Source organism: Dasypus novemcinctus, chromosome 9, assembly GCF_030445035.2.
Source record: "Dasypus novemcinctus isolate mDasNov1 chromosome 9, mDasNov1.1.hap2, whole genome shotgun sequence".
Classification (NCBI taxonomy): Eukaryota; Metazoa; Chordata; class Mammalia; order Cingulata; family Dasypodidae; genus Dasypus; species Dasypus novemcinctus.
The window spans coordinates 33005108-33066055 of record NC_080681.1 but is presented as its reverse complement, the minus strand read 5'-3'; the positions used below and the strand labels follow the sequence as shown (position 1 = coordinate 33066055).

The window sequence follows — 60948 nt, the reverse complement described above, 5'->3', positions numbered from 1 at the left end:
TGTCAATTGTGCCACCTCAGTTCCTGGTTTCTGCTGCACTTCACCTTGACTCCTCCCCTTGTCTCTCTTTTGATGCATCATCATCTAGGTGCATGACTCACTTGTGCGGGGCACTGGCTCACCATGCAGGCACTCACACGAGCACTGACTTGCCATGTGGGCACACTTTCTCTTCTTTTTTTTCACCAGGAGGCCCCAGGGATCGAACCCAGGTCCTCCCATATGGTAGGCGGAAGCTCTATCACTTGAGCCACATCCACTTCCCTCTAGCTGAGACTTTAAGACCCCAAAGGCATACCTGTTTTATAGCCCAGGCTCTCCTTCATTGTTTGTGAGCATGTTACAGACTCTGTTGGCCTTGTGTAGAACACAACTGTCTTTGTAATGTGAGAGGGACTTTAAGGTATAGCTATTTAATATTCAAAGGGTAATTTGCAGGTACCAGCTTAGTCACCAAGTCTGCTCAATGATGCCGAACTTTGGAAATCTGCATTGTCTCTTTCCAAGCTGTTATCCCGGCTAGCTAAATGAGCCATTTTATCTCTGGACTTAACTCCAAGAGTAGTTGGAGTTTGGGGACCCATATGCATAGTCAGCCAGACCAGGTTTTCTCTATCTCTGCACTATTGACATTTTGGGTCAGAAAATTCTTAGTTGTAGGGACTGTCCTATGTGTGGTAGGATTTTTAACGGCCTCCCTGAAACCTCAACTCATCAGATGCCCATAGCACCATCCCTTACCCCAACCAGATGTGATAACCAAAACTGCATCCTAGCATTGCCAAATATCTGCTGAGGGGCAAAATCATCCCCTGACCTACACCCTGAGCTATTTGTTCCTTATCCTCGGGGCCAGCGGTGGATATTCTCAACTTCCTCTCATCTCTAGTCTCCCCAGACTGAGATGTGTCTTCTTTCTTTGAGTCTTAGCTTTGACTCTGTCTCTGCCTTATTTTCCTATATTACTGCTGGTCTCCTGGTTGGTTGAGCTCCTTGATGTCATTTCCTTCTGGCCTTGGAATAACCTCACGGTTGTCCTGTTTCTGCCCGTCAATCTGTGGGCCAAGAAAAATAACGTATATTCAAAAAGTCCAACTCTGGTGTGGTGATTTATGTCCATGAATTTGCTTTACCAGGTCTCTCATTCAAAATCACTCATGGTCCAAAATAGCTGCTCAGCTCCAGCTGTCAGATTCACAGTCCAGCCAGCCTAAAGAAGGAAGGAAAGGAGAAGAAAGATAAATTAAGCAAGGTTCCTGGATACTGCTACATAACACTTAGGCTTACATCTCATTTGTCTGAACAAAGTTACCCAGTCACACCTATCTCAAGGCGGGTTAAAGAAATGGGGTATTTATTCTGAGTTACCATGTAACCCATTTGAAAGCTGGGGGTGGGAAAAGGGAAACATTTGAAATGAGACACAATGCCTACCCTCAGGATGTTTCCATCTAGTAGCAGAATTGGTTGTATACACAACTACCTCTAGTTAACCAAAATAACTTTTTGCCTAATGAGAAAGATGTTTACAATAATAATGAAATGATAAGGACCATAGCTAAATACTAACTAATCAGATGAGGATAAGGACATATGTTTATATTTGTGCAAATCCAACTGTCTATAATTCCTCATATCTCGAAATTTTATTCTACCACAAACTTGAGCTTAATTTTCAGAAGAGTTTGCATCTTGGAAGTGAATGCAGGAAACTCAGTTACCAGCATTTAAATTGTTGGAAATAATAATTATGAGTCACTTGGTAAGTTCCATTTTTATCATTTAGTAGTGGGTGTCAAATTGACTGTTTCTTTATTTTTAGTATGAGATGTGTCACATTCCCTGGTGAAATGTATTGGCTGAATATTAAAAAAAAAGATCTATAGTATCAATAGGGTTGTCAAGCCTTCTTCAAAGATAATCCCAAACTGGTCATTTACTTTTATGGTACAAATTGACATGTCGTCTTCCATTGCCAAAAGTCCAAAGGAGTTGGAACTGAAGCAGAGCTTACTCTTCCAGTTGCTACATTTTTATAGCTCTTCCCCTAGAGAACTCTATTCTGTTATAAGGCTGTTCTGATGGCCTCTGTGGAGTGTTGGCCTGATCCCATGGCTTGCCACATTTATAGAGTCAACGTTAGGGAGAAAAGTTTAGTTTTAAACTCTCAGACTAGGAAGCAGGCAGCTTAAATGATGATCAACAGATTTGCTTTTACTTTCTCAAGGAAACTTGAGCATGGCAGAGTCAAGAGAAAGTTCACCTCTCTTTGGTACTTAAAAGTAAAATACAGTGTCTTAGAGGTAGAGAAGGAAATGATGCAATCTCAAAGTTCAGTCCTTGGATATGACAGAGGAGGTGGCCTCTCCCATGGAATGTTGCAATTGGTGATGCAATAGCTTTTCTAAAGTTCCAGGATCTGGAGAGAGGACCAGCAGAGAGGAGGACCAAAGGGCATACTTTAAAGACAGTGTCTTTTCAGTTACCCCCACACACTTGACTAGCAAGTGAGAACTATTACAGTTATTATCAGAGTGAAGGGACTTCACAAAGCTCCTTCTTCCTGGCCTACAATTCCAACTTTTTCTGGGCCATTTTCCTGGGTCAACTTTGAGGTCATGTATGCAAATTAGAAAAATGGACTTGTTATCTGGGATCTGGGGTAGTCTCTCTCACCTTCTTGCAATAGCTTGTTGGCAGGTGTTTTCGTCTGCAAGCTGCTGAAGGTAATATACCAGAAATGGGTTGGCTTTTACAGTGGGGATTTATTAAATTAAAAGTTTTCAATTCTAAGACTGAGAAAAATGCCCGAGTCAAGGCATTAGGCAGTGTTCTCTCCCCAAAGACTGGCTGCCGGCGATCCTGGACTCCTCTGTCAAATGGGAAGACACATGGTGGCCTCTCCTTTTTCCTCCGGGTCTCATCTCCATGGCTTCCTCCCTCAGCTTCTGTGGGTTTCTCTGCGTGCTCCCATGCCCCGTTGATTTCAGCTGCTGGCTTCTAGGACTTTCTCTTTCAGTTTCTGGGGATTCCTCTCTGTCTTGGTAGCTCTTACTTGTGTCTCTCTCCGTATTCATCCTGTTTATAACAGACTCCAGAAAGAGGATTAAGACACAACCTGGGCCATGCCCTATTGGAGTCATCTATCAAAAGGCTCTAAGCTGAAGCGATGTAATCGAAAGATCCCACCTACAATAGGGCCACACCCATAGGAATGGATTAGCTCTAAGGACATGGTTTTCTGGGGTCCATCCAGCATCAAACCATCGCAGAAGCTTTCTTTTCCTGTCACTTTCTTCCTTCCTTCCCACCCCACCCCCAAATGTGTACTTTTTCTTCAAGGTCCAGGATAAATGCCAGCTTTTCTTTGTATCTACACCTCATCACATTTCCACCTAGTTATCCATTCTCTCCTTTGGGTGCCCACAGCATTTTGCTTACATCTTTTTATCATGCTGGAATTTATTTACGTGGTGCCAGCTCCACTGACTGTGAATTCTTCAAAGGTTAAGGATGATTTCTTCTTTATGTTTGTATTTTTAATGATTAAAACATTGCCTGAGCACCATTGTGGAGTAACTAATAACAACTTGGGACCCTCCCCTTAGCATTAGCAAGGGGAAGGAATAATTAATAACTCAAAGGGTGACCGCACAAGCCAAAGCCCACTCTCTCTGCCTAGAGGAGCCTGCTTCAAATCTCAGTTCATATATCCATCCTTCTCCCCGTTTCTCAGCAATTTCTGTTCTTTCCCTCCATTTCCCATAAATTCTTTTTGCTGGCTTAACTAAAAAACAAAAACAAAAAACATTACCTGAAACATTAACTGTGGTATATCCATACAATGGAATATTATTCAGGACTGAAAATAGAAATGACGTATCAAGCCATGAAAATACATGGAGGAATTTCAATGCATGTTACCTAGTTAAAGAATCAAGTTGAAATGCTACACACTATAGGATTCCAGTTATATGACATTCTGGAAAAGGCAAAAATTATACAGACAGTAAAAACATCAGTGATTGCCAGGGTTTGGGGTGAAGGAGAGAAGGATGAAGAGGTGAAACACAGGGGACATTTAGGGAGGTGAAACTATTCTGTATGATCCTATAATGGTGGACACATGACATTATGCATTTTCAAAACCCATAGAACTTGACAGCACAATAAATGAACCTTAACGTGTGTGTTTTAAAATATAATTATACAGGAGGTTGGAGGAGCCCAGGAAAGAATATATGAAACAACTTCACTGAAGGGGGTGAGGAGAAAAGGTGCTGACTTAAGTAACTTTGGAAATGAATGGAGTCTGTAAGACTAAAGGCAGAGGGAGCAGATGTGGCTCAAGCCGTCGAGCCCCTGCCTCCCACGCGGGAGGTCCCAGGTTCGTTCTCTGGTGCCTCCTACAAACAAAACAAAACAAAAAATAAACAACAAGGAAACAAATGAAAAAACAACTCGAGGGAATGTGACTCAGTTATTAAGTGCCAACTTCCCACATACAAAGTCCTGGGTTCAATCCCTGGTCCCAGTACCTAAAAAAAAAAACAAACAAAAACAAAACACTAAAGGCAAAAGGAATTGTACATAAGCATTGTACTCTAGCTGATAAAGTTGATTTCCTGACCAGCTTGGGTTAGTAATTTTGATACTGCTACATGTGTATACTGGAATTGAATAATTAAATAAATGGATGGTGGGAGCAATGTTAATTATTGTTAGAGTGGGAATTCACAGATAAGCAAGTGAAGAAAATTAGGATGATCCATGTGGTAATGGATTAGAGTTGGAGACATCCATATGAACTGATGTTTAGCTTAATTTATATATACATAGAGAAATATGTATACATACATGGATTATTATACATACATGTATTTCTTTGAAAAGGCCTAAAAGAAACCCTGTAGCAATGAGCATACTAAGTACCAAGATCTTGGTTTCTAATACCATTCTCCAATAAAAAGAACCAGGGCTTCCTGGAGAGATGACTGATTTTAGGACTGGGGCAGAAACGTACAAGGTAAGCCTAAGGCATCTTACAGTACCTGAAAATAAAGAAAAACTCAAAAAAAAAATACAACCAATATTGATGGGGGTATGCTGAAGGGGCATAGGCCAATTGAAAGAGATCTTAATGGCTAATGGTGGAACAATTTGAGAAATAAAATAAAAATTAAAAAGTAATATTGGATTATAATCCAAATTATAAAATATATATCTGTGAGTCCATACTGATATAGATAAATGATTGAATAAATTAAGAAATGAGGGAGAAGAGACAAATCTTCCATTCATAAGAATTACAAATAATTTTTGTAGATACACTGCCTTCAAGAAGAGGGAGCATAACTCCCAACTCCATACATATGGCCTGTGCACAGTGATTTACCACCAAAATGTGATGTCTGCTAAGGTTGAGGAAAAAGAGAAACCTTACAATAGAGAAACCTGGCAAACACTGCCTCAGTCATATTGGTTATAAGCCATATAGGTTTTAAGTCACATTGCTAGTCCATACTTTTGATGTGATGTGATGAAAATGGCACTTTACTTCTATGGTCTTCCTCCCCTAAGCCCCAGTCTGATCATGAGAAAAACATCAGACAAATTCCAATTTGAGGGACATTCTACAAAAATACCTGCCCAGTACTCCTGAAAACTGCCAAGGTCATCAAAAACAAGTCAAGTCTGAACAACTGTTATAGTCAAGAGAAGCCTAAGGTATGTGGTTTGGAGTCTTGTACCCTAGAAAAACATGTTCTTAACTTAAGCCATTCTTGTGGGTAGGATGTTTTAATGAGGTTACTTCAGTAAAAGTGTGGCCCAGCTTAATCAGGATGGGTTTTATTCCTATTACTGGAGTCCTTTATAAGCAGAATGAAATTCAGACAGAAAGAAAGCCATGGGAAGCAAGAAGCTGAAGGTCAATGGGACCCAGAAGAGAAGGGAGAGGCCGGAAGAGGCCGCCATATGCATTGCTTTGTGACAGAGGGGCCAAGAACCAAGGATCATTAGCAGCTAGCCCCAGAATGCCAGTGTTTCAGAAGAAAGCACCAGCTTGATGATGACCTTGGTTTGAACTTCGCCGAGCCCCAAAATAGTGAGCCAATAAATTCCCATTATTTAAGTCAACCCATTGTATGATATTTGCTTTAGAAATGAGGAAACTAAAACAGGAGACATTACAACTAAATATAATGTGGTATCCTGAATAGGATCCTAGAAGTGCAAAAGGATATTAGGCCAAAAAAACAAGGAAATGTGAATAAACTATGGGCTTTAGTTAATAATAATGTATTAGTACTGTTTCATTCATTGTAACATATGTACCATACTAAAATAAGATGGTAATAATAGAGGAAACTGGGGACTCTTTGTACTATCTTCTCATTTTTTTCTATAAATTTAAAACTGTTATAAAAAAATAAAGTCTATTAAGAAACATTGCCTTTATTATTAAAGAACCTAGGGCCCAGAGAAATTAAATAATTTTCCCAAGTTAGCAAATATAAACTATAATCAGTATAATCTAAACATAAACATGATGTTTTAGTTTGCTGAAGCTGATAACAGAAATGGGTTGGCTTTCACAAAGGGAACTTACTGGGGTAAAAGCTGACAGTTGCAGGGTTGTGAAAATGACCAAATCAAGGCATCACCAGAGATTCTGTCTCACTAAAGCTTGGCTCCTGGCAATCCTGGACTCCGGCCACATGGCGAGGCAAGATGGTGACCCATCTCTGCATGCTTCTCCAGGCTTGCTTTCTCCCCAAGCTCAGCTTGTGCTCAATCAGGCATAGGGCTCATCACTTTCAGGGCCTGTCTCTTTAGCTTTGGGCTGTTCCACTGATTCCAGCCTCCAACCTCTTGGGTTTCTCCGTCTTTCCGTAGTGATCCTGGAGTCCTCTCCCACACAAGGCATGGTCAAAATCTTGGCTATCTTTCTCTCTGTGTTTCTCTGCATGTTTCTCCCGTTTATAAAGGACTGCCACCCTGGGTCACACCTCTGAGGTAGTGCAATCAAAGGCCCCCAACTGAATTCAATACAATCAAAGGCCCCATACCCACAGGAATGGATCAACTATAAGAAGGTGATCTTTCCTGGGATTCCCAAAAGTTTTAAACTGTCACACATGACTTTTCCTGTGATTTTTTTCTAATTTATTAAACAAACTTGTATAAATTACTTACTATGTGATAGTCACTGTTCTAAGTGCTTTTACAAATATAAGCTCAGTTAATCCTCCTAACAATGTCATGAAGGGAGTACAATTATTCTCATTTTATAGATCAGGAACTGAGATATGGAATAGTCAAGTGATATTTTCCCAGGCTCAAAGACCGAGTAAGTGGCAGAGGTGGTGTTTGGAATGAGGCTGTCTAGCTCCAGAATCTATGTGCTTAACCACTACAGTATGCTGCTTTTTATTCAAAGAAAACTTTTAAAAGTAGCTTTAAAGTCTTTCTCCACTGTTTTTTTTTTCCCTTTAAATTTTAATTTAATTTAAATTTATTTTAGGTGGTACCGGGATTCAACCCAGGACCTTGTACATGGGAAATGGGCACTCAACCACTGAACTATACCTGCTCCCTCCCGTTTAAATTTTATTGAAGTACATCATGCATACATGAACATAACAAATGTGTAAAAGTTGTGAACTTACAAGACATGCATGCAAAGCGTATAGGACTCCTATTCATCACCCCACCACCAATACCTTGCATTGTTGTGGAATATTTGTTACAATGATAACAATGCATCATAAAAACATTACTACTAAGTATAGTCCGTATCTATCTCCACTGTTTTTGGCAGCAAAAGTTGGTGCAGAACTGTTGAAGCAACAGACAGACAATACTTCTATAACTGGCCACTAGGGGGCGTCAAACTCCCTACAAACCTGCTTTTAAAAGGGGTGGGAAAGGTGATGGCTTCTCATCTGCACTTTTAACCTCTGTTTCCATTTGCTATCCCATGAATAAACAGAATATCACAAACATAAAATTAATATAATCTTCTGGTCAACCAAAGTGGCAGTGTAATATGCTCCAGGGTGCTCTTCCCCCACAGAATCTTGAACAACAAAATGACAGAGCCATCTTCCTCAGTGCTCTGGAAAACAGTTAAAAGGTTGCAGTAATTGAGTAAGGGCGAAATCAAGAAAACGCAGTTTAAAAAAATAGTAGGAGGGAAATGGATGTGGCTCAAGCAATTTGGCTACCATTTACCATAAGGGAGGTCCAGAGTTTGATGCCCAGGGCCTCCTGGTGAAGGCGAGCTGGCCCGCACTGCGAGCTGGCCCACGCCAAGTGCCAGCTGATGCGGAGAAATGGTGCAGCAAGATGATGCAACAAGAGGCACAGAGGAGAGACAATAAGAGTTGTAGTAGAACAGGAAGCTGAGGTGGTGCAAGAGAATGATTGTCTCTCTTCCACTCCGGGAACCCCCAGGATCGGTTCCTGGAGCCACTTAATGAGAATACAAGCAGACACAAAAGAATACACAGCAAATGGACACAGCAGACAGTGGGGGTGGGGGTGGGGAGAGAAATAAATAAATAAATCTTTTAAAAATATATAGTAGAAGAAGTTTGTGGCACTTTTGCTGGCCTCTCTCCCAATGGGCCTCCCTCCCCCTGGTGCAGTGTGGAGCCAGCCTGTGTTCCTAATTTGGGTTCCTTGTCCTATTCCAGAGGGAGCTGAGTTACCTCTATGTGCATACTACAGCCAATCTATCAGTCTATTGGGTGGCAACCTGAAAGACTGAACCAGGACACTAGTCTCTGGCTCATACTCCCAGAACTGGTGCTGAAGACAGAAGTAGCTTGCAGAAAGTACAAACAGTTTAAGTAAGAATTAAGTCAAAGTGACCTGGGCCAAAGGATTACCTGCTTTAAGTCACACAATAGAGCACCCAGGATGGGAAGAAAGTCTATTTCATATCAAGTTGAAGGGGCTTCTGGATTCCTGGAAATGGGGGAATTCCTAAGGCCACAAGTAAGCACAAGCCCAGGACAAAATAGAGACGCAGAAAAGATGGAGAGGACCTTGCACTTCCATTGGACTCAGGGTAATCTTCTTAATAGGAGGGCTAAACTCTGAAGGAGGGCACCAGCCAAACTGTTCCAGTTTGCAAAGACTGTGACAGGTGTTTTTTGAATTGGTTGGTTTGTTTTTGTTAGCTCTTGGCACTCAATAAAATGCTTATCATATCACTAGCTGGGTACAAACTTAGTAACAGACAGCTCAGGGACTAAATCCCAGAGTTAACACTTTAAAATATTAAAATGTATAATGTGCAACAAAAGATAACAAGACAAAGAAAAGGAATGATGACCCATACAAAAGAACAAGATAAAAAATCCAGAAAACATCAAAAAAGAAGCTCAGATACTTTGTCCAGTATGTCCAAAGACTTTTTAAAAAATGTTCCTCAATATGCTCATGAAGATAAAGGAAAACAGAGAGAAAAAAATCAAAGGATATCAGGCAAACAACAAATGAACAATGTGAGATCCTCAACAATTGAAATTAGTCAGGCTGAGAAGCAAAAAGAAAAAAGGATTTTTAAAAAGTTAACAGAGTCTAAAAGACCTGTAGGACATCATCAAACGTAACAAATATAGGCATTATGGGACTCTCAGAAGGAGTAGACAGAAAGGGGCAGAAGAAATATTCAAAGAACTAATGTCAGAAAACTTCCCAAATAACAAAACACATGAATATGGATATTCAGAAAGACCAATGAACCCTGAAGAGGATATAATTGAAAAGAACCATGTCCATATACAAGCTGTCAAACTGTCAAATGCCAAGAACAAGGAGAGAGTTCTGAAAGCTACAAGAGAAAAGCATCATGTCGTGTACAAAGGAGTCCCAATAAGATTAAGTGATGATTTCTCATCAGAAACCATGGAAAACAAAAAGGCAGTGGGACAAATATTTAAAGTGCTGAAAGAAAACAAATGCCAACAAAGAATTTTATATTGATGAGATTGCCTATCAAAAATGGGGGAGAGATTAAGATGATCCTAGATAAACAAAAACTGAAGGAGTTTGCCACTACTAGATCTGTTCTACAAGCAATGCTAAGGGTGGTTCTTCAGACTGAAAGGAAAGAACACAACAGTGGATTGAAATGGCATAAAGAAACAAAGCCTTCTTTTAAAAGTAAACACATTGGTAATTATAAGTGCTCATAGTATTTTATTATATTTTTTAGTGTACAACGCTACTTCTTAAAGATTCTAAAATAGAAATGCATGAAAAGTAATGACAAATCTATGGTTTTGTACATACATTTGTAACAAGTACAACAAAAATGTCAGGGAATGGAGGGATACAGGAGCAGTGGATGTGTTTGTTATTAAAGTTTTTTTTTAAAGATTTCTTTTTTATTTATTTCTACCCCCCACCCCATTGTCTGCTCTCAGTTTGCTGTGTGTTCCTCTGTGTCCACTTGCATTCTTGGTCAGTGGCACCGGGAATCTGTGTCTCTTTTTGTTGTGTCATCTTGCTGCATTGGTTCTCTTTGTGTGCAGTGCTACTCCTGGGCAGGCTGTGCTTTTTTTGCATGGGGTGGCTCTCCTTAGGGGGTGCACTCCTTGCACATGGGGCTCCTCTAAGTGGGGGACACCCTGCGTGGCACAGCACTCCTTGTGCACATCAGCACTACATGTGGGCCAGCTCCACACAGATCAGGAGACTCTGGGTTTGAACCCTGGACCTCCCATATGGTAGGTGGACGCTCTATCCATTGAGCCAAATCTGCTTCCCTGTTACTGAAGTTAAATTGGTACAAATCAAATGCAATCATTATAGATATATGATGTTAAATTTAAGCCCCATGGTAACACAAAGAAAATATATGAAAAATATATACAAAGAGAAATGAGAAGATACTCAAAATGGTAAAATCAAAAATAACATAATATGAAAGTAGAAATTAATAGAAGAATTGAGGGACAAGAAGGTGTAAGAGTTACAAATAAAATGGCAGAAGAAAGTTCTGCATTATCAGTAGTTACTTTAAGTGTAAATGAATTAAATTCTCCACTCAAAATTAAGAGGTTGGCACATTGGATATAAAAGCATGACCCAACTATATGTTGTTTATAAGAGACTCATCTTAAATACAAACATAAGTGATTGAAAGTGAAAGGATGGGGAAAAATATACCCATGTAAGTAGTAACCAAAAGGGAGTTGGAGTAGCTATATAATATCACATGAAATAGAGTTTAAGTAAAAAACAGTTACAAGGGGCAAAGAAGGTCACTCCATATTGATAAAGGGGCAATAGGAAGACAAAACAATTATAAATATAAATGCACCTAATGGCAGAGCCCCAAAATATATGAAGCAAATATTAGCATATTTGAAGGGATAAATTATTCTGGACAGAAGTTCAATATGGAAATAGAAGTCTGAATGACACTCTAAACCAACTAGACATAACAGATATATATAGAACACTTCACCACAAAACTGCAGAATACACATTCTTTTCAAGTGCACATGGATCATTTTCCAGGATAGACCATATATTAGGTCACAAAGCACATCTCTAAAAGTTAAAAAATATTGAAATCATATAATGTACTTCTCTTACTTCAATGGAATGAACCTAGAAATCAACAACAGAGGAAGAATGGGAAAATACACAAATATGTGGAAATTAAACAACAGACTTTTAACAAACAATTGGCCAAAGAGGAAATCATAGGGGAAATTAAAAAAATATGATGAAGTGAATGAAAATGAAAACAAACATACCAAAAACTTACAGGTTGCAGCAAAGGTAGTGCTGTGAGGAAATTTTCTAGCTCTAAATGCTTACATTAAAAAAGAAGAAAGAGCTAAAATTAGAAATTTAACCTCCCAACTGAAGATTCTAGAAAAAGAAGAACAAGCTAAACCCAAAGCTAGCAGAAGAAAGGAAATAAGGATTATAGGGGAGATAAATGAAATAGAGGAAAAGAAACAATAGAGAGTATCAATGAAATCAAAAGTTGGGTCTTTGAAAAGATCAATAAAACCAACAAACATTTAGCTATACTGACAAAGAAAAAAGACACAAATAACTAAAATCAGTAATAAAAGGGGATATGACCACTGGCCCACAGAAATATAAAGGTTTATTAGAGGATATAACTATGAACAATTGCATGACAACAAATTGGATAATTCAGATTAAATGGACAAATTCCTAGAAACATGCAAACTACCTACACTGATACAAGAAGAAAGATAAGATACAAACAAAACAATAATTAGTAAAGAAATTAAATCAGTAATCAAAAGCATCCTAAAAACAAAAAACCCAGGACCAGATTACTTCACAGGGGAATTTTACCAAATACTCCAAGAACAATTAACATCAGTCCTGCTCAAAGTTTTTCAAAAAATTGAAGAGGAGGGAATTCTTCCTAATTCATTCTATGAGGCCAGCATCACCCCTATATGAAAGTTAGACAACGATACCACAAGAGAAGAAAATTACAGACCAATACCTCTTATGAATATAGATGCAAAACACCTCAACAAAGTACCAACAGAAGAATCCAAAAGCACATTAATAGAATAATACACAATGATCAAGTGGGATTATAGCAGGTATGCAAGGGTGGTTCAATGTAAGAAAATTGATTAATGTAATATACGTTAATAGAATAAGAATAAAACCATGCCATCATCTCAATTGACACAGACAAGGCATTTGATAAAATCCAGCATCCCTTCTTGATAAAAACACTTAGAAAACTAGGAATAGAATTAAACTTCCTTAATCTGATACAGTCCATTTATGAAAAACCCACAGCTAACATCATACCCAATGTGAAAGACTGAAAGCTTTTCTCTCTCAGATCAGGAATAATGCAAGGATGGCTACTGTCATCACTGCTGCTCAGCATTCGTACTGGAATTTCTAACTAGAGCAATTAGGCAAGAAAAAGAGATAAAAGGCATCCAAATTGGAAATGAAGAAGTAAAACTTTCCCTATCTGTATAAGATATGATTCTATATATAGAAAATGCTGAAAAATCTACAAAATTACTAAAAAACAAATTCAACAATGTGGTGATAAACAAGGTCAGCATGCAAAAATCAGTCATGCTTCTAAACACTGCTAATGAACAATATGAAGAGGAAGTCAAGAAAAAATTCCATTTTAAGTAGCAACTAAAAGAATTTAAAACTAGGAATAAATTTAACAAAGAGGTAAAAGACTTGTACATGAAAAACTACAAAACATAGTTAAAAGAAATCAAGGACCTAAGTGAATAGAAGGACATTCCAGTTCATGTAATGGAAGACTAAATATTGTTAAGATGTCAATTCTACCCAAAGCAATTTATAGATTCAATGTAGTCCCATTCGGATTTCCAACAGCCTCTTTGCAGATATGGAAAAGCCAATCATCAGATTTATATAGAAGGTTAAGTGGCTGTTAATAGCCAAACCATCTTGAAAAAGAGGAAGGAAGCTGGATGGCTCACACTTTCCAATTTTAAAACTTATTACAAAGCTACAATAATCAAAACAGCATGGTACTGGTACAAAGACTGATATATAAGCAATGAAACTGAATTGAGAGTTCAAAAATAAACTCTTATATATGTGGCCAATAGGTTTTTTTTTTAGGAGGTAAGGGAGATTGAGTTCAGGATGTGGTACATGAGAAGCAGGCACTCAACTGCTGAGTTATATCTACTCCCCGATGAAAGTTGGTTATTTCATTTGTTTGTTTTAAGGAGGTACCAGGGACTGAAACCAGGACTTCAAACATGGGAAACAGGTGCTGAACCTCTTGAGCTACATCTGGTTTCTCTTCAGATCATATAAATCTTTCATCTTCCACAAAAAGACTTTTTTAAAAGATTTATTTTATTTATTTTTTTCCTCCCCCATTTTGTACTCGCTGTGTCTACTTGTTTTCTCTTTAGGATGCACCAGGAACCAAACCTGGGACCTCCCATATAGGAAAGAGGCGCTCAATTGCTTGAACCACCTCAGCTCCCTGTATTGCTGTGTCACTCATTTTCTTTCCTTTGTGTCTCCTTGTTGCATCATCTTATTGCATCAGCTCACCACACCTGCCCGTCATGCAAGCTCACTGTCTTGTTTGTCTTCTCCAGGAGAGACTGGGAACGGAACCCGGGACCTCCCATGTAGTAGGCTGGAACGCAATCGCTTGAGCCACATCCACTTCCCACCAATTAATTTTTTTTTAAGATTTATTTATTCCCCACCCCCCATTGTCTGCTCTCTGCACCCATTCACTGTGTGTTCTTCTGTGACCGCGTCTATCCTTATAAGCAGCACCAGGAAGCTGTGTTTCTTTTTGTTGCATCGTCTTGTTGTGTTAGCGCTCCGTGTGTGCGGCGCCATTCCTGGGCAGGCTGCAATTTCTTTCGCGCTGGGCAGCTCTCCTTATGGGGTGCACTCCTTGCATGTGGGGCTCCCCTACGCCGGGGACACCCCTGTGTGGCAGGGCACTCCTTGTGTGCATCAGCGCTGTGCATGGGTCAGCTCCAAATGGGTCAAGGAGGCCTGAGGTTTGAACCACGGACCTCCCATGTGGTAGGTGGATGCCCTATCCATTGGGCCAAGTCCGCTTCCCGGTCATTACGCTTGTAAGCTTTCTCTCTACAATGAAGTCTCAAATGTTCATTAAGCATCTTCCTCAAAATAAAAGCCTTTCCACACTCATCACGTTCATAAGGCTTCTCCCCAGTGTGAATTCTCTGCTGGTCCATAATCTTTGTATTAGAACCACGTTTTCCCACACTCTTTACATTTGTAAACTTTCTTTCCTCTGTGCATTCTCTGGTGTTGAGTAAGGTTTGAACTATGGCTAAAGGTTTTCCCACAATCAATACAAGTGTAGGGCTTTTCCCCTGTGTGAACTCTGTGATGTGAAATAAGACCTGAACTCCTACTAAAGGCTTTCCCACACTCTTTACATTCATAAATTTTCTCTCCACTATGGATTCCCTGGTGTCGAATGAGGTATGACTTACCACTGAAAGATTTCTCACATTCACTGCATTTGTAGGGCTTCAGTCCAGTGTGGATTCTCTTATGATCAACAAGATTGGAGCTATGACTGAAGGCTTTGCCGCACTACCTGCACTTACAGGGTTTCTCTCCTGTGTGGATTCTCTCGTGTACTGTAAGGTTTGCACTGTGACTAAAGGCTTTCCCACACTTGTTACAGACATACTGTTTCTTTTCAGCCTGAATTCTCTCATTTCTTGCAGAGTCAGAATCTTTTTCACATTCTTGGTCACTCACTTCTGAGAGTGTTTCATTGTCTTGAACTGTCTTATGTTTGAAGTTTCTTATTCTTTCTCCTCATTTCCTCCTGCTTGGAGCATCCCAGTGGCCTTTCTAATCTTCTTTTCCTTCAGAGGGTTTTGAAATTTTGAATTCCTTGACAACACCTGTGTGGAGTCCTCTTGAAAGTATAATGAGATTCTAATTTTCCAGGAATGATGCTTTGGAATCAACACCTCCTCAGTCCCCATTTCACCATCATATTGCTAGTGTCCCCCAAGGTTTAACCACTAACAATTATGGTGTCACGACCACTTTAAACATATAACATTTTCTTCCTGCAGGTTCAGGTTCCTTTGAGCCATGGTCATATGGTCCTTGGTTACTGATTAGCTGCAGTGGAGTAAGGAACAAGAGGCAATATCCTCACTCCTGTGCACCACAGCCTCACTCTAAAGGCTCTTCCCAGCACAGATCTTTCCTGATCTCTTCTGTGGGTTTGATGGGGAATTTTCTACTGGGGCCTGGAATCACGAAAGTGCTGGGCCCACACCTTGATGCCGACAATTGATTTTTTTTTTAAATTTCTCTTCCCTTCCCCGTCCCACCCCCCGCCCCCAGTTGTCTAGTTGTCTGCTCTCTGTGTTCATTCACTGTGTGTTCTTCTGTGTCCGCTTGTGTAAGCGGCACCCAGAATCTGTGTCTCGTTTTGTTGCAACATCTTGCTGCATCAGCTCTCCGTGTGTGCGGCGCCATTCCTGGGCAGGCTGCACTTTCTCATGCTGGGTGGCTCTCCTTACTGGGCGCGCTCCTTGCGAATGGGGCTCCCCTATGCGGGGGACACCCCTGCGTGGCACAGCACTCCTTGCACACATCAGCACTGCACATGGGCCAGCTCATCACATGGGTCAGGAGGCCCTGGGTTTCAACCTTGGACCTCCCAAGTGGTAGGCAAACACCCTATCTGTTGGGCTAAATCCACTTCCCTCAACTACTGGTTTTTGACAAGTGTTTCCAGTCCACTCAATGGGGAAATAATAGTGTTTTACACAAATGGCACTAGAAAAACTGGATATTCATATGCAAAATAATGAAGGTGTACCCCTACCTCACACCATATGCAAAAATTAACTCAAATTGAATCAAAGATCAAAATATAAGAACTAGAACTATAAAACTCCTAGAAGAAACCATAGTGAAGCATCTTCAGGATCCTGTGGTTAGGCAATGGTTTCTTAGACTTTAACCCAAATGCATAAGCAACAAAAGAAAAAATAGATAAATGGGACCTCATCAAAATTAAAAACTTTTGGGCATCAAAAAATGTTATCATGAAAGTAAAAGTACAATCTATACAATGGGAGAAACTACTTATAAACCATGTATCTGATAAGGATTTAATATCCAGAATATATAAAGAAATCCTTTAACTCAACAAGAAAAAAACTAATTTAAAAAAGGACTAAAGTCTTGAAAAGACATTTCTCCAAAGAATATATATAAATGGCCAACAAGCACATAAAAAAATTCTCATTATATAAAGAGATCATGCAACTTAACAATAAAAGTGCAAGCAATACAATTTAAAAATGGGCAAAAGACTTGACCAGACATTTTTGCAAAGAAGAAATACAAATGGCCAGAAAGCACACGAAAAGATGGTCAACATCCCTAGCTATTAGGGAAATATAGATCAAAACTACAATGAGATGTTATTTCACACTTTACAGAATGGCCAGTATTAAAAAGGCAGAAAACTATAAGTGCTGGAAAGAATGTGAAGAAATGGGAACACTCCTTCACTGTTAGTGGGAATGTAAAATGGTGCAGCCTCTGTGGAAGACACTTCGGCGGTCCCCAGGAAGCTAAATATAGAACTGCCATATGATTTGGCAATCCTGCTACTAGGAACATATTCAGAAGAATTGAAAGCAAGGACATGAACAGACATTTGACACCGATGTTCATAGCAGCATTATTTACCATTGCTAAAAGATGGAAACAACCCCAATGTCCATCAACCAATGAATGGTTAAACAAAACTTATACACCTACAATGGAATGCTATTCATCTGTAAGAAGAAATGAACTTGGGATGTATATAACAATGGATCAACCTTGAGGGCATTACATTCAGTGAAATGAGCCAGACACAAGAAGACAAATATTATATGTCTCACTAATATGAACTAAATACAATGAGTAAACTCGTGGAGTTAACTATATTTTACTAAGAGGTAGAATGTGAGTTGAGAAGGGGGAGCTGATGCTGAATGAATGGAGAATTCTTTGAGAACAGGGATTGTAAATGTGAGGAAATGGATAGAGTTGGTGATAATACAGTATAGTGAGTATAACCAGCACTGCTAATTTATTAATATGATTGTGGCTGAAAGGGATAGTTTAGGGAGGTTAATGTCAATTGAAAGAAAGCTAGAGAATAATCTAGGGACTGTATAACATAGTGATTGCGGTGGCAGATGATGGTTGTGGTTAGTAGTACAAATACAAGAATGTTCCTCTATTACAAGGTGCTAAGAATATGGAGAGATATGGAAAAATATAACTAATGTAATGTATAGACTATAGTTAACAGTAATATTGTAATATTTTTACAGCAATATCAAAGAAAGTACCCTATCAATGTTAAGGGTCAATAATGGGGTGTATAAGGAACTATGGGATTTTTCCTTTTGGAGTAATAAAGACATTCTGAAATGGACTGAGCTGATGACAGCACAATTCTGTGATGTAACTGAGAGCCACTGAGCACACACTTTGGATGGATTGTACAAGGCTGGGGACCATATAATATAGTGAACCCTGTGGTGAATGATGGACTGTGATTAACAGTACAAATATGAGAACAATCTCTCATTAACTATAACAAATATATAATGCTAAGATATGGTGTTAATAATAGGATAATTTGTGGGGAAAACACACCAAATATAAGCTATGGGCCATAGATAGCAAAATATTTTGATGATGTTCTTTCATCATTTATAACAAATGTGTCATAACAGTGTAAGGTGTTGGTGGTGGGATGACGTGTGGGAATTCTGTATGGTATGTGTGATTGTTTTGTTAACTCACAACTTCTCAAATAAAAATTTTAAAAAAGATTCAACATCTTTAGTCGTTGGGAAGTGCAAATCAAAATCTCAATAAATTATAATTTTACACCAACCAGAATAGCTACTACTAAAAAAAAGAAAACAATAAGTGTATGAGAGGATGTGGAAAAATAGGAGCACTTTAATGTAAAATAGTATAGCTACGAAGAAAAACATTTTGGCCATTTCTCAGAAAGTTAAGTATAGAATTACCATATGACCCAGCATTCCCACTTCAGATACCCAAATGAATTGAAAGCAGGGACTTGAACAGATATTTGCCCACTGATGTCCATAGTGGCATTATTCACAATTGCCAAAAGATGGAAGCAACCCAAGTGTCCTCTGACAGATGAATGGATAAAGAAAATATGTTATATCTATATAGTGGAATATTACTCAGCCACAGAAGGCATGAAGTTCTGATACATGAAACAACATGGATGAACCTTGTTAGCATCACGTTGAGTGAAATAAGCCAAACACAAATGGAGAAATATTTGTGATCTCACTGATGTAAAATAATTAGAAAGGAAATTCATGAAGTCAGAAACTAGAATACAGGTTACCAGGGGCTGAGGTGGAGGTTGAGAATGGGGAAGTATTGCTTAATTGGTACAGAGTTTCTGTTTGGGTAATGAAAAGTTTTGATAAAAGATGGTGGGGATGCTAGCACAACACTGTGAATGTAATCAACACAACCAAATAATATATTTGAATGTGGTTAAAAGGGAGAAATTTTAGGTTGTATATTTGTTACCTGAATTAAAAAAACAAACCCAGAGGACCGTATAACATAAACAGTGAACCTAATGTAAAGTATGGACTATAGTTAATAGTGTAATTGCAGTAATATGGTTTCATCAATTGTAATGAAGGTATCACAGTAATGCAAGTGTTAATATAGGGGAAAATGTGTGTGATGTGGTATATAAATATATATACACATATATTTTTTTCTGCATGAGTTTTCTGTAAACCTACAACTTCTCTAATAAAAATTTAAAAAATAATTTGTACAGAGATGTCAAAATTGCACACAATTTTTCAATTGTCTTCATTGTTTTACTTTGTTAGACATGGCCTAAAATTTTCCAAACTACACAGTTCAACACTTCATTATATATTTTGTTTTCAAGTTCTTTCATTTGTCTGTCTTGTGCACCAGCCAAGATGGAAGTTCCCTTGTCAACAGGAAACACAGTTTGTATTTAACTTATTATTTTTAAAAATCACATAGCACCTGGCACAATGTTAGGTACTTTATACATAGTAGCTAATGGTTTGAATATATGAAGACCTTAATTTACATAATAGATGTGTTTTTGAGGCCGGCATAAACCAACTTTAAAATTCACTAGGGAGCTAGATATTTAAGGGAATTCTATAGTTAATCCTTTTTAAAGGAGTCAGGAAGTACCCTGAAATTTATCCTGCTGTAAATCTCTATTTTTACATTGGTTTGGCTTAAAAGGAGAATGTAACTGTGTATCGTTGGTTGAATAAAAATCCATTTTTATATTTTGTGTAAGGTTAAAAAAAAAAAAGCATACTCATATTCTGCCCTTTCTCCTTGCTGTAGTTTACACACCAAACTGGGTGTGTGAAAAGCTGGGTGGTGATGTGGTCAAGGAGCTGCCTGAGGAGACAGGGATCTGAGATTCCAGTTCGCCCTCCATCACTCACTAGCTGGGCAAACCACTTGAAATTTCTGGGGCTCAGGGCTCTCATCCACAAAAAGGAACACTTGAATGAGATGAACTCTCAAAAACAGTATGGGGAGCAGGTAGACAACAGAACAGCCTGCGCAGAATCTCCCAGCAGACCATGACACTTACAGTACCTATATTATTTACACTTAGATGCCAATGACATTGAAACAGTTTGCAAGGATTTAGTCATTGTCCACAAAGTACTGAATATTGCCTTGGTCCTCCTGGTTATCCTGGGCACAATAAATATGAGGGCAGGTGCTCCCGCTTCAAAGAGCAAGGATGTTAAGGGATTAGTAGACTGCCTGGCAATCGTCGAACCTAAACTTTTTATTTCTCTCCAAGCTAATTTATAGAAAATACTCAGATGTTAGTTTTTTTAAACAAATAATTATAAACAGTGAAAGAGCATAAGATTATTCAGATATTTCTTTTTTTTTTCTACCGCAGGACTCTATGGTTCATTTAACTTTAGAATCTATCATAGGTAAAGAGGTTTGGGGGCCATCTGGGAGGGGTTTATGAGCCGTAAATTGAGTGCACTGAGAGCAATTAGGCATTTAAATTAGGACAATGTGTAAATTTGACAGCTGGTAAGTGTTGTCAATTGCAAGCTACAGACCACCTGGCAGAATCTGCATACAAACTGAAAAAATAGAATGGTGGAGAGTCAACTCTGAATTTGGTCATTTGGAGCATAAATTCAGATTGCACATACAGCTGCAGTACCATTAAGATTAGCCTAGAAGTATAGCATCTCCTCTAGGAATGCTTGACTGGACAAAGATTCATCAGGCTTTTTAAAAAGTGCTTAAAATACAATTTAAGAACTCTCACAGTTAATAACTTGGGATTGTTTCAAGAGACTCTGACCTTGACGATGGATGTGTATTTTTCTCACCATCATCTTTTAGTGCTAAAAAAGAACGGTTGCAATGAAGACCTAGAAACTTCTATTTACACACATTGTATTTATAAAATTTATTAAAGCAGTATTTTCCATCCTCCTCCTCAGGAGTTTCCATGGAGGCGGAGAAGTGGACTCCTCTTACATTGGTCTCCCAGTCTTCTATCAGTTACCAACTTCTCGGTTAAAAATATGTTTTTAAATCCACAGTTAAAAGTATGCTTTTAAAGTGTTGATAATTGTTGAATGGAAAAAAATGAAGGGATTTGGCTTTATACTTAATTTGACCTGTACTTATTATTCCCCCTTTTCACATCAAAATTAACCTATCTGGGATCTGTCACTCTGGATTTTTTTTTAAGGTAGCACATTTGGTCATTTCTGATACATCAGGAGACATAAACCATGGAAAAAAGTCTAACATTCTATTAATTGAAAAAGGGAATGTTTTGAAAAGTTTAGCACTTTTGAGAGCTTTTTAGGTCTACTATAATTTCTTGGTTCCTTTCTTAGACCTTCTTTCCTTGGTCTTAGAAAAGACAAGATCCTGAAACTTAAGATTCCCTCATGCATTCATGAGCTCATTCAATAAACATTTATTAAACACTCACTATATACAAGGCACAGTGCCAGGAGTTAATGACAAAGTGATGAAAAGACTATTCCTGGCCCTGAAGAAGCCACATGGTCAAATGAGAGAGAAAGGAACATTGAAATAACCACAACATAACAAAAACAGTCCCAATATCTTGAGCACTTTCTCAAGGTCGGGCACATGAGGTAATTTACATACGATATCATAGTTATCCTACCACCAACCCTAAGAAGCAGGTGTGTATCTTCCACTTGTAGATGAGGAGGCCGAGGCTCAGAGAGTAAACTTGCCATTCTCTAACTCTCCTTTTTTTTTTAAAGATTTATTTTTTATTTATTTCTCTCCCCTTCCCATCCCCCATCCCAGTTGTCTGCTCTCTGTGTCCATTCGCTGTGTGTTCTTCTGTGGCTGCTTCTATCCTTATCTGCGGCACTGGGAACCTGTGTTTCTTTTTGTTGCATCATCTTATGTCAGCTCTCTGTGTGTGGGGTGCCATTCTTGAGTAGGCTGCACTTTCGCACTGGGTGGCTCTCCTTATGGGGCGCACTCCTTGCACGTGGGGCTCCCCTACACGGGGGACACCCTTGCCTGGCACGGCGCTCCTTGCGTGCATCAGCATTGAGCATGGGCCAGCTCCACATGGGTCAAGGAGGCCCGGGGTTTAAACGGCGGACCGCCCATGTGGTAGATGGACGCCCTATCCATTGGGCCAAGTCCGCTTCCCTCTAACTCTCCTTTGTCATTTAATTTCTGTTTGAAATTTTCTATCCCCTTCCTCATTTAATTCCTGTTTGTCTTTCATAAACCCTTCTTTACGGGGGAGTGACTGTTGCTCAAGCAGTTGGGCATCCACCTCCCACACATGGGTGGGATCTGGGGTTTGGTTCCTGGTGCCTCCTAAAGAAGACGAGCAGACACAATGAGAAGACAGCCAGTAGACACAATGAACAGGAAGAGGATGTGACTCAAGCAGTTGGACGCCTGCCTCCCACATGGGAAGTCCCAGGTTTGGGTTCCTAAAGAAGACAAGCCGACAATGAGCAGACAATGAGCAGACACAAGGAAAAGACAATGAGTGTAAACAGTGAGGCAAACAGTATGGAAACAACAAGCAGACAGGTGAGGGAGCCATCTTGGGGGGTCGGTGCAGGGGAAGCCTTCTTTGACCCAGTGAAGATTCAGTGCCTTGCCTAGTACTCCCTGTATGTTTGTCTAGCAGTGTACCTGTCTCTCTAAATTTTAATTTCCTGTGTGTCTGAATTCTCAACTAGATTGCATTAGGATTGTAACCTTTCAGAGCGAGGACAGCTTTGTCAGCTTTGTATACCTGTTACACAGCTCAGTCTCTTTCATGTGGTTCATGCTCAGTAAAAGCTATTTGATGGCAGAGTTGATGTTGACCCTAATCTGCCTGGCACTTTCAGTCTGTTAATTTGCTTTCCAGTCTGGTAAATGCAATTGTAGCAATGTATACAAAACATGGGAGCACAGAGGAAAGTCATGGTGGGGCTTACAGGAAAGGTGACATTTGAGATGGGTCCTAAAGAATATGTAGTATTGTCAAGTTGAGAAAGCAGTGAGGGCATTCCAGCTGGAGAGAGAGTCACAGAGTGGCATGAAAGAGCAAGATGCATTTGATCTATGAGAGGTGGGGAGGAAGTCCATATTGATAAGGCTGGAGCTGAAAGAAGATGGGACTGGAAAGCTAGGGCAAGTCAGAATGTGAGGGACATTGGTATGCTATTGAAAGTAAAGAGTTTGGGTTCTGGAAAACCGCTGATGGATTTTTAAACAGAGAAGGCCCCAGGTGATTGAGAGGGCCTTGAGTCAGAAATACTAGGGTTCAGGATCTAATTTTGTCCATTACTCTGAGACCTTTGGGACTCCCATGTTCTCACTTTCCTCAATCAAAAAAGATAACACCTCACCAACCACCTTACAGGGTTGTCATTAGATTAAAATAAAATACGTAAACTGAAAGTGCTTTGTAAACTATAAAGAGACCTATAAGTGATAGTTATAATTAACTTAGCATAAGAGAAAAATAGAATGTAACAATTCTATGACATCTGCTCAGACCGTGCTGAATGAAAAATGGAAGCCCTACAGTTATTTTCTGACCATACCATTCAAACAGAAATGGAGTCATGGGCCCACTCCCACATCTCATTCTCTATGGAGTGGGTCTCTGAGTCAGAGGCTGTGCTATGTGGGATTCCATATCTGTGGATTAGATTTCCATAATTGAAATAGACAATTCAGAAAAAAGAGTTATCCAAATGACCAAACATATGAGAATGTACACAACTTCATTTGTTATTAGGGAACTGCAAATTAAAACCACAAAGAAAGACCACTATATACCCACCAGAATGGCTAAAATGAAAAAATTGTAAATCTCAAGTGTTGGTGAGACTGTGAAGCTGCAGTAGCTCTCTTATACCACTTGCAGGATTGTAAATCAGCACACACTCACTTTGGAAAATTCTCTGGCATTATCTACTAAAACGAAATACACACACAACCTTGGACTTAGTAATTCCATTCCTCGGCATTTACCCAACAGAAATACATGCCTGGGTTCACCAAAAGACATGTTCTATAACATTCCAAAGAGCACATTTGTAGCCCCAAGATAGAAACTATCTAAACTTCCACAACAGTGGAGTGAATAAATTGTGGTATGGTCACACAATAGCATATTCCACATCAATGAGAATGAAGAAGCTATAACTACACATATAAATGTATGAATCTTACAAGCACAATATTGAGTAAAAAGAGTTGGACCCAGAAGAGTGTGTGTGTGTGTATGTGTGTGTGTGTGTATACAAAAACAGGTAAAATTGAAATATACTGTTAAAAGTCAGGTTAGTGTTTACCAGTCAGGGTTCATAACTAGTAGGAAGTATGTGGAGTGCTTCTGGGGTGGTGGTAATGTTCTGATTGTTGATTTGAATACCGATCATATGGTATGTTGCAATTTGTGAAAATTCTTTGAACCATACATGCATGATGTATATACTTTTCTGAGTATACATTAGACCACGAGAAAAGTTTTTTTAAAATAATGATAGCTGGGAAGCAGACTTGGCCCAATGGGGGCGTCCACCTACCGCATGGGAGGTCTGCAGTTCAAACCCCAGGCCTCCTTGACCCGTGTGCAGCTGGCCCATGCGCAGTGCTGATGCGCGCAAGGAATGCCCTGCCATGCAGGGGTGTCCCCCGCGTAGGGGAGCCTCACGCGCAAGGAGTGCACCCTGTAAGGAGAGCTGCCCAGCGTGAAAGTAGGTGCAGCCTGCCCAAGAATGGCGCCGCACACACGGAGAGCTGACACAACAAGATGATGCAACAAAAAGAAACACAGATTCCCCGGTTCCACTGATAAGGATAGCAGTCACAGAAGAGCACGCAGCGAATGGACACAGAGAACAGACAACGGTAGTGGGGGCGGGAGAGAATAAAAAATAAATCTTAAAAAAAAAAAAAAAGATAGCTGAGTCCTATGCCCAGAGATTCTGAACTAAATGGTCTAGAGTGGACCTAAAGAGGGAAAATATGACCTGGTGATTCTAATGGTAAAAAATTTCAATGAAAATGTATTAATAAGTGTTCTCTAGGGAAATACAACCAACTGGAGATATCTGTAAATAGTATGAGAGTTTATAAAATTGTCTCAGGCGACCGTGGATATGCACGAGTTCAAATTCCCTAGAGCCGGCTGCAAGCTGGGAACTCTGATGAAGGTCCTTGATGAGATCCCCAGGAGACACTGGCTGTCTGAAATTGAGATGAAAATTCTCTCTGAATGCTGAAGTCACTTCTTTTTTTTTTTTTTTAAGATTTATTTTATTTATTTCTCTCCCCTTTCCCCCCATTGTCTGCTCTCTGTGTCTATTCGCTGTGTGTTCCTCTGTGTCCTCTTGCATCTTGTCATGCGGCACTGGGAAAAAGTGTCGCTTTTTTTGTTGTGTCAACTTGCTGCATCAGCTCTCTGTGTGTGCAGTGCCACTCCTGGGTGGGCTGCACTTTTTTCACAGGGTGGCTCTCCTTGCAGGGAGTACTCCTTGAGCATGGGGCACCCCTACATGGGGGACATCCCTGCGTGGCATGGCACTTCTTGCATGCATCAGCACTGCGCATGGGCCAGCTCACCACATGGGTCAGGAGGCCCTGGATATCAAACCCTGGACCCTCCATATGGTAGGCGGACGCTCTATCAGTTGAGCCACAACTGCTTCCCTGAAGTCACTTCTTTTAAGGTCTTCAGCTGATTGGATGAGATGTCTCTCATTGTTGAAGACAATCTCCTCAGTTAATTGTAGATGTAATCAGCCATAGATGCAATCAACGCACTCATGATTTAAGTACACAAATTGTCCTCAGTACAATTTGGCCAGTGCTTTCTTGACCAAACAACTGGGCACCATTATCTAGCCAAGTTACCAACTGGCAATTGACAAGTTAGCCTAACCAACACAGAAAGAATATATAATAACCCAATAGAGGCAGAATTACCAAGGTTCACATTAATGTTGGAGTCATCCTGTCAGGTAAGAGCACTGAATAGCTGAGGTGCTGGTTGAGATCAAAGTGGAGCAAAGGGAAACATTAAAGTGTAGCAGAGGAAGGAAATTATGAATACAAACTAAGACCCCCATGAGCAGTAACCGAGTTTATAGAAAGAGAGAGTATAGTTACAATTTATATTTTCTTCCTTTCTTTTCTAAGTATATATTTATTAAGATTAAAGAACTGCTTTCAACCTCCCCCTTACTATTTTATATAGAATGTATTGGGAATAGTTACCATAATAATTTATTTCAGAAGTGTCAGGTTATCAAGATAAGATTATGACTGAGCTAGGGGAGAAATTCCAGAAATAAATGGGAATTTTGGGTTTTTTCTTTTGGGAAGAATATGAGTTTATTTTCATGATTTGAAGTCATAGTTGTATTGTTAGAAAAGGAGAGTATGGCTATTGAGTAATCCATGGGGAAAATGTAATGGATATCAGATCATCACTCAATATCCATCTAACCTCCTTCTGGGGTGCCTTGCTATACTTAGGCTGGAAAATCAGAAGGTACATTTCTGTCTTCCTTGCAGTTGGACCCCTGGTGTGACATAGATTCTGTCAGTCTGATGCGTTCATGGGAGATTTGGAAGGTGAAGAGAGGCGCTGCTGCCATTTCTGCTCTCAGACAAGGTGAGGAAGATGTTTGGTTTTTCCTCGCCTGCTTTAGCAGAGCACTTGCTTGTCCATGGCTCTGTGGGTGCTGAGAGGCAGCTACGTTTGCTTGTGTGGCTCGTGGCTGGTATGGATCCTAATAAGCAGTGTGGTCCTGGGGCATAGCAGCAGCTTCCCCATTCTACAGGTGGCTTCCTGACCATGGAAGAGGCGGCTGCTCTTGTGGCCACCTAGCTCTGCAGTGTGGCTTAAAGAGTTTTGTTTTTGTTAAAATATTAAGATTTATTATGGAATTGTTTTTTCAGCCTTCCCAATGATTGTAAACTGTTTGATACTCTATGATATATTCCCTTCTGCTTAAGCCATCTAGGGTGGATTATATTCTCTGTAAATCAAACTCCAACTGATCCAGGCATACCTGGTGTTTCTTCATTATAAGATAGGGATAGTAACATGCCTACATCACCATGTGATTTAAGGATAAATGAGGGAAGCAGACTTGGCCCAGTGGTTAGGGCGTCCGTCTACCACATGGGAGGTCTGCGGTTCAAACCCCGTGCCTCCTTGACCCATGTGGAGCTGGCCCATGCGCAGTGCTGATGCGCGCAAGGAGTGCCCTGCCACGCAGGGGTGTCCCCCACGTAGGGGAGCCCCACGCGCAAGGAGTGTGCCCCATAAGGAGAGTCGCCCAGCGCGAAAGAAAGAGTAGGCTGTCCAAGAATGGTGCTGCACACACGGAGAGCTGACACTACAAGATGACGTAACAAAAAGAGACACAGATTCCTGTGCAGCTGACAACAACAGAAGCGGACAAAAGAACACGCAGCAAAATAGACACAGAGAACAGACAACTGGGACGGAGTGAGGGGGAAGGGGAGAGAAAAAGAAAAAAAAGGATAAATGAGAGCAAAGTCCTTGAATCACTGTCAGTACATTGAGAGCACTCAGAAATTTTAGCTATTAATTATTATTCTCTTGAAACTACTGACTTAAAGTCCATGACACATGTCACTACCGAAAGGCCATTCCAGAAGCTCCTAAAGGATAATTCAAGTTGACTAGGAAGCAATGGCCGGAGGACCCTCCCTTCTTCATGTTTCCATGTACTAGGAGATTCTCCGACTAATTCCCTCGGCCTCTCTCTGCCCACTAACTTACAGCACATCATGGGACATGAGTGACAGCCAGCTGCTAAATTTTGAAGGAATGAGCATGCTCCTTCTGTGCTCCTCTGTGGAATATACCCGGCTGCAGAGATCACTCATATCCTGGGATGTTCCTCTCTGCTGTGAATTTTATAGTGACAGGCCTAGGGTTGCCCAGTGAGTGGGTCAGTCTGTTGAATTCTGGGGTCTAGCATTGAGAAGCCCATTGTTTCTACACAGCTAAGCGACATCCTCAAAATGAGGCTTCATCAGCAACTAATGTGATGTTTTAATCCATGGATATTGAGTGATCAAGGAGGAGAATGTGATGGATGTCAGACTAGATATTTAGTCTGACTGAAAAGCCTATCACCATAATAGGCTGACTTTTGCATCTTTTTCTTAATTAGGTCCAAGCTCTAGAAATGATATTGATTGGGCAACCTGAAACCAAAAGAAAGGGGCTTTGGCAAGCAAATGGGCAGTGCTTCCCTACTCTAAGGTTTCTCCAGGGAGAAGGGGAAGCAGACACTTCCCTGAGTCTAGTGAGTAACAGGAATATTTGATATCGTGGTGGACATGATGCCTGAAGTACTTTGAAAGAACATTTTCCCTTGACAATGAGTGACAATGGGATCTGCATGACATAGAGGTGGGCACAGATGGGTGGCCTCCTCTCCTTGGGCCTCTGTAGAGCTCCTTTCTAGGAGCCCCATAAATGACAGCCCAGACCGGGGTCCCCCAGCAACCCAGATTCTTTGAACTCAAGGTATATGGATCGTATCAAGGAGAGAACTTGGGAAGGATCAGAGCAAAAATACTTTTTAAAAATTCTCTTTGAAAGACCAAATATTTTTCTTTATATAGGTTTTTATTAAATGTAATGAAAGGATGCTTTGTATATATTCAATTCTAGACCAATATTAAACATCTAGTATATTTGAGGTATTTGCTAGTGTGTGTATAACATACACTTTGAGTTGTGAGAGAAAAAATAAACAAACTTCTCAACCGTCTTACAAGCATTGTTTTAAAAAATTATTTATTTTTCATTTATATCAAGTAAGTGGTATATATGACATTATGTGTTCACCTCAAAAGGAGAAAACAACCATCTTAAGGGTTCATAGAAAAATATATAACATGGTTGAAGAGGTCCAAGAAAATGTTGACTTCTGAAATTTCACTTTTCCTTGATGTACTCTATACCACCCCCCCTTCCATGATAAATCATGTACAGAAAAATTTAAACTGTAGTTAAATTCCAAAATAAGTCTTCAAATCAAACCCTTTTCTAAGAGAACTAATTTTCCCAACTTCTCTTTTCCTCCAAACTAGTAAAACATCTTAGGCAACTAAATTGCAGACTGTCAAGGTTTCACCCAGGTTCCTTTTATGTACCTGTCTCAATAGGGAACCACAATTCTGCCTCTACTATATTTCTCAGGCCACATGTCCCTTGACTAAGAACATGCAGCTTAAAATCTGGTGATTACTTATTAAATGTGCACAATATTTAGGGGTAATTGGTATTTTTTTTTTAATTCAATAATGCCCACTACACATAATTTATCTGGACAGATTCAATACTAAAAATAATTGGTTAACTTTAAAATAAAAAGAAACACGTGTTTAATAACATAAATATCTTGACAAGAATCAACTGATGTGACCTAGGAGAACCTAAAACCTCTTGGGTTAATTATAGCAACATGGTGATAGGCTTTTCAAGATTTTTTTTTAAAGATTTATTTATTTATTTCTTCCCCTTTCCTCCATTGTCTGCTCTCTGTGTCCATTCACTGTGTGTTCTTCTGTGTCTGCTTGTATTCTCATTAGGTAGCTCCAGGAACCGATCCTGGGACCTTCTGGAGGGGGAGAGAGGCAATCATTCTTGTGCCACCTCAGCTCCCTGATCTGCTGTGTCTCTTACTGTCTCTCCTCTGTGTCTCTTTTTGCTGCGCCAGCTCTCCTCATTGGCCAGCATTCTTGAGTGGGGCAGCACTCCTGTGTGGGGCAGCACTCCACGCAGGGCAGCTCACCATGTGGGTCACCTTGCCACACAGGCCAGCATGCCTTCACCAGGAGGCCCTGGGTATCAAACGCTGGACCTCCTATATGGTAGACGAGAGCCCAATTGCTTGAGCCACACCTGCGTCCCTCAAGATACTTGTTAAACTCAGCAAGTCACTGCACTCCAACAGTTCCATCCACAACCTGGTGATCACACCTGAGTGTTAACAACATCATGCTAGCCACATCAAATCCTTTTTCATTATTTGCTGGAACCAGTCTACCCTGTGAAGCACCAACTGCCAAAATATTGCCTGATGTGGGTTAATAATAGCAGAGAAATTCTTAATTCCAAACATTCCTAAATTGGAGATTGTAGAAGTGCCACCCTGGAACTGGTGTGGTTGTAATTTACCCTCTCGAGCTTTGGTTGCTAAAGAAAACATTTTTCGTAATGGTTTCCCGTCCTCTTATATGTGCATTAAACACAACATGAGTGTTGAGTCCTGCAGGCGTACTGAATGTACCACTGATGTCAATGACGTGCTTTTGTCTTATAACTGTTCAGCCCAGAAGAATTTGCTTCAGGAACTCTTAAACATGCCAAAGCTGAAGCTTTTATGATGAAGTCATTGACAGAAATTTTGCTGCTCCCTTCTAACATCTTATTAAGCTCTTCCTGTACCAACAAAACTTCTCCTATATTTACACCAATAGAAGGGTAATAATGAGGTATGGTTTGCACAGACTGCATTAACCGCTGTGCAATAACTCAGCAAATGTTGCTGACTGGGATATCTGTGAAGACACTTGTAGGAACTGGTGTCACTTCTGGACCTGGAAGAGGCACAGCATCTGCTGGGGCAGAAGCAGCTTTGGCAGGCATGAAAGAGTCCATGTCCTTCTTGGTGATTCTGTCATCTGGTTCCATCCCTTTCCCTTGTGCAAGGTCAATCCCTTTCTCTGCTGTCAATTTCTGTGAAAGAGGACTAACAAACAACCTTCCCTGGGGTCCAGCAGAAGTAGCTGGGTGGGTGACTGAAGGTGTAGGAGCGACAGGGTGGGGAGTTGGAGGAACAGCGGCCACTCAGGGTGGGGTAGGTGGTGGTGCTTGCAATTTAAATCAGTTGCTTCAGTTGGCCTATAATCAGCAAATGTACATCTCCTTCTTTTTATAGGACGATAACAGAGTCGGGTGCCTAGAGGGACATCTCATGTGCCTTCAGGAATCAAGATTTTTGCCAGGTAGCCTTCCTGAACTTCAAAACCTGTAGTGGCCGTGCCAGTCTCTCTCTCTGCCAACAAGTCTCCTTCACTTAGCTTTTCACCCACTTTTCCCCTCCATCTGTGTGAGGTGTGCCCATGGACACGGTGGGAGGAAGCGCGGGAAGAACCACCTGCATGTGGTGGGATCTGAGCCACCAGAAGGGGTAGGAGAAGCAGCCGCAGCGGGGGCTGACACCGGGGCTGCGTGCGGGGCAGGTGCTGCCGAGGAAGCCCATGTGTAATTTTGAAAGACATCAGTATCCTCAGGCTTTTCAACTGCAACACAGGTCATCATTCCAATCGGAACATCTCTGGTCCTTCAGCGACAAGAATCTGCCGTGTAACACCCCAGGCTCTCAAAGCCAGCAGCGGCTTTACCTGTTTCAACCTCTGCAATTAGATTACCTTCGTCGATTTTTTTTCCCGTTCCTTTTTTTCCCCAACCGGCTGCCTGCAGCGTGGGGGAAAGAGCGGGCACAGGAACCTCCCGACGCGGGGAGGGCCGCCGGGCACCGCCGAAAGCTGCGGCGGGAAGCGGCTCGGGGCGCGGCTCGAGTGGCCGGGCGCCGGGACCCGCCGTCGCCACCGCGCGGCCGCAGCGGGCGGGGCGCAGCCGAGGAGCGCGCGCCCCAAAGCCCCGCCCACCCCGCGCGCCCAAAGCCCCGCCCACCCCGCGCCCCAAAGCCCCGCCCACCCCGCGCGCCCAAAGCCCCGCGCGCCCAAAGCCCCGCCCACCCCCCGCGCGCCCCAAAGCCCCGCCCACCCCGCGCGCCCCAAAGCCCCGCCCACCCCGCGCGCCCAAAGCCCCGCCCACCCCGCGCGCGGGCGCGCCCCCTGCCGGCGCCCCGGGCGCCCCCAGCCCAGCGCCATCTGCTGAGGGCAAGTATTGGCTTTCGGGTTTTGTTTCTGTAGTAACTACATGCCGGTATGTCATCAACAACCTTTTCTTTTCAAAGCTATGTTGAGATATTTTTGCCCGAGTTAGTGGACGACTAGGAAGGAAGAAGTTCACACACAAGTGTGAGAACCAAAGCGCTTAATCGTACCTCAGAATTTAAGTGTGTTGTGTTTTTGCTCTAAGCAAAGGAAACAGGAAGCATTTGATGTTCACCCTCCTACTTTTCACAGTACCAACTGTTGCCGCACACCTGGCATTCTGGTGGCCACACCTGGGCATCACAAAACTGTAAACGGATACGCGAACTCCTAGAGAAGCAGATTGAACTCAGGTTCAATCAGCGAAGCTGTGTTTGTGTTTAACCACAAACCACAAGGTGTCAAATTTGATCACGAGAGTCGAGGGACGTCATAGACAAGGAGAAGCCAAGGAGCAGTGACTGGGAACGGGTGAGAGGCCGAAGACGGATGGAGATCCGAGGTGGGCGAGCAGATGTGAAAACGACCCAGTGCACTTGGGCTAGACAGTGCGTTTTGGGGTTTGGGCTGCTTTGAGTGAGACGAATGCCACCATTGTTCCTCTCACCCCACTGTACTTCCCAGTATTTGATACCTGTAACACACATGTTGTCACAGAAGGTCAAATATTATAGCAGCCAAAAGCCTGGGCTTTGGTGTCAGGAAGTTTCCATTATTTGCCACTGTGTGATCATGAGCAACTTGTTCACATTTCTGACTTTTGGTTTTTTTTAATCTGTGAAATGGAGCTAATAACTGACTCTTTCTCATAGCGATATAATGGCTATACGAGATAATAGATTATAAAGTTCTTAGCACAATGCCTGCACATAATGAATCCCAGTAAAAGTTAGCTAGTACCATAACCTCTGTCATAGCCCTCTAAAATGCACTCCAGGAAGACCTAGAGGTGCTTGAAGTGCCTTTCTTGAGGCCCCCCCGACTCCATTTCTACCCTTTGTTGTTGTTGTTGTTGTTGTTGCATCATCTTGTTGTATCAGCTCTCCATGTGTGGCGCCATTCCTGGGCAGGCTGCACTTTCTTTCGCACTGGGTGGCTCTCCTTACAGGGGTGCACTCCTTGCGCGTGGGGCTCCCCTACGCGGGGGACACCCCTGTGTGGCAGGGCACTCCTTGCGCTCATCAGCATTGCACATGGGCCAGCTCCACAGGGAGCCCTGGGGTTTGAAACACGGACCTCCCATGTGGTAGGTGGATGCCCTATCCATTGGGCCAAGTCTGCTTCCCTTTACCCATTTTTTTATACTTGTCTTCTGTGAAGATTTTGCTTGAGTAAAGTGTTATACTTTTTGTGTGTGTAAACAAATGAATGTCACTTTAATCACTGCAAAACAAGTTTCTTCACAACTTGAATAACTTCTCAATGCAGCACAAAATCTTACTTAAGAAATTGCTGGAACACAAATGATATAAGACAAAAAAAGATGGTGGTAATGGGGGAAATCACATGGGAGGGAACCCACTTATCTGATACAAATAGAATTTTTTTTTCTTTTAGGTAGAAAATAGGGCATTTTTAAGGCACAAATAGAATTTTAACATGAACCTGAAAATACGTTTACCTAATTATTCCGGACTATCAATATGCGAGAGCAGAACCCTATTGTAAATGATGGGTTACAGTTAACCACACAGTAATAAAAACATTCTTTCATGAACTGTAACAAATGTAATGTAAGATGTCAATAATAGGGTAGTATATGGGAACTTTGTTTTCCACGCATGATTTTTCCATAAACCCACAACTTCCTCTAATAAAATGCTATAGTAGATCTGCATTTCACAGTAAGGGATAATTTTTAATTTCACCATACACATGCACACACACACACACAATCCTTTATCTTCGAAAAATATGGTTTTGAGAAGTGGTACTGGTTTTGTCTTTCAGTAATTATAAAAATACATAAGAACATTATAGTATCAAATTCAAAATTAAGTTTAGTTTAGTTTATCAGGTTAAAGAATGTCTCTATCAGAAGCTTTGGAAAGTAGTTTATGGAAGTTTTGTGGGTTTTTTTTTTAACTACGTTTTGCTGATCCATTCATATTTTTTTTAAAAAAGGGGAGGGGTGGGAAGCAGCTAGGAGCAGGGAGAAATTTGCCCTTACAACAATCACCACACCATGGAGCCTAGAGTGATTACAACTGAAAATGGGAGGATGGCAGCCAGCATCCATGTGGAATCTGAGCCTCCTCTTGACATAGAGGTGCAATGGACACAACCAATCCAATGTCCACATAGAAGAGGTGGCATTGGATTGGGAAAAGTGGACATGGTGGACGATGGGTATGGGGAAGGGCAGGAAGAGATGAGAGGTGGGGGCGTATTTGGGACGTGGAGCTGCCCTGGATGGCGCCTCGGGGGTGATCACCGGACATCGCGGATCCTCACAGGGCCCACTGGATGGAATGGAGGAGAGTATGGGCCATGATGTGGACCATTGTCTATGAGGTGCAGAGGTGCCCAAAGATGTACTTACCAAATCCAATGGATGTGTCATGATGATGGGAACGAGTGTTGTTGGGGGGGGGAGAGGGGGGGTGGGGGGGGTGGGGTTGAATGGGACCTCACATATATATTTTTAATGTAATATTATTACAAAGTCAATAAAAAATAAAAAATAAAAAATAAAAAAAAAAAAATTTGCCCTTACAATCAGGATTTGCAGAACTTGAGGTCTGGGACTGACGATGTGCCTTAAAGTCATGTCCAAATGTAAGTCACAAAGGCTACGTGAAACCAGTGTACACAATTTGTCTGTCTTCAGATTTTTGCTTTTAAGAAAAAGATGATACAATTCAGAGGAGAATGTAATTTTTAATTTTCTCATCAGGATAATTTCTCTGCTAGTATCAGCCATGTGCTGAATTAGCCAAAGTGAGGGAAAAATCTTCCCACACCTTTGATCTAGACTTTGACTACTATTCATGTCATGGATGTGGATTTGGCTTTGCATTCAAGAGACTTGACAGTTATGTCCTCCCCCAATTCCTTCAATGTCCCCAATCCAATTCAAGTGTTTGCTGCTTCCTGTGCTTGAATTCCAGAATATTACATATTAAGAGATCCATCACAACTACTTTAAATCTAATATCACTTTAATCTAAATTTCCACCGTTGGTTCCTTTAATAGATGAATCAAATATTCATGAAGATGAATACAAAGAAATTACCACCCCTTTATTATTGTCCTGAATCACTCATAATTAAATAGAATGACATATTTCATTTTGGTTGAAATCTGAAAACACAGAAGCCATATTTTCTCAGTGTCGTTACTACTGTCAGGAAGAAAATCAGGATAGTGGATGTGGCGCAAACGGTTGAGCATCTGCTTCCCACATGGGAGCTCCCAGTTTCAGTTCCCAGTGCCTCCTAAAAAACAACAAAAACAAACAACAAGCAAAACAAATGAAAAACCAACTGAGGGGAGCCAATGTGGCTCAATGGTTGAGCTCTGGCCTCCCACACATGAGGTCCCGGATTCAATCCCTAGCCTCTGGGTACCTTAAAAAAAATTTAAAAAATTAAAAAGAAGAGGAAAATGAAGGTCATAACATTTTTCCTGGATTGTATTAGGAAATTAATGTAGTTTAATCACAATCAATTTACTTTCAAAATTAACTAAGTAATATGAAGAGAGAACTTTTCTTTGCAACTTACAAGTACAATCTGCATAGACATGATTTTAAGAATAATTTAATATGCTAACTTCAGCATATAACTATATTTAATGTCCTTATTTAAAATTTAAAGAAATGCTTCCTTATAAAACTAAAATAACCCATAGGCCATGAGGTTGGTGTTTGTTGGTTTGTTTAAACAAATGTGCACCATGATGTTTCAACAGGGAAGGCAAATGCCATGAATTTGAATGCTGTTGTTGGCAATATACCACATCTAGAAATCTAGGGGGATGTCAGTTAGACAGAAGTGGTAGTCATTCTAATTAAACTAATTATAAGTTAGTTTGCAGCATCAAAACTGGTCCATTCAAGTTTGTTTTTTCTTGATGATCAGAGGGCCAACATTGTTTCCGGTCTCTTTACTGTGTTTTGTGTGAGACCATCACAGAGTGGGAACTTTTCGCATCTCCAGCAATGGCAGAACACAGATTTATCTCCCAAATCCTCCCTGTCAAAAGCATGTACTACCTTGGGGCTGTCTTTCTGGATGGGAAAGTTCACTATAGTTTTGGAGCAATGATCTTTAACATAATATCTTTTGTAAACTAGAACCGATTACAGCTGTTCCAGCAGCAATGGTAACTGCTGAGATCCATTCAAAACTCTGTACTGGAATTGGAAGTCACACCCACGGCGTCACTGCTTGCAAGATACAGGATACTGAGCACAAACAGGGCTCACAAAGACAATGGTAGTCAAGGTGTGAGAGGCGTACAAAGGGAATGAACACCAGGCTGCTACTGCCAAGTTATGCTTTTTAAAAAACAGTAACAGTAACAAAAACCCTTTAGAACCATGATCTAAATCAGTCATGTAAATCTTGAACTGGACAAGTCCAAGAACTTGCCCTGGACACTTTATTAGAAAATTCCGTTCAGACTGATTGGTATCCAAAGGGTACAGCATCCTATTAAGTGTGACTCCACTTGTGAGGCCATCATCCAGCCTTTATTTTAATATCTTAACCACAAGAAGGCAGTGGGGAATTTTGGTCAACTGCCCTGCTGAAATCAGGAAACACTGCCATTTTAGAATTTCCTTCATCTGGTGGATTAAAAAGATGAGTGATAGTTTCTCTTTAGCTTCATTGTTTCCAGCATGATTCCCAGTTCACAGATGATCTTTGCTGGCATTGATCATTTATAGCATCTTAGATTATTAACATAGACTTACTTCACTCTATCTTTTGAGGGGAATATTTTAGAGAAATCTTGAATGAACAGCATCCGTGATAAAACTGTTCCCTGGGTACAGAATCCAAACATCTCTTTCTGGCATTAGTTAAATAGTTTTCTTTAAACAAAACCAAAACAAAAAACAAGCTAGATGCATCATCCCTTAAACGGTTAGGTCAATGCAGCATTTCATGCACTGCGTATTCTTAATGTAAAGGAAGATCCCAGGTGGGCTCTCTGATTGTTCCATGCTTGAACAATACTGTGAAAATTGGTCTGGGATTGTATTTCTCATGCCTCCACCTCCCTTTACCAAACGGTAGTATTATCAACCATCTGCACAGGGGTAAAATTTACACTTGCATCATGCTGTTTTTGAAAGAATACATTGTCTTGCTAGCAGGGCTTGTGACAAAAAGGCTACGAATGTGAGTTTTATAAGTCTAAAAGAGCAGGAATCTGGAAATGTAAATAAATGTACTGTATTTGACAATAATAAAAACAAATATGTTTTTCATACTATTGAATAGAGAAGTTCGGAAATCTTGATCTAGGAAACCTGTTCGATAAAATATCTATTTGTTACAGTATTTATATTTGGTCAGAGAATACAGTGTATTGATAAACGCCACAGGTACATTATATGTACAGTGTTCTAGTAATGAAATATTCAAAAGCTCTGAAATAATATATTAATTAAAATAAAACTGAATGTTATAACACCATTTTGAAATTTTGAATTTTCCCCTGAGTCCCAGAATCATTTATATGAAAACCCCTAAGTGTTGCAGAGTTCAGCGTTAAAAATATTATATCATTAAACAGGCATTTCTAACTAATAGAATATTGGACAGTAGAATTTGCTATGTTCAATAATAACCTAGAGGCCCCCACTCCAGTTTAAACTGTTTTTCTTCAAAATGAGACTCTTTGATCCAATTCTACATTCAGTAAATATTTTGAACTCCTATTACTATAATAGTTATAAAATAACTTATAAATACTTTGTGCTTTAGCAACATGAGCCCTAAGGAAAGTATTTTTCTGGTTAAATACGTATTATGTGCTAAGTATTATAAATGTCTTACTACTTGAATATTTCTCTTAGGCAATCTGTGTAGAATGACCTTTATCTATTAAGACCATTAAATTAGATGTGGATAAAAAGCTATTTAAAATATTATTGAGCTTCTGCAACTTTAATTTTAAAACTACCTCTACTTATTTATTCTAATCTCTGCTATGCTTCTGAGAAGGGGTTGAAAGGTTGAAGAGCTTTTTCTCACATCTATCCTGGGTATCTGATGAATATCAGATGAGATGCATGCTCCAAAGACCTCTGACCACAATCTTGTTCCTTGCAGTCTCCAACTGCTCAACGCCTCCCCTACTCCCTCAGTCAATCACAGTCCCTCTTGGGGATTAAAATCTTTTGAACAGGGCAATCTGTTCTCCACTTGTACTCACGTCTAGATATCCAAGTGACCACGGCATGAGTTTTCACTGAACTTTTCTAAATCTGAATCTGAAAGAGTTGAGCAAACTGACTCAGTAATTCAATTTTTTTTTAAGATTTATTTTTATTTATTTATCCCCCACACCCTCGTTGTTTGCACTTGCTGTCTGCTCTCTGTTTGTCTTCTTTTTAGGAGGCACTGGGAGCTGAACCCAGGAACTCCTGTGTGGGAGGGAGGTACCCAATCACTCTAGCCATTTCTGCTCACTTCTTGTCGTGTCTCTCATTGTGTTTCCTCACTGTGTCTCTTTGTTGTATCATCTTGCTGTGTCAGTGTGCCATGCCAGTCCATCACGTCAGCTCGCTGTTCTACTGGTCTTCTTTAGGAGGGCCTGGGAACCAAACCTGGGACCTCCCATGTGGTAGGTGGGCGTCCACCTGCATGAGCCACATCCACTTGCCAGTAACTCACTCTTCTAGATTGTTTTTAGGGGAGAATAGTGTAGGGGAGAGATGAAAACACCCAGCTCAATTGTGACAGCCTGCAGAACAAAGCATCATTTGCTCAAAGTCATTCACTTGGAGGAAAGATTAGATCTTAGGAAATTTTATGCCCTCAGACAAATTGATCATCACAGATTTTTCTAAAATAATTTAGAAATTTAGTTGCACTGGGTCCATGCTCAGAAGGGTCTCATGTTTGATTTAATGATCTGTCGTTTCCAACCTGGAATTCTTAGTAATTTTAAAGTCCCATGGAGCCTGCACATGAGCAGAGGAGATATGAGTATTCACAATTCTTTGCCATCCCATTTGCGTATAGCATTCTAGATTTACCCCAAGGAGCACAGAATTCCAGCGGACCCATGATGTGTAGGAGTTCAGCAAGATTCAAAACACGTACAAGTTAAGTTTGTTATGTGTACAACTAAGTGGGGTCACCAACAGTCCTGAAAGGCCACACTTTCTATTTAAACTAGAACTTTCTTTGAACAGAGGAAAAAAACAATGGCATCCCAAAATCACAAATGACCAAGGCATGGTATCGTATTCAAGTTACTTCCTTGTATTAGCCAACCACCTACACTGATAATGATGACGTAGAAGGAAAGGAAAATATGATAACCCACAGTTTCATTTCCTTTTGGTCCTTCCATACTCATCAACAAGCTGGAAACAGAGAATACTAGTAGAATGTGCTCATATCAGGAAGTCAAATAAAAATAGTTGAATTAGCTCTGTGCAGTATTCCCACTGTTCTGGTAAGAATGAAATGAAATGTACAGATTGTGTAATTTTGGTAATTCTGCATATGAATTATATTTATATATATTTACATTTAGAAATATATTTGTATTTAGAACTGGCATTGCACAATAGAGAGATGAATATTAAAATCCATGCTAATAATTTTAGACTATAAATTTTCTTGATTTAGAATGACATTAAATGACAAATTAAAAAAAAAACCCACAGCTTATTACAAATCCAAAAGAGATCTCAGAAGAAAAGTACTTTTCTTGGTACTTTTAATGGCACTTTTTTCCTGTTTATTGAGCAAAAAGCCCTGTATTTTATTTTGCACTTGTCCCTGCAAATTATGTAGTTGACCCTAGTTTCAATTCATTTAGTTCAAGAAATACCTGTGAGGTGACTACTCTGCCCAAGATACTTTAGTAAATGCAAATATGAGGAAGATAGTGCCTGCCCTTACGTCTACAGTGTAGCAAAGAGGTATAAATCAAATACATATTACACTAGATAATCAATTTTTTAAAATTAGAATATTAAAAAATGTACTGAGCACCACAGCACTTCAGTACAAAGAGTACAGCTAGACGTGGACAGGGAGTGCTCCATGGAAGAGTGTGCTCCCACTTCTGGGACTGCTAAACTACTTACTCCCTGAGGGCTGATGAACGTGAGTACCTTTTCCCTGAAATAAGCAGGAAACTGCAGACATGCTGATGAGGACCAGGGAAACACAGCCCCTGAAGCTGCCATGCGCTTCTGTCCGTGGAAGACAGGGGAGAAAGGATTTGATATTTTGTAAACGCTATTATAATGACTTTATTTGATTTTGTCTTTCTGTTGTGGCTAATGTTTGCTATTGGAATAAATGACAGTTCACTGTTGAATAGTCTAAATGAAAAGAAAACTAGGTATCAGTCTGAATAAAGAAGTACCTCTATAACTTAAGAGGCCAAGCCTGAAGTTTCCTTTAATATTTAAGGATTGGATAGAGTGGGTAGGGGAAGTGGGTAGAGGAAGGATGGTCTCCAGACCACCCTTGAATTACATTCCTGGGTTCTCTGCCATTATAGAAGCAGGAAAGGAGAAAAATCGTATGAGACATCCCTAACAAATATACCACATTTTTAAAACTCCTCTGTGGGTGTATGGAGACTAAAGCTAATAAGAAAGTATAGGCAAAAAAGAAATGCTCTATAAAAAGAAAGAAATGAGGAATGCTGTTCATCTAATTGTTCATACATCACCTATTTATATTGTGGGCTGACTCTGTGATTGAACATACAGGAAGAAGACATCATCCCTTGTTTTCAAGGAGCCTGGTCTAAAAGGAGGAAACAGGTAAGTCAATATCTAAATAAAGTTGCAATGTGAACAAGTGAAACACGTAAATGTGAACAAAGTGAGGCACAGAGAAAGGAGCTTTTAAGCCAGGCACTAAATGGGCCTGAAGTCTAGAACTGGTCTTAGCAGGATAAAGAGGTCACCATGTGAACAAGGAGAGGAAATTCATTCCAGCAGAGGGAATTGTGTGGCAGAAGACCCACGGATGTGGAAGAGGCTGTGCTTGGGGGATGTGACTGTGTTAGTGGGCCATTGTGGGCTGCCACACAGTGGGAAGGGTAGGAGAGAGCATCCTTTTGGCTGCAGTGAGGAAGAATCTTGGAGGGAGGAGAAGAGAACACAGGCTGAGAGATGAGTTAGGCAACAATGGCCCAGGCAAGAAATGATGTCAGTTGAGTTATGTCACTGGCATGGAAAGAGAAAGATAAGCCACTGAGAGATATTTTGAGGTAGAATCAAATAGATTTGGGATCAGCTGAACGTAAGCCAAATGCAAGCTGAAAGCAATATTGCAGGGCCTACGTAAAAGTCCTCACCATTACAAGTTGACAATCAAGTTGGGAAAGCAAGACAGCTACATCCACACACACACTCCAAACAATGGCCTAGGTAGCAAATGACAAGAGTCACTTATAGTGACTGATACATGTTAGGCACTTCACAATGTCTGATGAATGAATGAATGAGTAGGTCGGTTGTGTTTCAAAGTAACACAGTGGCAGACAGTTTGGTGCAGTGTCTGTGAGTGCAGACTTTTCAACCAGGACTAAAATCACTAAACCTAATTTTCCTCATTTGTAATGTGGGCATAACCATCACTCTCTCAAGGGTTGATGTGAGGTTAATAAAAAGTCTTGCATGTATAAGGCCTAGCATATAGTATATGTTAACAGATGATAAGAATTCCATTTATGATGGCTTGGGGAGGGCGCAGAAAGACTTCTCCAAGATTGCAGAACTTAACTGCTGAACCTACTGGTTTCTGTAGGAAGGGTTTATTTTACATGGGCTATGAAATAGTACAAAATTCACTATACTCATGATGAATGGTATATACAAAATTAAAAAAACAAAACAAGGCAGATTTATGAACTGATGCCATCCTCTTGTGCTTCTTCTCTGTACTCCCATAACATTCTGTACATTTCCCCTATTCTAGAAAACAAGAAATATCTGTTTTGGATGTCACTGTGTTCTTTATACCTAAACAATGCCTGGCACATAGTAGGCACTTAAACATGAATGTTAAAAGAATGGAAACACAAACAGATATCCATGAAGCTCAGGGTTCAGCTGGACAATTAGTCAGAGATTAATTTGGTGTGACAGAGTCACTACATGTACATTTTATTGGCAGGTAAACTACTTTTGTTTGGGCCACAATTGGAGAATGGATTTAGAGCCTTGGCATAAAGTCATAATGCCAGCATCTTGCTTCTTTTCTGGCTTGGGAATTTAAAGTATCTTCAAAAGGAAATTAAAATCCAATGGGAAAATATAACTTTATAAGTTCCATAACCAGTTATTAATAGATCCTAGAACATATCTCCAAGCAATTCTTTACAATGTCATGAGCCTAAATTGAAAGCAAGTGCAATTAACCTTCCAAATTTCTGTAAATAATTTATATGAGAAATATTGTTATAACTTATAAAAATGACTTTTTTGCTCTTTTTCTACAGCTTCACTATTTATCTTGAAGAGAGTCTTGACAAAAATAACAGCCTTACTTTACATGCAGCTAAAATTGTAGGTTATCTAAGATAAACTATTTTCACGCATTATGGTAACATATATACAGGCTTCTCTTTATCTCTCCTTATGCTCAAATAACTCCAATATTAATAATCCCTTTCCTCACTCCTCTGGTGACTTGCTTCTCCTCTTCACGCTGACAGGGTCTCACCTATCCAAACATCTTTATAATTATCAAATGAGCAGCTCCCTTCCTGAGGTCTACAGGGATACCCAGATCCTACAGTCATGGTGGATGGTTCCAGAATTTGATACCTTGCCAGTGGGCCCTACTTTGGAATTGAGCTCCCAAGTGTGAGGGAGCTGGACTCAGATGTGGCTTCTCTACACATGCCTCTTCCGTCCCTTTTATTGAACCTGTGGTTGGCGCTGGGATTGGTGGATGCCCAGGAGACTTGAATCTCTGGACTGCCCATGTGCCAGCTCGGCCCTGAGCCTCAGTGGTGTTGCAGCGCCTTTTCTCCAGTTCTTTGGACGTACCCAGGTCAGCTGACAGGGAGGTGAGGATGGACAACCACCACACCAGGGAACTGAGACAGTCTACAGCTGCAGGCACAACACTCCCATCCATCACCCTTGCAGGATCAAAGCCCCCTCTCAAGTGAGAGGTGGCATGGGTTTTGCCATCCCAGGGCCCTCAGGATGGAGGAATAAAATGTGGATTAGAGTGGGAAAAAAAAGGAGCAGCTTCTTTTCTTCTTTTATTTCCAGGCTTTTTATCATCCAATCAATTTTCCATATTGGGAAGTGGATGTGGGTCAGCTGATAAAGCGTTCCTCTACCATATGGAAGGTCCTGGGTTCAGTCCCCAGGGCTTCCTGACCGTGTGGTAAGCTGGCCCACGCGCAGTGCTGCCGTGTGCAAGGAGTGCCGTTCCATGCAGCAGCGCCCCCACGAAGGGGTGCCCCACATGCAAGAAGTGTGCCCCACAAGGAGAGCCACCGTGCATGAAAAAAGTGCAGCCTGCCCAGGAGTGGCATCACACACGGAGAGTTGACACAGCAAGATGACACAACTAAAAAGAGATGCAGTTTCCTGGTGCTGACGGATAATGCAAGCGGACACAGAAGAACACACAGCGAATGGACACAGAGAGCAGACAATGGGGGGGAGGGAAGAGAAAGAAATAAAATAAATCTTACAAAAAAATTTTTTTTCCATATCAGTACACTGCAAGCTTCTTTATTATTTGTATAGCTGCATAGCATCCCAGTTCTCTATAGATAATGGATTTTGCTCCCAAGGGATATTTGGCAATGTCTGGAGACATTTTTGGCCTGAGGGGAGAGTGCTCCTGGCATCTACAATGCACAGGACAGCCTCCACAATGAATTATGCAACTCAAAATGTCAACTGTGCCACAGTTGAGAAACTTAGGCTATGGAGGTACATGAACTATTTCCAGTCTTTTCCTCTTACAAACAATGTTTCATCAAACACTCTTGTAAATGTGTTATTTTGCATAAATGCAAATATATTTTAGAATACAATGGCAGAAGTGAGATTGCCTGGGTTGAAGAATAAATGCATTTGACATTTCACTAGATATCACCCAAATGCTCTCCAAGGGGTTATGGCATTTTGCACTCCCAACAGTAGTTTATTTTCATAATTTCATCAAGAGAGTGTATAGTCACATTTTTGTTTTTGGCAATCTGAGAGGTGAGAAATGCTATTTCAGTTAGTTTTAATTTGTAGTTCTCCTATGATAACATCTTTTCATATGTTTAAGGGCCTTCAGAATTTTGCTTTCTGTTGTTTATGAAATTAGGAAAGTTGACTGAACACTGGGTGGAGTTTTCAGAGTAAGGGATTTGGACAACTGCTCCCTCTACAGTGCTGTCCAAGAAACCACCATGGATGGAGGGTAGAGCCAGAGGCAAGAAGTCAAAATTTCTATTTTAATTGAGCTATCAAGGAGGGATAAATACCAACAATTGATGATTTATGACTCTTCTAGTTCTTGGGCTACTGAAACTAAGATCCTATCCTTATGGATAATAGAATTTCTAGAAAGTGAGTTCCAAGAGAATGTAAAAATCCATGTGGACAACAACTCATCCCCAGAATCCAAAATAGTACTTGGTGCATAGTGGGTGCTTAATAAGTAGTTGTTGGAATGAACATGTAATCTACAAATTGTGTTATAGGGATATGGGAATGGGAAGGGAAAGAAAGAGACAGGAAAGAGGCCTGAGAAAAAAAATCTACTAAATTTGTAGGCTGGGACTGGGGTGCCAAAGGAAAGAAAGGAGAAAAGAGTACTTGGGGGACTAACAAGTGGGTGACTTGGGGAATTATGGCCCCATTGACAAAAGTAGGGAATTCAAGAGGAGATTCATTTAGAGTTCAATTGTGGGCAGGAAACAACAGAATAGCTAAAGGGAGATGCTCAAAAGGCAGCGATAGGACAGGGTTGGAGATATTGACTTGGAACACATTTGTTGAGAGAGCTGATACTTCAATAGTGAGTGAGCTCTTTGAAGAATACTGAAAGAGATATTTTGTAAGGAGAAATTCATCTCAAGAACTTTATTGAGAAATTGATGAGTACACCCATTAATAAAATAAACTCTTGCTCCATCAGTTATCCCTACTTTCCCATATTTTCAAAGTTCTTTCTCTGTCTCTCAACCTACAAATGTGCTCAAATATCTCTAATATTAATAATTCCTTCTCTCACTCCTCTGGTAACCTCCTATACCCTCTTCAAGATCACAGGGTCTCACCTACCCAAAGTATGGTGGTTTGGAACTGTATATATACCCCAGAAAATCATGTTCTTAAAGTTAATCCATTCCTATGAATGTAAACCTCTTGTAAGTAGGACCTTCGGTGAAGTTATTTCAGTTAAGGTGTGGCCCAGGGTGGGTCTTAATCTCTTATTGAAATTCTTTATAAGAGAAATTCAGACACTGAGAGAAAATCCATGGAAGCAAGAAGCTGAAATCAATGATAGAGAAGTTTGCTAACTTCGTTGTTTTTTTTTTACATTAAAAAATCTGATCCATTTGGAATTTATCCTGATAAGTGGTATGAGGAATGGCTCCAAGTATAACTTTTTCCATATGATTATCCTCGTATTTCTGACACCATTTATTTAAAAGTCCACATTTTGCCCATTGATTTGAAGGGCTATCTTTATAATTTCCTGAATTTCTTTATAAATTTGGTTGTATTTCTGGGCTTTCTTTTATTCAATTGGTCTGCCTGCCTATTGATGTGCCACATTGTTTTAATTATATAGACTTCATAATATTTTCTAATATCTAGCAGGGATACCCCCCTCTCATTGCTCTTCTTTTTTAGATTTTCTGGTTAATCTTGTTAAGTTGTTCTTCCAAATGAACATTATAATCAATGTCTAGTTCCAGTATAAAAAAACTTTAGGTATTTTCATTGGTATTTAATTTATCCAAGACCTTAGAGAGAACTTATATCTTTATAATGTCAGATCTTCCTATCCAAGAACATGGTATGACCTTCTATTTATTCAAGTCTAATTTTGTATCTTTCGATAGTATTTCATGGATTCCTTTATATAATATAAGTTGGGACTTTCTTATTAAGTTCATACCTAGGCATTTTTTTTTCTTTTTTTTCTGTTTTGGATGAGATCTTCTCTTCAATTATATCTTCTAGATATTTATATATTTTTAATCTGGTTGTCATAGTCTCTTTGTGTGTGTGTGTGTGTGTGTGTACACGTCTCTTTGCCACACGGGGGCCTGTGCCTCACCACACAGGTCTGGGATGTCTTTCTTCTTTTTTTTTACCAGAAGGTTCTAGGGATGGAACCCAGGTCCTTCATATGGTAAACGGGAGCTCTATTGCTTAAGCCACAGACGATTCCCCTAGCTACTATTTTTTGTTTGTTTACAAATAAGCTAGTGATTTGTGTATGTTAATTTTATGACCTGATACTTTACTAAATTCTTTTACTGCTTATAGTAGATTTCCATTGGAGAATAACCTGCTCACATTTTTTATACCAAAATGAACAACACATGACTCTGCCAGAAAGAAATGGATAGAAAATTAATGTCTTCTTTAATCACTACTCTGTACCAATGAATACTGAACCTCCTTTGTTTTTCAGCATACTTCCATTTGGGAGTCAATCAGTATAGGATAAGGACAGAAAGTAGAAGAGGAAGGAAGAGACTAGAGGAGCCGTCCTGGCTGGAGTCTATTCTGGGAGATTCTGGAGTGGCTCACACCTTGCATGTGTCCCAAGTGGACATCAGCCTCTAGAGCCCTAATGGCAAGTTGGAGAAAGAAAGCACCCCCTGACATATACCCAATTCACAATGGTAACAGAGTAATGGGAGGTTTTTTATTGTACAATTGCCCAGAGGTACAAGCTTTCCTTTTTCTGTTTATATTTGTAAACTTCTACTACCCCATTCCCAATACAAATCCATTGTTCCAGCAAGAGCGGCCTATATACTATTCACTATACAACATTCCTTTAGCATCTGTACTCCTTGTTAACACCTGTCACCCTCACATTTTTATAGTTTTGGAGTCAGAAACTCTCTGTAAACTTTTTTACTTTTCTCCTCTTCTCTTCCTGTATAACCTTAAAGACTCAATAATGTCACACCTTCATTAGGTTTACCATTGCTATTCTCTCTAGATTTTTCTTCCATGGGTGTTGGCCTCCGCTGCTGCACTGCAGGTGGGTCACTGCAGGCGAGTCGCTGCCGGGGATAGGGCCTACGCCACGGCCGGACCGGGGCGGCAGCGGGCGGCTCAAGGCTTGGGGGACGCGCGGTTCGATGGAGGAAAAACCACGGAGACGAGGTCTATGCGCAGGTCTGATTTTATTCGGGAAGTACATGGGGTTTTATAGTGTCATGGAGGCGGGGAGGTTGTGGGAGGGGCATGTCCGTGGGGCAGCTGAGGATTGGCTGCAGAGGCAAGGGCGGACCTGCGGTTTATGACGTAAGCCATTGATGGCAGAGGGGGTTGTTTCCGAGGTTGTGCCGGGGCGGATACGGGATGAGGGCGGTTGAAATGAGGCGGGGAGAACAGCGATCGGCTGGGAGGGGGAAGATAACAGTGGCTGGGAGGAGGGGCGGAGGGAGGCAGCAGCACAAACTGCTGCTGAGAAGGGCCATAATACAGGGAGGTTACGAGGAACAGGCGGGCAAAGTATAAGGAAGCGAAAGGCAGGGTGGGAGCAGGGGACACATGGGCAAAGGGATGCTTTCTAATTTAATAGCACCATGCCAAGTGATTTACATATATTATAGCAATTCTCAAAACAACATCACAAATTAAGACTTATCGCTGTTTCATCAGTAGGAGATTGTATTAGTCAGCTAAAGGGGTGCTGACGGTAAGTACAAAATCATATTACAATCAGGTTTGGAATTTCTGGAATTACTTTCTGGTTTCTTTGTGCCCAAAAATTCAGTCCTCAGCTTATTTTTCTCATCTAATATTTTACTATAAGCCGCAAAGAGAAGCCAAATCGTATTCTCCAAGTTTACTTTGGAAAGTTTTTCAGCTAAATGCCCAGGCTCACATTTTCAAATTCTGCCTTCCATAAAACATCAGGAGTCAATCTTGCCAGGTTCTCTGTAACTTTAAAGCATGGATTGCCTTTCCTTCAGTTTCCAATAATAGTTTTTTGGGTTTTTTTTTAAGATTTATTTTATTTATTTCTTTCCCCTTCCCCCGTGCCCCCACCCCAGTTGTCTGTTCTCTGTGTCCATTTGCTGTGTATTCTTCTTTTAGTCAGCTTTCTGCTGTTGTCAGCAGCATGGGAATCTGAGTCTCTTTTTGTTGCGTCATCTTGCTGCATCAGCTCTCCGTGTGTGTGGCGCCACACCTGGCAGGCTGCACTTTTTTTCGCGCTGGGCGGCTCTCCATACAGGGCGTGCTCCTTGCGCGTGAGACTCCCCTACACGGAGAATACCCCTGCATAGCATGGCACTCCTTGTGTGCATCAGCACTGCGTGTGGGCCAGCTCCACATGGGTCAAGGAGGCCCGGGGTTTGAACCGTGGACCTCCCATTTGGTAGATGGACACCCTATCCACTGGGCCAAGTCTGCTTCACTCCAATAATAGCTTCATCATTTACTTCTAAGGCCTCATAAAAAGTCTCCTTAGCATCTATATTCCTATCAAGAGTCTCTGCAAAGCAATTTAGACTTTTTCCATCAAGCATCTCATAATTCCTCCAAAAAATACCCCTTACCCATTTATAAAACTGTCCCAGCATTTTGGTAATTGCAAAAACATAATCCTACTCTCCGGTACCAAATTTTGTGTTAGTCAGCCAAAGGGGTGTTGATGCAAAGTACCAGAAGTCTGTTGGCTTTTATAAAGAGTATTTATTTGGGGTAGAAGCTTATGGTTGCCAGGCCATAAAACGTTACTTCCCCCACCAAAGTCTGTTGCCACATGTTGGAGCAAGATGGCTGCTAGTTTCTGCAAGGGTTCAGTCTTCCTTTTCAGGCTCCATGGTCCCAGCTTCTTCTGGTCTCGTTGTAGGCTGGGATAAGGCTCATCTCTCTCCCCAGGGCTTGTTTCTTCCCGGGCTCAGCTGTTCTGGTCTCTCCACGAGGTCAGCTGTAGACTATCAGGCTCTGCCTCTTCCCAGGGCCTCTGCCATGTCTACAGAGCTTTCTATTCCTCTGTATTCTTCTCCTGTGTTTTTACTTCCTGGGAGTACAATATCAAAACTACAGACTGCCAAAACTTCTCTGCCATGTCATTTTCTCTTCATGTCAATGTCTTACTGATGTGACCCAATCAAAGCCTTAATCATAATTTAATCAAGCAAAAGTGAAACCTCTGAATCCAACACAATCTAATATGCCCAAAGGAACAGACCAGTTTACAAACATAATCCAATCTATTTTTGAAATTCATGAATAATGTCAAACTGCTACAGAGATTGAAACTCAGAAAATTTAACTTCACAGTTCAAACATGTAATCACTGACTAAAGCCACAACTTAAGCACAGTGAAGAAATCTGCACTTTTATCAAGGCACCTGAATATACAAAATCTAAGAAGTCAAGTCTAAGCCAGTGTGTTAGAAAGGAAAGAATAAAATGGCAGTGAGACCCTGGCAAATCTGTGTATGAAAGGCCAGAGGAGGGTTGGGAACCAGAGTTTGTCAGGGGAGTTGTGATGGTTAATTTCATGTGTAAACTTGACTAGGTTATGGTGTCCAGTTGGTTGGCCAAGCAAACGCTGACCTGATTGTTACTTTGGGTATATTTCCTGGGTTTAAGTCATCAGTAAGCTGATTGCATGTATGGCTGATTACATCTGCAATAAACTGAAGAGACTGCCTTCAACAATGAGAGAAGTCTCATCCAATCAGTTGAAGACCTTAAAAGGACAAGTGATGATTTCAGCAGTCAGAAGGGAGAATTCCCGTCTCTGCTTCAGCTAGTCAGCTTCTCCTGGGGAAGGCATTGAAAACCTTCATCAGAGTTCCCAGCTTGTTGCCTGCCCTACAGAATGTGGACTTGCTCATCCCCACAGTCATGTGTGTCAATTCCTATAGTAAATCTCATTATATATATAGAATCTCCTGTCGGTTCTGTTTCCCAAAAGAACCTTAACTAATACATGAGTCAAGATCAGCATGAATATCTATTGGCAGTAAAATCTGAGTGTGTGAGATAAACTGACCTATCAGCAGCTGACTTAGAGAGGTAGAGACGTGGCCTGAACTTCCTCCTCAGATTATTGTGTTCTTACTTCTGCTATAGCATTTAACTTGTATTGTAATTGTTTACTTGTTTCCTTCACAAAACTTTGAGATCCAGGAGGGTAGGGTCCGTGAATGCATATATATTTCTATATCTCTAGCTCCTAGCACAGTGCATCCCATAGTAAGCACTCAATTAACCTTTATTAGACGAAGGAAGGAGGAAGACAGGAAGGGATTTGTGTTCACTACTGATCATATTCTATTCTGTATCCTCATTTTTCTATATCGGTGGTTCATCTTGAAGTTTTGCTTCTATCTATTAAAATCTATTTGAATTTTAAGTTATTGATTTTATACACTATGCTATAGCATTCTCCATCTCCATTTACAGTTTAACTCTTATAATTAAAATGTTCATATTCCTTTAGTCTAAATTAATAAATATACTTGGCTAATAGTAAGTGCGATGTATTCAGTTTTTTCCTAATAAAAATTGTATTTACTTAGATGCATTTGGAATTTCAAGAAAGCAACTTTTCTTATTTTGCAATTACAGAGTAGTTTTCAGTTAAGAGAACAACAATTAATTCGGATAAGCTGCATTAGACAACTGAAGATAAAAACTACCATCCCCACATATAAATGATTAGTGCTGTGCACCAAAAAGAACCTGCTTTAACTTTCTATGCCAATTTACAACGCCCAATACTGTAGCAGGTAAGGTAATGGCTATCGAAAAGACCACCATATACACAGGGGACCTGAATCTCTGGACTGACCGTGTGATAGCCAGGCCCTGAGCCTCAACAGACTTGCAACTCCTACCCTCTGGTTTATTGGACTTACCCCACTCAGCTAACATGGAGGTGAAAAAGGTCAACCACCACACCAGAGAGCCAAGAGTGCCTACAACTGCAAACAGAAGAATTGCATCCATCATCCACGTGGAATCTAAGCTCCCTCTTGATATTGATGTGGAGTGGAAACAACAATTCCAAGGTCCACAGGATGGAGAAATAGAGTATGGATTAGAGTGGACTTACTGATATTCTATTCATGAACTATTGTAATTAGTAATAGAAGAAAATGTGGCATTGGTGTAGAGAAAGTGGCCATGGAGGCTGCTGGGGGCAGGGAGTGGGAGGAAGAGATGTGATGTGGGGGCATTTTCGGGGGTTGGAGTTATCCTGGGTGGTGCTGCAGGGACAGTTACCAGACATTGTATGTCCTCCCATGGCCCACTGGGTGGACTGTGGCAAAGTGTGGGCTATAATGTGGACCATTGACCATGAGGTGCAGTGGTGCTCAGAGATGTATTCACCAAGTGCAATGAATGTCTCATGATGATGGAGGAGGTTGTTGTTATGGGGGAAGGAGTGGGGTGAGGGGAGTGGGGGGTTTATGGGGACCTCATATTTTTTTAATGTAACATTAAAAAAACAAATAAAGGCCGAAAAACTTTAAAAAAAAAGAAAAGACCACCAGGATGGGGCTACCTAAAGACACATTCGGTAGTGTGTTAACTATACAAAAAAAGATACTGTACATTTAAAAACAAATCTTACACAGCCTTACATTTCAATTTTTTTCTTTAGAAGGAATGACTTCTGTACAGGGATGTTAAATTCTTTATAGACATGAGAAAAAAACTGTGTTAGAACCAAATTATTCATCATCATCATCTTCGTTTTCTTCCTCTTTCTCTTCCTCATCTTTTTCATCGTCCTCCTCTTCCTTCTTCTTGCTTTTTTTAGCCTTGATGACACCCTTTTTTGCTGCATGAGGCTTTCCTTTAGCTTGGTATGCAGCAACATCCTTTTCGTATTTCTCCTTCAGCTTAGCGGCCTTGTTTTCCTAAGGCGCTTGTCATCTGCAGCAGTGTTATTCCACATCTCTTCCAGCTTCTTTGTAACCTCACCAAGGGAGAGGCCAGGATGCTTGCCTTTGATTTTGGGGCAATACTTAGAACAAAACAAGAAAAAGGCTGAAGGAGGCCTCTTGGGTGCATTGGGATCCTTGAACTTCTTGTTCCCCTTCAGGAGGGATATAGGTTTTCATTTTTCTTTCTTAACCGGCCTTGTCCGCCTTGGCCATGTCTTCAGATTTTCCTTTCTCTTCAGCAGACATGGTCTTCCACCTCCCTGGGCACATTTTAGAAAACCCTGAAAAGTTGACTGAAGCATCCAGGTGCCTCTTCTTGTGCTCCTCCCAGCAAGTTTGCACGAAGAATGCATGGGATGACATTTTGCTTCTCGGCATCTTAGGGTCTGCTATACCCACGTCTACTTATTTTTCGTCTGCGAGGCTCAGAGTTGCCCAGCTCCCACCCGACTCGCACTTGCCCCGGCTCTGGAGCTCAGCAAACCACAATGGCTGTCTATTCAGTTATTATAATAATAATAATTTTTTAAAGAAACTTTAGATTACATAAATGATACATAAAAAATATATAACCGATTCCCTTATGCCCCACTCCCTCCCCTCCAACACCTTCCCACACTAACAACACCCTTCACTAGTGTGGTACATTTGTTACAGTTGATGAACCCATGTTGAAGCATTGCTACTAACCATGGACTACAGTTTACATTATAGATTACACCCTGTCCCACACAATTTTGTAGGTTATGACAAAATATACAATGGCCTGTATCTGTCACTTTTTATTTGTGTATCTTCAGAGACCAGAAACTCAGGACATAATGAAAATCCTGCTCTTGTAACAAAACAAAACAAAACAAAACAAAACAAAAAAACTATGTTAAGATGGCCCTCTTTCATTGCCAAATGGCTCATGAAAACAAAGATTATAGTTGTTAATCTTTCAAATATATGAATATTGGTTCCTTGAGGACAGATCTGTGTTTTACATTGCTTTATATTTTCTGAATGTCTAATAGGAGAATGTGAACATAGTATATTTTTCATGAATATGTAATGTTTAATGTAAGATGATGGTGCTCATGCCAAATGAAATACTCAAACTGAGTTATCCAGATACCGTTTATTGAAGAGTTCTAGAAAAATACTAACAATTTTTAGTCTTCAACTTTGTTTTTTCTGGATTATTTGAGACTTGATCTCTTTGGATGGCATTTTAAATTAGATTGCCAGTCTTTGTTCATGTCAACAGGATTTTATAAGTATAATTCTCTATTTTGTTAATAATTTTTATCATATTTTAAATTGTATACTTTTTGATGTTGGATCAAGAAATACATTAATCTCAACACTAAGTTACCTCATATTAAATTATAAAATTTAATATTTCAGGAATGTTGCTTGCAAGACAACAAATCCCATCAATGTTTTCAACTCAATTTAACAAGTCTTATGAAAAAACAATAAAGTAAGTCAGGTTTGCTCAAAGCCTGATCATCATGAACTGAAGCATTTATTATCTTCTATGCTCCTAATATCTTTGTGTTAGTCAGGGGTCTTTAGGGAAACAGAACTGACAGGATATATCTGGCAATATTATGAGATTTCATAAAATTGTCTCATGCAACTATGTGGATGCACAAATCCAAATTCCCTAGGGCATGCTGCAAGCTGGGAACTCTGATGAAGGTTTTCAATGAATTCTGCAGAAGAAGCTGGCTGGCTAAAGTAGAGGTGGGAATTCTCTCTTCTGACTGCTGAAATCATCACTTGTCCTTTTAAGGCCTTCAACTGAATGGATGAGGTGTCTCTCACTGCTGAAGGCAATCTCCTCAGGTGATTATAGATGTAAATAGCCATAGATACAACCAATATACTAGTGATTTAAATCCATGAAATGTCCTCAAGTTACAATTAGACTACTGCTTGCTCAGCCAAACAATTGGGCACTAGTAACTGGCCAAGTTGACACATGAGCCTGACCATCACAGTCCACCCCTTGTCAACCTGGCAGCCACACACATCTCCTTAAACTATATTTAACCTCTAAATAGAAACAGTAACAGACATATTTTTTACCCAACAATACTCAACTGTCCTGTGTTCAGCCAAAAATGCCCTAAATCTCTCCACAATAAGGTGCAAGTCCTTGGGTAATATTTATTCTTAAACTTGATATCCCATAACTTAAATATTATGACATGAAACTAATACAACTTATGTCATATTTTAAGGGGATAAGAAAGGAAAGAAAACAAGTTATTTTCTTTATACATATATGTGAACATATAACAAAACAAGGAAAAAATATTCATGACCATTATAGTCTTCATTTCTATAATGGTCATGTGGTCATAGTTTGTATTTATCACCACCTTCTTCCACTATCCATTCCATGTTCCCTTTACCCTCAGCAAGCACCTCAGCTGGCCATGGTTCCTTGCCTGGTGGGGTGACCCAAACTATGATTCCTGAAGTTTCTGGGCCATTAGGGCTCCTGCCAGGATTGCTTTGTTGCAGTTTTCATTGACTTCAAAGGGCATGTTAGTACTAAGAGACCCCTAGGGATCTCCTGTATTCCAGGCAAACTCTTCTTTACCTCCATTGTGTAGTTTCAGTACTTGATAATCAGAATCAGTAACCCCAACCCATACAGTAATCCCTATCTTTGCCTGTTGATTTAGAGGCATGAGGAGCCCAAAGTGGTCAGATGGCAGTCTTAACTTCCATTTCACTGGAATCATTGTGCTTCCTGGTAGAGGCACTCCTCCCTTTGGAACCAGGACCTGTAGACCAGCAGAGCTTAAGAGTGCAGGGACAGGAAGCAAACATTTTTCTAGTGAATCACTAAGGGTAATAGTAAGTGGTGCCACTCCCATCTCTACCCCTTGATTTCCAAGCCTGTGAATCCTGGCTGTAGGGGAAACAGCACCGTAGAGTGGATGCTGCTTTAGAGCACCACAGCCTCCTAGAGAACATTGCACCAATCCTGCAAAGTGTTGCCACCTATTTGGCACTGTCGTTGGGTCTTCAAAAGGCCATTCCACCATTCTATCAATCCAGCTGCTTCAGGATGGTGGGGAACATGGTAAGACCAGTGAATTCTATGGACATATGCCCATACCTGCACATTGCTTGCTGTAAAGTGGGTCCCTTGATCAGAAACAATGCTGTGTGGAATACCATGACAACGGATAAGTTCGTGGATGGTAGTTTTGGCAGAAGCATTGAGTGCAGGAAAGGCAAATCCATATCTGGAGTATGTGTCTATTCCAGTTAGAACAAATTGCTGCCATTCCGTGATGGAAGTCATCCTAAGTAAGCAACCTGCTACCATGTAGCAGGCTGATCACCTCGGGGAGCGGTGTTATATCAGGGGCAGTGTGTGGGGGCACTCAGCAGTGGCTGTAAGCATGTTAGGCTTGGTGAGTGGAATTCCACATAGCTGAGTCGATGCATAACCTCCATCCCACCACCACCATGGCCACTTTGTTCATGAGTCCATTGGGAAATGATAGGAGTGGCTGAGTTGGTATCCACAGAACTAGTCATCTTATTTACTTGATTATTAAAATTTTCCTCTGCTGAAGTCACCCTCTGGTGAGCATCCACATGGAACACAAATATTTTCATGCTTTTTGCCCACTCAGAAAAGTCTATCCACATACCTCTTCCCCAGAATTCTTCATCACCAATTGTCCAATCCATGTTCCTTCCAAGTCCCCGACCATCCAGCTAAACCATTGTCGATAGTCCATGAATCAGTAGACAAATGCACCTCTGGCCTTTTCTTCTTGCAAGCAAAATGAACAACCATGTGCCCTGCTCGATGTTTTGCCCACTGGGAGGATTTCCCCTCACCACTGTCATTCAGGGACATCCCAGAAAGGGGCTGCTGTGCTGCAGCTGTCTACTTTCAGGTGGTACTTATGTATCATGCAAAACCATTTGAAAACCAGGCCTGAGTTTTCTCTTCCTCAGTCAACTGATTGTAAGGAATACCCCCAAGAGGTCATAGCATTGGACTGGGAAAGAGAAGGTAATGTGGCAGAAGTGGGGGCCATGGGTATTGGGCCACTTCCTCATGTAACTTGTGCCTTCAGGACCCACTTGAGTCCTGTCGCATATATTACTTCTATTTTTATAATGGAGTTGTACTGTGCATGCCCAACTTTTTGGACAATACCCAGCTCATGATTGTCAACTCAGGTCTCAAGGTAACTTAGTGACCCATGATTAAGCATTTGGTCTCTACTAAGGCCCAGTAGCAGGCCAAAAGGTATTTCCCAAAAAGAGAACAGTTATCTTCAGAAGATGGCAAGGCTTTGCTCTAAAGTCCTAAGATTCTGCATTGTGATTCTTCTATTGGGGCATACCAAAGTTTCCAGATGGCATCTCTATTTGCTACTTACACTTCCAGCATCATTGGATCTGCTAGATTATATGGTTCAAATGGCAGAGCAGCTTACACAGCAGCCTAAACCAGTTGCAGAGCCTTTTTTTGTTCCAGTCTCTACTCAAAACTAGCAGCTTTTTTGGTCACTCACTAAAGTAGAGGTAGCACAAATAAATGAGGAATATGTTGTCTCCAAAATACAAAAAAATGCCAACTAGGCATTATGCCTTTTTTTTTTTTCATAGGAAGGGTCAGGTGCAACAGCTTATCCTTCATTTTAGAAGAGCTATCTTGATATGCCCCAGTCCACTGGATACCTAGAAATTTTTCTGAGGTAGAAGGCCCCTGTCTTTATTGTTGTTGTTGGATTTATCTCTCAGCCTCTGATATACAAATGCCTTATCAATAAGTCTTATCAATAAGAGTAGTTGTTACTGCTTGCTCACTAGGTCCAACCAACATGATATCATCAATACAATGGACCAGAGTTATGTCTTAAGGGAGGGAGAAAGGAAAAAGTTCCCTCTGGACAATATTATGATGTAGGACTGGAGAGTTGATGTACCCCTGAGGCAGGAATGTGAGGGTATACTGCTGGCCTTGCCAGCTAAAAGCAAACTGTTTCTGGTGGTCCTTACTAACAACAATTTAGAAAAAAGTTTTTGTCAGATAATAGCTACATACCAGGTACCAGGGGATGTGTCGATTTGCTCAAGAAATGGAACAGCAGTTGCAATTGGAATCACCACTAATTAAGTTTATGATGATCCATTGTCATCCTCCAAGATCCACATGTTTTCTGCACAGGCCAGATAGGATTGTTGAATGGGGATGTGGTGGGATTCACCACCCCTGCATCCTTCAAATACTTGATAGTGGCACTGATCTCTGCAATCCCTCTAGGAATCCAGTATTGCTTTTATTTTTTCTTCCCTATCTGGTTGCATCATCATTTTTTTAGGTAAATTGCTTCACTTCACAGGGGCTTGCACCTCACTGCGCAGGTATGGGACACCTTTTTACCTGGAGGTCCTGGGGATTGAGCCCCTGTCTTCCATATGGTAAACACGAGTTCAATTGCTTGAACCACAACCTCTTCTCCCAGTATTGCATTTGATGTACTATTTTGCTAGGTAGAGAAAGTTCTAGTAGCTTCTACTTGGCCTTTCCTACCATAATAGCCCCCACAGCACAAGTCAGGGAACCAATGTGTGGATTCTGCCAGTTGTTTGGTAGTATGTTTATTCCCATTATACATTCCTGAACTGGGAAAATAACCACAGAATGGGTTCTGGGACCCACTGGATCCACAGTTATTGATGAATTCTCCAGGAGTTGACCAGCTGAAGTAGAGATGGGAATTCTCTCTTCTGCCTACTGAGATCATCAGTTGTCCTTTTAAGGCCCTCAACTGATTGGATGAGATATCTCTCATTGCTGAAGGCAATCTCCTCAGTTAATCGTAGAGGTAATCAGTAACAGATGCAATCAAATTACTAATGATTTAAGTCTACAAAATGCACTCACAGTAGCAATTAGGCCAGCGCTTCCTTGACCAGATAACAGGCACCATTACCCAGCCAAGTTGACACATGAGCCTAACTATCACAACCTTATTTGGTAACAGGGGAATTTAAAGTTGAGTAACATATTTCCTGCCTCCCAGGAAGTCACAGATTAATGAAGAAAAGAAACAAAATAGGGAAGCAGACTTGGCCCAGTGGTTAGGGCATCCATCTACCACATGGGAGGTCTGCGGTTCAAACCCAGGGCCTTCTTGACCCGTGTGGAGCTGGCCCATGCGCAGTGCTGATGCGTGCAAGGAGTGCCCTGCCACGCAAGGGTATCCCCACGTAGGGGAGCCCCACACGCAAGGAGTGCACCCCATAAAGAGAGCCACCCAGCGCGAAAGAAAGTGCAGCCTGCCCAGGAATGGCGCCTTACACACAGAGAGCTGACACAGTAAGATGACGCGACAAAAAGAAACACAGATTCCTGTGCCGCTGACAACAACAGAAGCAGACAAAGAAGAACATGCGGCAAATAGACACAGAGAACTGGGGGGTGGGGGGAAGGGGAAAGAAAGAAATAAAAATAAATCTTAAAAAAAAAAAAAGGAAACAAAATACACATCTAATTACAAAATAAGCCATACCGTACAGTGTTTTGTTTGGTAAGCCTCATTTGTGATTATAAGAAAATGCTAAATTAATGTAGGGAAAGAGTCAGGGATGGCTCATAAGTCTAGTGACATGCCTTAAAGGATAAATAAAACATATAAAGATGAGTGGAGGCAAATGCATTCAAGGCAGAGATAATAGCATGAAAAAAGACAGAAAGATAAGAAAAAATATGGCATTATCATCTGATGTGCCTGAATTAGAAAGTGGAAATGGAGTAGAAAATAATAGAAGTATAGCCAAGTATAGTTCTCTCTGTGGGAACACAGAGAGAGTGAGTATTTTTAGTTGAAGAAGGGGAGAAAATAATGAGTACAGTTATGGGAGTATTGATTATGAGGATCTGGAGGAAATTAATGTTCCATGTAACAATGCCTAACAGGAAGATAAAAATTTGGATAGGAGTTGAGGAAGGTGCCAGGATCTGGAGACACAAATTAGGATGTAGTTGATAAGTAACCCTGGAAGACATGGGAGTGGATGAACTGTTTAGAGAGTAGAGTAGACTTCAAAAAGGAAAAGGATCAAGGGGGGTTGTTGTGGTTATTTAAGGGTTCGGCAGATGAAGAGGAATCAGCAAACACATAGGGAAAAAATCCATCAGAAAAATATTGAGGTCTGCAGAAGCATTTTATTTTTATTGTACTTCTTGTTGTTCTGCCTCACTTTATAGATAATCTTGTTGATTAATTTGCTTTCTCGGGAAACGGACTTTGGCCCAGTGGTTAGGGCGTCCGTCTACCACATGGGAGGCCCGCGTTTCAAGCCCCGGGCCTCCTTGACCTGTGTGGAGCTGGCCCATGCGCAGTGCCATGCGCGCAAGGAGTGCCCTGCCACACAGGGGTGTCCCCCGCGTAGGGGAGCCCCACGTGCAAGGAGTGCACCCATAAGGAGAGCCGCCCAGCGCGAAGGAGGGGGCAGCCTGCCCAGGAATGGCGCCGCCCACACTTCCCGTGCCGCTGACGACAACAGAAGCGGACAAAGAAACAAGACGCAGCAAAAAGACACAGAAAACAGACAACCGGGGGAGGGGAGGGGAATTAAATAAATAAAAATAAATCTTTAAAAAAAAAATTTGCTTTCTCTTATTCTTCTTTATGGTGATATTTTACAATTAGTAATATTTTTTATTTTTTTGAAATAATAGAAACTTTCCTGCAAGTAGGACTTAAAGGTATATACCTTTCTGTCTTGATTTCTGGTTTCATGGAACTATTTATTGTTATCTCCAAAACAGATATTAGAAAAGAAAACATTGGCAAATATATCTAATCACACTCCTAATGTTTTCTACTTCCAATTTAAATGAACCATGGGTATCATATTACTTTCTTCCTTTTAAAGAAATATTTTATGTGAAATCATGGACACCAAAATATTAATGATGCTTATTTCTATGTGGGTTATGACTAATTTTTATTTTATGCTTTATACTTCTCTTTTTCCACAAGTAACATATCATACATTATAATAAAGAAAAATATGTTTTAAAGACAATTAGCTTATACAAAAAAAATTTTCTGCTCTTATAAAAATACAGAGGAAAATCTAATGTTAAGATATTATGATAAAAATATTTAAATGATAAAAAAGGAATCTTTTAACAAAAGTTCCTGAGAACTAAAAGGGAAATTAAGGCCAAAGCAAAAGTCATGTCATGACTTAAAAGTACTTTATTCTCCTACAAAATCTATTAACTTAAACAGTGGGGCTATTGTCTGTAATATCCAAATATTCTGAATGGAGAGAAGCCTCCAGCTGTAACTGATGGGCTCTTGTGGTCTAAAAGCAGTTGAGAATTTCTACCCTTCAAAAAACCATTTCTCATGTTACTGCAACTGACATTGTGAAAAATATATAGAACAGATTGTGTTTCACTTTATTTGCACAGCTTGTTGAAGGTAGATTAATACTGTGGGAATCTCCGTAATATTCACTACTCTCAAACTGTACTTATGGTATTTATACATGC

At 40.6% G+C, this 60948-nt stretch overlaps 3 pseudogenes; all 3 read right to left on the bottom strand.

Annotated features, from left to right (window-relative positions):
- Window positions 1–962: 962 nt before the first annotated feature.
- LOC139439623 (zinc finger protein 660-like) lies at window positions 963–28071 on the bottom strand (annotated as a pseudogene).
- Window positions 28072–29653: 1582 nt separating this feature from the next.
- LOC101420046 (dihydrolipoyllysine-residue acetyltransferase component of pyruvate dehydrogenase complex, mitochondrial pseudogene) lies at window positions 29654–32164 on the bottom strand (annotated as a pseudogene).
- A 20020-nt stretch (window positions 32165–52184) lies between these two features.
- Window positions 52185–55713, bottom strand: LOC101447989 (putative high mobility group protein B1-like 1; annotated as a pseudogene).
- Window positions 55714–60948: the final 5235 nt, after the last annotated feature.